The sequence below is a fragment of the Narcine bancroftii genome, chromosome 13 (assembly GCF_036971445.1).
Source record: "Narcine bancroftii isolate sNarBan1 chromosome 13, sNarBan1.hap1, whole genome shotgun sequence".
Classification (NCBI taxonomy): Eukaryota; Metazoa; Chordata; class Chondrichthyes; order Torpediniformes; family Narcinidae; genus Narcine; species Narcine bancroftii.
The window spans coordinates 75,785,701-75,839,526 of NC_091481.1; the positions used below are offsets into that span (position 1 = coordinate 75,785,701).

Here is a 53,826-nt window from a genome sequence, read left to right on the forward strand (position 1 = left end):
CAGACACCCCCCCACCTACACACACCCCCAGACACCCACCCACTCACACACCCACCCGCACAGACATACCCCCACCTACACACACCCCACAGATACCCACCCACTCACACACACACACCCACCCACCCGCATACACACCCACCCGCACAGACACATAGCCACCTACACACACACACCCACCCAGACACACACCCCCACAGACACCCATCCACCCACACACACACCCACCCACTCGCATACACCACCCACCCGCACAGACACACACCCACCTACGCACACACCCATTCACCCACACCCCCAAAGAGACACCCATCCCTTACACACACACCCCCACACCCACACACAGACACATACACACATGGATACACCCACCCGCACACACACAGACACACCTCTGTACATGCACATATGCACGCAAGCACACCCACACACACATACACACACATACCCATACCCACACTGGGAGTTTGGGACGCCGGTGGCGGCAGTGCTTTGATCCATGATGAAGGGGGAATTTCTTCACAGGCCGAGACCCTTGAGAATGCTCTTCCCCCGCGGTTGCCTCGGAGCTGAGATCCGAGGATTGGCCACGACACCAGGGTGAGGCGAGAGAGCCACAGATCTGCCGCATCTCGGTGGGGACTGACTCCCTCGTGTCGGGAGTTGGGGGCGGGGGGGGAAGGGACATCTCAGCAGGGACAGACACCAGGTCTCCCTGTGTCAGGGTGAGTGAGGGGAAAAGGAAGGGGGGGCAAGGGAGTGGGTCGAGTGTTTAGAAGAACTAAGGGGTTGGGGGGGGAAGACAAAGGAGTGTTGAAACAAGAGTGTCTGCAGATGCTGGGGCATGTGTGCCAGAGAAACTCAGCAGGGCAGGCAGTGTCCAGTGGAGGTAAAGGGGAACCAATGTTTTGGAAGGTAGTATGGTATATACGTGTGTAAAAGTCAAAGCCTGTAGACCATTTTTTTAATTTATGGGGTTGACAATTACATGGATTCTACACAGCTCCGAGGGACGGGTGACCATGACCGGGTGGGAAGTCCACGGTCGAGGTGCCGGGAGCTCTGATGGGTGGGAATGGGTGGGAAGTTCACAGTCGAGGTGTCGGGAGCTCTGATGCGTGAGCGACCAGGACCGTGGTGAGAGACGTCAACTTTTACAGGCAATCAATGGAAAATGCCAGATTTTTGGACCAACAATGGAGAAGGGGTGGTCGACTTTAACACCATATCGACATTTACACGAGTAGATATGGTACCTCCTCCCCTTTGCCACGTACAGCTTGATGAAGGGCCCAGGCCCAAAACGTGGGCCTCTTTTACTTTGCTGGATGCTGCAAGACCTGCTGAGTTTGTCTGGGTGTTGGGACAGGATGCTTGACTGGGTGGTGGGGAGTGGATCCTCCTCTGCCTGCCCTCCTCCTATGGGCCTGCTTCTCCCCCGCCTCACTCGAAGACCTGGGGCTTTTGCATCTGCTCTCCATGCCGTTTCTTGATGTGTTTCTCCAGGGTGCTGTAGATGCTGAAGGGAATGTTGCAGGCATGGCAGCGGAACACCTCCTTGCCTGGTTGGATGTGAGTCTTCATGTGACGGGTCAGCTTGCTGCTCTGGGTGCAGGCGTACGGGCACAGCTCGCAGCGGTAGGGCCTCTCACCGGTGTGGCTGCGCCGGTGCACCGTCAGGTTGCTGGCGTTGCGGAACACCTTGCCGCAGAACTCGCAGGCATTGCGCCGCCGGCCCTCCTCACCAGCCGCCAGCCCCCATCGGCTGGGTGTGCTGCGCCCACTGGCCGTGCCGCTGTCTGCCGACGCGTCCCGGGGCGGCGTGGAGGGGCAGGAGCCACCGTTGTTCGGCCCGGAGTTCTCAGAGGCCGGTGAGGCCCGAGGGGCGGGCGGGGGGGAGGCAGAGGTGGGTGGAGGCGGCTGGCGGCTTGCGGCACAGTCCGCCAGCCAGCGGGAGTAAAAGTTGGAGCCGCTCTCCTCCGGGGGCAGGCCCCGCTCAGCCTTCACCGGCCTGAGGGGGGCCCGCAACGGGCTGGGGCCTAGCGGAGGGCCCAGCAGCCTCTTGGCGTGGTATCCGAAGCCATTGGCCAGGCCAGGAGGCGAGGCGCTGGGCCGCTCAGCCTCGCTGTTGCCGTGGAGACGGTCAGAGTCCGACAGGGGCCCGTTTCCTTCGCTGTCTGAGTGCTCAGTCGGATCCCCGGGCCCTGGCTCCTCTCCCGAGTCCGGCTCCACCTTCGGCACTTTAACCTGCTGGGGACAGAAAGAGTTCAACATTAGTGGAGGCCATTCAGGCTCACAAGGCACAGACTGATAGCAGTGATCACATCCCCCTCCATCCCATTAACTCGCTCCATGAGATGCGCAACAGGATCCCAAACACAACTACTTGCCTAAAACCCTACATTGCTTTAGTGGCCTTCAAGGCCCTGGGAACCCCCTATATCCCAAATCCCACTGTGTCATCAGAAGATTCCCCAATTTAGTCCTCATGCCCAGACTTTTCATACCTTGTTTTCACCATTGGAACACTGGTTTGTCATTGCACAGGCCATTCTGGCAATCTACATGGGATACTATCATCATCCACACACCTCAATACATTCTATTCTTCCCATGTTCCTGTCGCCTCCCTCCCCAGACACCACCCCTCACCTACACACCACAAGCCATCTACCACACCCAATTAACTCCCAAAGCCACACCTCATGAGGTTGCAGTGAGATCATGCAAACTCCACAGAGAGCAGCTGAGAACAGGATGTCGGGAGCCCAGTCAGTGTGTCTATCCCATCCCATTCCCCCCCCCCCACCACACATAAAGGGCAACCAACTAGCAGTATTTGAAGGGTCCAGTTCCATCTCCACCAACCCCAACGGAGGGGGGGGGGGGGGGCTTCCAAATCATCTTGATAAAGGCAGCCTCTTCACCCAACAATTCCCGCCACCTGGTTCATGATTCAGATGCATATTCCCATCTCCTCCTTCCTCTGTGACTCCCTCGTCCAACTCTTCCCTCCCCATTAATCGTCCCCTTGGCATCTGCCCCCATGAGTAGAAACAGAGAAAAATGTAGCACAATTCAGGCCCTTCGGCCTACAAATATTGAAGAAGAATTTGGGCAGGTACATGGATGGGGAGGTATGGAGGGTGGTGGGTGTCACCCAGTGCGGTAACTCATGGACCCCCCTCCTGACCCAGACCATACAGAATCCTTTGTAATGTTTTTGGTACTAATGTTACTCGTGATTCCCATGGATCACTGAATGATATGGTAATGGTAGTGAGATAAACAACTGGCAAAATTAAAATAATACATGCACAGCAGCAACGAAAACAACAGCGCTTGCTGATGGCGCGTGCAGACAGAACCACGTGATCCGAAGTGTTGTTGTCATTGGGTAATTACGACAGCTCTAAACGGAGGTTCAAAAAGTAAATGATCATTGAGTTTTAGCCTTATAGGTATATTGATACATGTCAGCTGGGCTTACGGAAAAGGTTTTTGTTGTTATAACTAACTACAGGGATGTTTTTATTTAAACAATGATAACTTTCTGCTGAAACACTGCACAGAAATTTTATAGGCACTCATTTTGGTGCCACCCCCTCTGATGATGTCACCCGGTGCGGTCCGCACCCCCTTAGTGACGCCAATGAGGGGCTCGACTTGATTCGTCGACCGACCGTTTTGACGCACGCGCGCTGTCTGACCCGTTGAGTTCCTCCAGCAATTTTTCACCCCAACATCTGCAGCTTTTGTGATTTTTTTTCCAAATTATCCTTTGCGTGATCGTATACACTTTCCGACTTTACATTTAATTTGTCACTTCCCTGCCCATTCTCCTAATCTGCCCAACTCCTTCTGCAGTCTCCATGTTTCCTCTACCCTCCCTGCTCCTCCACCGACCTTCATATCATCTGCCAACTTGGCCACAAAGCCATTCGTTCCATAATGCAGATCATTAATGTACAAAGAAGTTCCCCCAACTCCAGGCCCCTGTGGAACACCACTGGCAACTGGCAACCAATCAGAATATGATCCTTGTATTCTGTCCCTCTGCTCCCTGCCAATCAGCCAATGGTCACTGGAAATGTTTACTTCCAAGAATCGAAGCTATCTACTGTCTTCGCTTCCGTGTCTTTGGGTTGGACGGGAGTGGGTTCTACCCCCATAAAATAGAGTTAGAACAGAAACAGGCCTTTGGCCTTTTGGATCAATGCCAGTCCATAAAGTGCACCAGGCCATACCTGCAACCAGTTCCCACCTTGTGATGAACGTGAACAAACAGAGATTCCATTTCTCAGGACATTATTTTAGTCTGTTTAGTTGATTTTGGGGGGGGGGGGGGGGGGAAAAAGGTTTTCTAAATTATGGGAATTACCTGATTGAAGTTAACTTTACATAGTTAAGGATTACAATACTAAATTTGTTCAACAACCAGGTTCTGAAGTCTAGCATTTTTGTCTTTTCAACTGTTTATTCTTAATGCAGGGTTATTCGTTAGGCATTGTACAAGTAAGCCCCAAGCAACCGGAAAAATACACTTATACAGCATTTACCAAACCCCCTAAGGTGCCGGATACCAGGGGCTTTACTGTACACTGACAGGAGCGATTTACAGGGCCAAATGCAGGCAAGTTGGATCAGCTTTGATAGGCAATATTGTTTGGCACGGTCAAAATGAACCAAAAGGCTTATTTCCATGTTCTTATAACTCCATGCAAATCTTGCTTAAAATGGTGAGTAATGTGATTGATTAAACTGGACAACAAAGATTTTTATTTCCTGAACACTTTTGGTGTATTTTATGGATTTTGGGCTGCTGATCATCAAAAATCACCTTAAGAATTTCCGATCACATATTGTTATTTAGATATAACCTATTTTTGTGATTTCCTGTCATATTTTAAGCCTATTTCCAGTGTACAAAACCATAAAGTGCAACAGGTCATTGAAAATCCATTTTCTACTGTATATGTGTGAAAAGGAAAAAGTGTGTATCATGGTTAATGTGATTTATGGTGTGAAAAATAAAAAATTGAAAAAAAAAAGAAAATCCATTTTCTGTATTCACACTTGGACTCCTTCCCGACTGATCTTGGTGCCGTCAGTGCCGAACATGGAAAAGCAGAATCAGGGCAACTGGAATCCATTAGTGGCGGCCAACTATTGTTGGACAGTGACACGAGAGGCATCAGATGCTGAGTACAAACGAAAATCAGCGGCAAAACATTCTTAGGTCAGTTGAACTAATACAACATGTCGACATCGTTATGCGATTAAACACGCTAAATTCAATAAAAGTTAATTTAAATGTTTCTCCAACTTCCTACGTGGTACAGCAAATCTGAAATTATCTTGCGTTCAGCTTGGAAGTTGTCTAACAGAATTCAGGAAGCAAACATTTTGAAAAAATGTGTTGTCCATTTTAATCAAGGACGGTCCAACTGGATAACGGACATTTAGCGCTACCTAATTGCTGTGGGGAAGGTGGGACATTTGGAGTCAGGACCCTTTATCGAGTAGGTCTCCATAAAGACCTGATGATTTCTACCCATTGATACTGCCCTGACCTACGGAGTTCCACCAGCTTCGTGTGGACACCTCACCTCCCACATTACAGCACTTCAGAAAGAACTCAATTGGCTGGGAAGTGCTCTGGACAATCTGGAGGTTTTGGAAGGTGTTACGGAACTGGTGGCTCGGAAGGTTAAATTGTCCATGGTTAAATCTGAGTAGAGTCAATGGTAAAGTGGGGAGAATAGATGCGATTGGTGCTAATTGGTGACGTTCATTGATCTGATAGGCCAAAGGCCTGTTTCTGGGTTAACCTTCTTAACTATAGGGGTAGAACCCACTCCCATCCAACCCAAGGGTGCAGAAGTGGAGACAGTAGATAGCTTCGATTCTTGGAAGTAAACATTTCCAGTGACCATTGGCTGATTGGCAGGGAGCAGAGGGATGGAATACAAGGATCATATTCTGATTGGTTCCCAGTTGCTAGTAGTGTTCCACAGGGGGTCAGTGTTGGGGTCACTTCTTTGGACATTAATGATCTGGATTATGGAACGAATGGCTTTGTGGCCAAGTTGGCAGATGATACAAAGGTCGGTGGAGGAGCAGGGAGGGTAGAGGAAACATGGAGACTGCAGAAGGACTTGGACAGATTAGGAGAATGGGCAGAGAAGTGGTAAATGAAATATAATGTTGGAAAGTGTACGGTCACGCAACTTGGTAGAAAAAAATAAACAGGTAGACTATTTTTTTTAAATGGGGAGAAAGTTGAAAATTCCCAGATGCAAAGGGACCTGGGAGTCCTCATGCAGGATACCCTGAAGGTAAACTTGCAGGTTAAGTTGGTGGTGAAGAAGGCAAATGCGATGCTGGCGTTCAGTTCAAGAGGAATTGAATATAAGAGCAGGGATGTGATGTTGAGGATTTATAAGGCCCTGGGGAAACCCCACTTGGGGTCTTGAAGGCAGTTTTGGACTCCTCATTTAAGAAAGGTTTTGCTGATGTTGGAGAGGGTTCAAAGGAGGTTCACAAGGATGATTCCAGGAATAAAAGGGTTATCATATGAGGAGCGTTTGACAGCTCTTGGCCTGTACTCGGAGTTTAGGAGAATTGGCGGGGTGGGGGGGGGGGATTCTCATTGAAACATTTTGAATGTTGAAAGGCGTGGACAGAGTAGATGTGGAAAAGTTGTTTCCCAAGGTGGGAGAGTCTAGAACGAGAGGGCACAACTTCAGGATTGAAGGGCGTCTGCTTAGAACAGAGATGTGGAGGAATTTCTTCATCCAGAGGGTGGAAAATCTGTGGAATTTGTTGCCACAGGAAATTGTGGAAGCCAAGTCATACATAAGGCAGAGATTGATAGGTTCTTGATTTTGGCCAGGGCATCAAAGGTTATTGGGAGAAGGCCGGGCAGTGGGGCTGAGTGGGGAAATGGATCAGCTCATGATTAAATGGTGGGGGAGACTCAATGGGCTGAATGGTATACTTCTGCTCCTATGCCATATGGTCTTGCTGCCCTGCACCAGAACACAATCGCAGCACACTGTGGATGTTATCCAATGATATGCAGCATGTCCTTGCTACGATCCATCTCCTCAACAACAAATTCAATCAGGGACTCATTTAAGGACTCGTACTTTTGCACTTTATTGATTTTATTTGCTCTCCCTGTATTGCACAGTCAGGTTGTTTACATTTATTTATTTGTTGTTGTGTACGGATTCCTTTCTTTGGTAATTCTGCCTCACCCACAGGAGCTGTATGTGACATCGTGTGTGTTCTCTGACAATAAATCTGAAATCTGTGGTCCAATTTAGGGCTCTGATACTATGATAGGGCAAGGGCCAGAACACACTGCAATAATTCCGAGGTGAATGTGCATGGGGAGACCAGAGAAGTTGGAGAATTCTCCAGAGGACATGGAAGGGGAGTTACGGATTGTTTCAATAGATCTGGTTGCAGAGGTTTTGAGATTGAAAGGAATTGCTAAAAGAAGCAAGGGTGGGGGGGTGGAGGTTAGGTTATAGTGGAAAGAGGATGTTTTATTTTTAAAGCCTCAGCAAGTTGCTGCGATCCGGAACTTGAGCTAGCCAAGCAACAAATTCGACAGGAACTTTTAAAGGGGAACGATTAACATGCGCTGAAGGGAGCGGGTCGAGGAGCCTGGGGAGTTCTCGGAGTTCTCCTGCGTTCAGTTCTGGCCACCTCGTTACAGGAAGGAGGTGGAAGCCGTGGAGAGGGGGCAGAGGAGATTCACCAGGATGTTCCCTGGATTGGGAAATACGTCTTATCTTCAAGGTTAGCAGAGCTGGGAGTTTTCACTTTGGAGCAAGGTATGACTTAATAGAGGCCTACAGGATTCTGAGAGACATAGATAGGGCGAACAGCCAGTGCCTGTTTCCCAGGGAGGGAGTAGCAAACACCAGAGGACATCTGAACAAAGTCTAGGGGAGACACCAGGGGCAAGTTTTTTTTTCCAGAGAGTTGTGGGTGCCTGGAATGCCTTGCCAAGAGTGGTGGTGGAAGCTGGAACCACAATAGGGGCATTTAAGAAACTCTTAGGCAGGCACATGGACAAAAGAAACATCGAGGGTTGCGAGGTAGGGAGTGTTGAGTTGAAATTTTTTTTTAGCTGGTTTAAATGGGCCAGCGCAGCATTGTGGGCCGAAGGGCTGTAATGTTCTACGGCATTCAGCACAGGAGCCATTGAAGGAAGGTAGGGTGCCTCATAGGTTTCTGGGGAATGTGGAGATTCAGTGTTGGTGGTGTTGAATTGGAAGATCAGCCATGAATAGTGGTACAAGAGTGAGGGGCTGAATGGCCTCTGCCTAGGCCTAGTTTTGTTTTAATTCTTATAATATCATGCAAAGTAGGAACGGGTCAACACCTCTCATTAGTACACTGGCTGATCTTTTATCTTTCTTGCAGTAGGCCTGCACTTCTCGCCTTCTTCTGGTGGAAGCCATTGGGCACCCAGCAAGCTCCCAGCCGAGAGGAACCACTGACAGTCTTGATCTGAAAACAGGGCTGCAGGATCTCAGAGAGGATGGATCTCGTTCTGAGGTCTCAGTCTTCTCTCTGCTCACTCCGTTCCCCTGGGATGAAGGTACAGGCACTCCTCTATTTGCAACCAATGCCACTTACACATGACCAAATTTATAAAACTAAAGAAAAAAACACGTGATTCCGGTGAAAATTGGGCCTATCCATGGAAAATAATGTCATCTGCGAGAGGTTGTCAAAGAGCTGGTCCTGGTGGCCGCTACGTTGAGATATTTCACTGCACATTAACTCCTTGAGTCCTGCCTTTTTCTGATTCTATTGCTCAATATTCTGACAGTCAGACAGATTGTAGCAGCCAGTGGAGTCGGAAGGGTGCTCAGGGTCTGCAGTAACAGAGTGTACGCGCAGGAATCGGAGAGAGAGAACGGAAGGAAATCGATTGTTTTGCTCTTCAGTATCACAGGTAGGACAATTCCCCGAGATCCATCCGTTCTGAGATACGACCGGTCATCCAGAACGGAACACGGATGAATGCCGGGGAGTCCCTGCACGCAAACCTCCAGATTCTTTCCTGCTGGTACCAGGTCCCTCTCTGGGAAAGGATAATGCACTTGCACTGTTTATACACAAGATATACACCACCCTCCATGATGTTTGGGACAAAGACACTTTTCCCCTTCATTTGCCCCCGTGCTCCACAGTTTTAAATTTGTAATCAAACAATTCACATGATTAAAATGCACATTCTGGATTTTATTCAAGGTATTTGTGCACATTTTGGTTCGACCATGTAGAAATTACAGCACTTTTTATACATAGATCCCCCATATCTGGGCACCATAGTATTTGGGATGTAGCAATGGTCTGTCCCTTCCAGGCAACGACTGCTTGGTCTGTGATTCATTGACCACCAGGTGCTGAGTATCTTCTCTGGTGATGCTCTGCCAGGCCCCTCCTGCAGCCATCTTCAGCTCCTCCTTGTTTCAGAGGGTTTATCCCCTAAAATTTTCTCTTTGACATATGGAAGGCATGTTCAATTGGATTTAGATCGGGTGACTGACTTGGCCATTAAAAACCTCCTTTGTTGCTTTAGCAGCATGTTTGGGATCACTGTAGCATGAAGCGCCGTCCAATGAGTTTGGGGGCATTTGCTCAAATTTGTGCAGATGTTTCTACTCTCCTCAGAATTCATTTTGCTCCTGCCATCAGCAGGGACATCATCAGTGAAGGTAAGTGTTGAGTTGAAAAAAAAAATTTAGCTGGTGTAAATGGGCCAGCCGGACACACCCAGGCCCATGTTTCACAGATGAGGTGGGACGCTTTGGATCTTGGGCAGTTCCTTTACACCTCCGCACTTTGCTCTCGCCATCACTCCGACACAGGTTAATCTTGGTCTCACCTGCCCACAGGACCTTTCTCCAGAATTCTGCAGGCTCTTTTAAATACTTCTTGGCAAACTGTAATCTGGCCGTCCTGATTCTGTGAATAACTAGAGGTTTGCATCTTGCAGTATTTCTGTTCATGAAGTCTTCTGCGGAAATAGTCGTTGACACACCCACACCTGCCTCCTGAAGAATGTTTCTGAGCTGTCGGACAGGCATTTGAGGATTTTTCTTCATTATGGTGAGAACTCTTCTGTCACCAGCAGTGGAGGCCTTCCTTGGCCTACCAGCCCCCTTGTGATTACTGAGCTCACCAGTACACTCTTTCTTCTTAATGATGCTCCAACCTGTGGATTTTTGGTCAACCTAATGTTTGGGTGATGTCTCTTTGTGTTTTATTCTTGTTTTTCAGCCTCATGAAGGCTTCTGTGACTTTCACTGGCACAACTCTGCTTCTCGTGTTACAAAATGGCATCGACAGACTCCAAAGGTGATCAAAAGCTTCAAAGTCAGCCCAGCTCTTTTATACCTGCACCAATGGAGCAATACATACCTGAGGAATCACAAACACCTGGGAAGCCAAATGTCCCAAACATTATGGTGCCCTGAAATGGAGGACTATGTATAAAAAGTGCTGTAATTTCTACATGGTCAGACCAAAATGTAAACAAATGCCCTTGAATAAAATCTGGAATGTCCACTTTAATCACATGTAGATTACAAATTTAAAACTGTGGAGCACAGGGGCAAACAAAGGAAAGAGAGTGTCTTTATCCCAAGCATCTGTTGGAGCAGGAGTCAACTATCCAGCCTGTCAAGCCTGCTCCGCCATTCAATAAGATCTGGCCATGGGCTCAGCTCCACCTGTCTGCCCTTTCCCCATAATCCTCAATCCCTTATTATTGACAAACTAGCACCATCTTGAATACATTCACTAAGACAGCCTCTACTCAGGCGTCGGGCGGAGAATCCCACAGGTTCACAGCTCTCCAGGAGGAGCAGTTCCTCCTCGTCTCGGTCTTAAATCTACTTTCCTGAATCACGGGCCTCTGACCCCAAGTTCTACCTGGGAAACACCCTCCCTGCTTCTTTCTAACTGTTTGTAACTATTCTCTGTAACCTACAATATTTGACTTTAACACTATTCCCTGCACTTTCTTTTTCATTTTGTGCGAGTTAACCTGCTTGGGTAGCACATAAACAAAGCTTTTTAAAAACTGCTCGAGACAATAAAACAACTCAATTCATTCCAATGTTCTCTGGGTACAGCATAGGGAGTCTTGTGTCAGTGAAGCCTCATCACACTGAGCACTGGCGCACCTCAGGACCGCGTGCTCAGCCCGCGACCGTTCACGACACAACCATCAGGTTCAGCTCTCACAGAATCATCGAGTCTATGGAGGATACAACAGTCCTCGGCTTCGTTGCCAACAATGAGTCGGCTTACAGAGAGGAGGTTGGCGGATAAAAGGTGCAAGGGCTGTCACCCAAGTCTCAATGTGGATAAGAGCAAGGAGGTGATTGTGGACTTCAGGAGGACGGAGGTCGCCCATTCTCCACAACACATCAGTGGCTTTGTTATGGAGAGAGTGGGGAGCAGAATGTTCCTTGCCGTGTATATCAGGGACTCACACCTCCTACACTTCCTAAGGAGGTTGAGGAGACCAAGGCTGCCAGCCCCAATCCTGACAGCATTCTAAGGGAGCACAATTGAGCGCGTCCGGGCTGCATCACTGTGTGGGACGGTAGCTGCAAAGGATCGGACCAATGTCAACACAGAGGATCAGCAAAACAGCCAAGGAGATTGCTGGGGTCTCCCTTTCCTCCACTTAGGACATTCTCAGGGTGTGTTGCTTATAAATGGGGCAAAAAGTATTAACAAGGTCCCTTTATATCCAGCACACAGGATCTTTGACCCACTGCCATCAGCAAGGAGGTACAGGAGCATCAAGTACAGGACAGCCAGGGAATAGCGTGTGTGTGTGTGTGTGTGTGTGTGTGTGTGTGTGTGTGTGTGTGTGTGCGTGTGTGTGTGTGTGTGTGTGTGTGTGTGTGTGTGTAAGGGTGCATGTGTGTTGGGAGTGTGTGTAGGGGTGTATGTGTCTTGGGTGTGTGGATAGGGATTTATGTGTGTTGGGTGTGTGTGTAGGAGTGTATTTGTGTTGGGTATGTCTGGGTAGGGGTATATGTGTGTTGGGTGTGTGTGTACAGGTGTATTTGTGCTGTGTGTGTGTGTGTGTGTGTGTGTGTGTATGTGTGTGTGTGTGTGTAGGGGTGTATTTGTGCTGGGTGCGTGTGTGTAGGGGTGTATGCTGGGTTTGTGTGTGTGCAGGGTTGTGTGTGTGCGCACCCTGGTCCGGAGAAACACTGTGCATCAGTTTCAGTTGAGTGAGAATGAACCCACCTTGAGGCCGAATTCCTGTCCAGAGAGGTCCGGGCTGATGGCGGGGTCCTGCTGCCCACCCGGCTCCTCCACGTGCCTGCGCCGCTCTTTGGAAGCTCTGCCGGCGGCAGGCAACCAGCCGTTGAACAGGCCGGCATGGGTCTTCATGTGTCGCTTCAACTTGCTGGACTGGCTGCAGGCGTGCTCGCAGAAGGGGCAGCGGTAAGGCTTCTCACCAGTGTGGCTCCGGCGGTGGACCACCAGGTTGCTGGGGAACTTGAAAGTCTTGCCACAGAACTCACAGTCCTTGCTCCGGCCGTGCCGGGAGGACCCGGTGCTCGCTGAGGCAGCCTGGCCCGGCAGGAAGGCCGGCGGGCGGTGAGGGTGATGCCGGCGGCTGGCGCCCCCTGCCAGGGTCCGCAGCCGGCGGCAGAACCCCGGCAGGGCTCGGCCTGAGCCACTGGCCGGCGTGGGGGCTGTCTCTTCTGAGCCGCTGTCACTCTGATCCGGTGGGCGATGGGGTGGGGGGGCGAAGAGGAGGGCCCCAGCCGGCGAGTGGCCCTGGAAGGGGGTCTCCGAGGAGCGCGGGCCATCAAACGGGCTCCCGTCCTGAGGCGGAGGGGATGAGGAGTCGGGGGGATTGGCCAGTGCTGGGGGCGACTGGCTGTGGTCCACCTCTAGGAAGATATGGAGGCCATGTTGGTACTGGGCATGTTGGAGCAATAACCAGGCACTGGGATATGGTTCCTTGCAGGTCGTGCAGATGTAACACATTGGCTCCATCTCATCTGTCGGGAGAGAAGAGGAAACCAGATTTTAGATTTATTGTCAGAGTACCTACATGACATCACTTACAACCCTGAGATTCTTTTACTGGTGGGCGAGGCAGAACGACCACTTACTGGCAGTGCAAAAATAAGCTGATTCAACGTGCACATGTAAACAAATAAAGAAATGTAAACTGTCTGACTGTGCAGTACATAGAGAAAAAAATCAATAAAGTGCAAAAGTAAGGTCCCTGATTGAGTTTGTCGTTGAGGAGTCTGATGATGGAGGGAGAGCAGCTGTTCCTGAACCTGGTGTTGCGAGTCTTGTGGCACCGATATCTCTTTCCTGATGGAAGCAGCGAGAACAGGGCGTGCGCTGGGTGATGTGGATCCTTGATGGTCGCTGCAGCGTTCCCCATAAATATTCTCGATAGTGGGGAGGGTTTTGCCTGGCTGTGTCCAGTACCTTTTGGAGGGCTTTATGCTCAGGGATATTGGTGTCCCCATACAGCCGGTCTGCACACTTTCCACCACCTCATGTAGATATTTGCCAAGGTTTCTGGTGTCGTACCGAACCTCCGCAAACTCCTGAGGAAGTAGAGGTTTTGTCGGGCTTTTTTCACGATGCCTTTAGTGTGTTGGGTCCAGGAAAGATCCTCCGAGATGGTGACTCCCTAGAACTTAAATTTTGCGTATCCTCTTCACCTCTGACCCCCGATGATGACTGGATTGTAGACCTCTGGTCATTATTACATCCAGCTCAGGAGAGGTCCTTCAGCTCTAACCACCCATACTGACCAAATTCCACCTGCCTCCATTTGGTCAGTATCTGTACAAACCCTTCATATCCATAGATCTGTCCAAATATCCTCACCTGGCAGCTCATTCCAGATACAGGGCACCCTCTGAGTGAAAATGTTGCCCCTTGCGTTCTTCTTAAATCTGTATCCTCTCCTGCTTGGAGCGTCTGCCCTGGGAACAAGACTATGAGAATTCACCTTATCCATGCCCCTCTCAATAAAGGTCAACTCTCAGCCTCGTACGCTCCAGGGCAGTGCTGTTATCATTGGAGTTACAGCGCCAGTGACCTGCAAGGAGTTTGCACGTTCTCCCGCTGGGTTTCCTTCGGGCGCTCCGGTTTCCTCCCACCCTTCAAAACATACCAGGGGTTGATGGTTAATTGGGTGTAATTGGGCAACAGCCGAAAGGAGCCTGTTACCGTGCTGTATGTCTAAAATAAAATCCCAACCTCTCCCTGTAACTCAAGCCCTCCAATCCTGGCCACATCCTGGGGAATCTCCTCTGGACTCCTCCCATCAGCTGTGCAACCGGAACTGGACCCGGTGTTCCAATACCCCTTTTACCCAGAGGTCCCACGAAATTGGCATGTTTAAAGCCAGGTCAGGTCGTTCCCACTGAACCCAGAAAAGGCAGGTCAGTGTGACCTTTGTCATAAGGAACGTGGTTCCTTATCGGGTTGACTGTCCTGGACCCGGGAAGGCTTTTTACACAGGAGCCGAGGTGAAATGCATCAGCTCTGGCACTACTTACCTTGCTGAGTAATTACCCAAATGAAAATGACCCCCCCCCCCACCCCAATCTCACATTCGTTGAGTTCACACATGCAAGAAAGGTGGTTAATTCCCATCGGGCCCCGAGAGTGGCTGAATCAGCGTTTTGTAAGAAAGGGCCTTTGCAAAGGTGCAGTTGGTTTGGAACAAAGTGGTGAGGTAGGCACCCTGCACACCTACACGAATTAGGGGCCCCTCACGCCCAGGCCAACAAGATGACAGCTGATCTGATGATATTCTCGACATCTCATCTCATCGATATCCAGGTGCGTCAAGAACCTATCGACTTACATTTAAAATTTAACTTTCGACATGCAGCACGGTAACAGGCCCTTTCGGCCCACAAGTCTGTGCCGCTCAATCTACACCCAATTAACCTACACCCTGGTATATTTCGAATGATGGGAGGAAACCAGAGCCCTCAGGGAAAACCCATGCAGACACGGGGAGAACGCACAAGCTCCTCACAGATAGCACTGGATTCGAGCTCCAGTCCTGATCGCTGTAACGGCATTGCGCTAACCACTCTGCCAACCACGCCACCTTCTGCTTCCACCTTAAAAAGGGAGGAAGGGCGTGGAAGAGGAATCTTTCGCCCCACTCACAGAGTCGCGGGCAACTGGAGTCCAAAGGATGAGGAAGAGGTTTCACGGCTGGTGGATGGTTGGAAAATGGAGAGCATTGACAGCGAGAGTGCTGGAGGCAGGGGCTACCCCTGGTATCAGAATTCAAGCAACTAGCAGCCCAAGTAACCGGCAAAAAAAATTCAAGGAAAATACATTTTAAAAATTAAAATGGGAATAAAATAATAGGCTAAAAAAGTTAAGTTTAAATTTGTGTAAGTAAATGTTCTCTGAAGTAACACATAAACCTTTGGTGAAGGTGGGAGCAAATATTCATCCAGCGGAGGGCCTTGGTCAGGTTTTGCTCGTAGCAGCTGTTTGAATAAAGTTGTGTGAAACAGCGATGGCGTCGCCCAGGATGCCGCTCGCCGTTGGGATGACTCTCTTCAAGTGTCTCCTTAGACCTGCTTAGAGGCTTTATCTGTAAACTTTGGGTGGGGGGGGGGGTTAATTATCTAAAATGTTATTGTTCATTCTTCAGGCAGTTCCACAGAGGGGGGAGGGACCTTGCAGATGCAGCGATGGTTAAATGTTTTCAAAGAATGTGAGGTAAAATGCTTTAAGAGTTTATATATTTATGCAAGTGAAGTTTGTTCAGTGTAAGTATTTTTGTTTTTTGCCACATAAACTTTATTTTTTAATGAAAGTATATTAGATAGGCATTGTTAGAGTAAGTCTCAAGCAACCGGAAAATATACTATCCGGCATCTACCAATCCCCCCCACCTCAGTGCCAGATACCAGGGGTTTACTGAATCTTGATGAGAACTTGTACAAAGGCAATGGGGTAAGGTGGAATTAGTACAGATGGGTTCTTGGAAGTCCACATGAGTGTGATGGGCCAAAAGGACTGTTGCTGTGCCCTGTGGCTCCATGGCACCCTCAAGAGAAAATTAAAATCACCTTACTTTTGAAGTGGGCTTTCTGTAATTCTCTCTTAAAATAAAGGGTAACCCCATGTTCTAGCTTCTTTCTCGTGCAGCAACGCCAGGATATAGCAGCAGAGGCCACTCAGCCCATCTAGCCTGCCACACAATTCATCATGACCAAGGCTGATCTGTCCCATTTGTCAAGTCTTCTTCAGCTCCAGTTCCCCACAGCCTTAACCTTTCAAAAATTTATCCCACATCTTCCCCCCCCCCCTCAGCGGTCAAGAACTTTTTATTATTTTTTTTAAAATTTAGACATGCAGCAAGGTAACAGGCCCTTGTGCCGCCCAATTAACTTACACTTCCTGTATGTTTCGAATGGTGGGAGGAAACTGAAGCCCCCGGGGAAAACCCACGCAGAACACAGGGAGAACATCAAACTCCTTTCAGACAGCGCGGGATTCGAACCCCGGTCCCGATCGTTGGCGCTGTAACAGAGTTGTACTAACTGCTAAGCTAACTCTCAGGAAGATCTCTGCAACAGTAACAACAAGAAATCAACCAGAAGGTCTGTTTTGGGGAGAGATACATTAGAGATTCATAGAATGGTAAAAAAGGTGAAGGAGATCATTCGGCCCATTGTGCTCAACTAGATCTACCAAACTGGTCTCTAGTTCCACCGCCACACCTGTTCCCTGTGGCCTTGGAACGGTTTCTGCACAAGACCAGGTTGGAACCTGCCCTCACTTCATCCACAGGCGGTACACTGCAGGCTCCAGCCGCTCGCCAATACCACTGTCTCACCATCCTCCCCACCCCTACTTCCAAATAAGCATCTAGGCTCACTGGACCACTTGCCTGTGACGATCCCTCAGCTCCTGAACCTGGATTTCAAGTCAAGGTTATTGTCATTCGATTGCACAAGTACAACCCGGCAAAACAGCGTTCTCCTGTCCTTGGTGCAAAACACGCAGGCACACAATCAGACGTAATACCAAAAAGCAATACACATGCGGGACAAGTATTCAGATAGACAAATAAATATTGTTTCATGAATATGGGAGTCTCCGATAGTGAGAGTGAGCGGTTCCTTTGGTCGTTCAGTGTTCTCGCTGCCCTTGGGGAGAAGCTGTACCTCAGCCTGGTGGTGCTGGCTCCGATCCTCCTGAAAGATGCTGTGTGTGGGTTGGAAGGCGTCCTTAACCATTTTACAAGCGCAATGAATATTCAGAAAAACAATTCCAGTAGATCACATTGTTGTGGGGGGAGGGAGACTCCAGTGATCTTCCCTGTCACTCTTATGGTCCTGTGGATTGACCTCCTATTTATTTCTCTGCAGCAACCGTCCCCCACTGTGATCCAGCCGGCCAGGATGCTTGCAGTGAACTGGGATTCACTGGTAGGGTGCTGTGCTGATGGCTGGCCCCGCCCCCATCTGCTCACATATAACCCCGGTTTCCCGCCTAAACCCAGAACCCTTCTGAAGACCACTGTAAAACCCTACCCATAATTATAACCTAATAAAAGCGTGTGTTCTTCCTCCAGTCATGAGAGCTTTTATTCATGCTACAATTTTATTTGCTTATTCCCTAACGATGGAAGTGCTACTCAAGCCTGGTTTGCTACTGATAGACCCTCTGTCCCCTGATGTGGCTGAGGAGTTCATGTACTGGCTAGACTGCTTCCAGACCTACCTGAACACAACCAGAGACGTTGAAGGCTTGGTACCTGAAGTCACAAAACGAGGTCCTAGCACTGCACCGACTCACTCTATGCTACCAGTGGCCAGGAGAGACCATCAACGACTACCTGCTGGATCTGTGGATGCTTGCAAAGAAGTGCAGGTACAAAGCGGCTAAGGGCCGTATTCACGAGGAAGAACAGATCCAGAACACTCTAGTCGCAGGGGTCTGCTCGAGGTCAGGAAAGAAGGACCTGGCTAGCCACGTTGAACTGGTCAAGTCGCTGGAACAGGCCAAGTTCGAGAACGACGAACTCGAAGTGAGCGAGCTCGCTCACCCAGGTGACCCCTTCCGAGGATCAGCTGCTCCCGCTATCTCAGCCCTATTTCTCGCGTCTCATTCCCATTCCACACATATTCAACAACATTGTATATCTGTCGTTTGAAGGGGGGGGGATTCTGTAAATTTTGTCTGTATATACTTGATGAATTATGTGCTCTGGTGTTGTTGGGTCTGGACTTCCTGAGTCACCTTAAAAGTGTGAACTTGGAGTATTCTGGTCGCCTCCCCCCATAACGGTTCAGAATGGAGGGCCCCTAATCAGAACCCATATGCAGCCTCTCCACACTGAATATCGACTCCCCCCCACCTCTCTTCCCGAATCTATCCCCAGACTGCAAACCCATTGCTACTAACAGCAGGAGGTACAGCACAGCAGATTGAGATTTTATAAAGTCTGAGACACAATGACTACTCGACAAAGGTATCATCGAACCTAGCACCAGCCCGTGGAGAGCGCAAGTGGTAGTGGTAAAAGGCAAAAACGTGTCCAGGCTAGTAATTGACTATAGCCAAACTATTAATCGGTACACACATCTGGACACATACCCCCCCCCCATTTCGGACATGGTGAATGATATTGTGTAGTATCGGGTCTATTCGACCATCCACCTGAAAGCTGCTCATCACCAGCTGTATTACTAATGGGGCTTCTATCTTCCAGAGGAAAATGGATAGAATGGTGGATGAGTATGGATTGAAGGGTACCTTCCACTACCTCGATAATGTCACCATCTGTGGCCACACCTTAGAAGACCATGTCACCAACCTTCAGTTTTCTCCACCCGGCGAAAGCCCTGAAACTCACTTATAGCAAGTGCGTATTCAGGACTAAACGGCTGGCTATCCTTGGCTACGTTGTGGAGAATGACATCATTGGTCCCCGATCCCGATAGGATGCACCCCCTGCTAGAGCTCCCCGTTCCCAGGACTACAAAGGCTTTGAGGAGATGCCTGGGGTTTTCCTCATATTATGCCATGGATCCCTCAATACACTGATAAAGTTCGCCCTCTCTTAAAAGCCACTAATTTCCCCCTCTCGGCAGAAGCCCAAATGGCTTTTAACCACCACATTGCGAAAGCCGCCATGCACATGGTGGATGGGAATGTACCTTTCCAAGTGGAAAGTGACACTTCGGACGTTACCCTGGCCACTACCTTGAACCAGGTGGGCAGGCTGGTTGCATTTTTTTTCCCTCGGACATTGCAAGGCCATAAGCTCCAGAACCCATTGGAGGAAAAGGAAGCTCCACCTATTGTAGAAGTCATAGGGGACTGGAGACCCTACCTGGTTGGTAGAAAATCTAGGCTCCTCACTGACCAGCGCTCGGTCACATTCATGTTCAATAATGTCAAGAGGGGAAAAATCAAGAATGACAAGATTGCTCGGTGGAGGATCGAACTCTCCAACTACAATTATGTCATTGCCTATCGGCCAGGAGCCCTTAATGAACCCCCCAGATACGTTATCCAGAGGAAGCTGTGCCTCTGCACACACCGGACAACTGCGGTCTCTGCATAATGAGCTCTGCCATCCAGGGGTCACCCACATGGCTCATTTTCTCAAAGCATGCAATCTGCCCTACTCCATGGAGGATGTCAGGGAAATGACCAGATCTTGCCAGGTCTGCCCAGAGTGCAAGTCACATTTCTACTGCCCTGCAAAGGTGCACCTGATCAAGTCATCCAAGCCCTTCGAATGGCTCAGTGTCGATTTTAAGAGACCTCTCCCCTCCACGAACGGGTACACCTTCTTCCTCTCTGTTATTGACGAGTACTCCCGTTTGCTATTCCATGTCCAGACACGTCCTCTTCGTCAGTCATAAAGGCCCGAGATTCCATTTTCGCCCTGTTCGGGTATCCCAGCTATGTACATAGTGACATTTATGACCAATGAGCTACATCAGTACCTGCTGGTGAGGGACATGGCGTCCAGCAGGATTACTAACTACAACCCCCTGGGGAATGAGCAAGTTGAAAAGGAGAACACCATGGTCTGGAAGGCTGTCAAACTGGCCCTGAAGTCAAGAGGCCTTCCAGACATGCTGGTAGGAAGTCCTCCCTATGGCGCTCCATTCCATCCAGTCACTACTATGTACCGTGACCAACGTTACCCCTCTGGAGCTCCTATTCAATTTCGAAAGAAGGTCGGCATTGGGAACTACACTCCCAACCTGGCTCACCACTCCTGGTCCAGTCCTTCTCAGGAAGCACGTGAGGAGAAGCAAGACCGATCCCCCTGGTGGAAAGGGTGAAACTGCTCCACACCAATCCCCCGTACACCTTTGTGGATACCTGGATGCGAGGGAGGACATCGTCTCCACCCGCCAGAACAGAGGGTCCATTGCCTCAGGTGCCCTGCGAGCCGCGGAACTTATTCTCGCCGCCCCCAGTCAGGGCCTCGGGAGATTCAGTCCAGAAGGAAAGTGCATCTCCCTCCATTGTCGAGCTGGAGACCCAGCCCACCTCTCCTCCCTCTCAAGGGGACCAGAAGACCAAAGGAGTCCAAGGCCCCCCGGGGCCAAGACGCTCCACCAGGATCTCCAGACCCCTGGACTGCTTAAATCTGTAAATTTGTAAATAACTGTATATTTTGGATTTTTTTTTTCTGAACTCGTGTCTCTGTCTTAATTCACAGACCCTAAATTCTACAGGAAGGGGTGAATGCAGTGAACTGGGATTCACTGGTAGGGTGTTGTGCTGATGTCTGGCTCTGCCCCCATCTGCTCACACATAACCCTGGCTTCCGGCCTAAACAAAGAACCGTTCCGAAGACCACCTATAGTTATGAGCTAACAAAAGCGTTTGTTCTCCCTCCAGTCGTGAGTGAGAGCTTTTATTCGCGCTATAACGCTCTCGATAGAGCCCCTGTAGAAGGTTGACATGATGGCGGCCGGTAGCCCTGGCCGCTACAGTCTTCTCGGGAAGTGCAATTGCTGTTGTGCCTTCCTTGACAAGGGAGGAGATGTGTGTCCAACATCAGTCCTCCAGTCCGCCAAATGTGAGTCGATCTCTCAACTCTCTGACTCTGAGTTAAAGGTGTGACCCAGTGAGGCATGACGGGTGGTACGCGAATTTACACCAGCACATTTGGACCAAATATGTTTTATATATAAATCGGCAGGAAGCAAGTGCAGGTGTAAAATATTAATAGTTATACCGAATATTACAACCAGATAAACGGCATCCCTCTGCAAAACCTTTCTACAGTTCATCCCAGGGTGTGTTATGCAACATCCAAGAAATGTAGATTTTAAATTTAAATTTAGACATACAGCACGGTAATGGGCCCTTTCGGCCCACAAGCCTGTGCCGCCCAATCACACCCCAATTGACTTACAGCCCCCGGGTACGCTTTGAAGGGAGGGAAGAAACTGGAGACCCGGGGAAAACCCACGCAGACATGGGGAGAATGTACAAACCCCTTACAGACAGCATGGGATTCGAACCCTGGACCTGATCGCTGGCGCTGTAACAGCATTGCGCTAACCGCTACGCCAACCGTACTGTTCCAATGAGGGAGGTGGCACCGCAGCTAACGAACACTCCAGCACCTGATTTTCTGGATTGCAATGGCATTGCAGAGCTCGGGATAGCTGTCGACTGGACCAATTCAATTCAGCTACTGGGAGCCACCATATCCTTGTGAGCGTGGCTCTTTTCTTTCCTGTTCCAGACGTCTGCTCGGCTGAGTTCCTCCAGCCCTTCTGCGTAGGTCTCCCTGTGGACGCCTATTTCGAATCCCGTCACATTCCCATGCTGACATGTCTGACCGTGGTCTCATTCACTGCTACACTGAGACCACCCTCAAACTGGAGGAACATCTTCCATCTGGGCACCCTCCAACCGGATGGCATTAATATTGAAATCTCCAGTTCCCATTAAAACACTGGCCCCCTGCCCTCCTCTTCCCCTGTCTCCTCTCACAGAGCCCAAATCAATCCTCTCCTCATATCCAGTTAACACCTATTGGCTGTTGATCTGGACACCCCCCACCCCACCCACCTTCCCCAACCATCCTGTTCTTGGCTCACACCTTGAGGAAGGGCTCGGGCCTGAAACGTCGGGTAATATAATCTTTATCTCCTACGGGCGCTGTAAGACCGGCTAAGTTCCCCCAGCGTTTCTGTGTGTTTTAACTACAATCACAGCATCTGCAGACTTCTGTGTTTCACTTCAGATGCCCTACTGATCAGGGGCTCCTCTGCTCCCCCCAACACTGTACAAATGGCCTTCAGCCAACTCACAGAGGAACAGTGTCTTCCCCCAGGCAATGAGGAAGCTGCTAAAACAACTCTCCAAGACTACTATTTAATTAATCATATTTATTTTTAAGACAAGTACTGTATATGTATAATTTGTCCTGCATGTATGTTACGTCTGCACATGTGTTTTGCTCTGTGGAGCAGAGAACTCTGTTTCATCGGGTTGTACCCCCGATACAATCAAATAAACTTGAACTTGCTTATCTCTGTCCACACCACGAGCAGAAGATTTACAGCCCAAGCACGGGCGGTTAGGAGTTGAATTGTTTTATTCTGAGCCCTGCATGCCCAATGGGAGGGATGGCGGTGCTGAAGGATCAGAGACCCTGGTTCGATCCCGACCGCTGCCGCTGTGGGAGTGGAGTTTGCACGTCCTCCCCGCGACGTCCCTCTGGGAAATGGGGGCGAAGGCCGGGTCTGAGTTTATTCTACCGGATGGTGGAGCAGCGCTGAACATTGGTTCCTCCCCCTCCCCTCTGGGACATGATATCCCTCCTCATCTCCACCGGTGATCCCCACACACCAGGATTCCTTCCCAGTGCCTGTTGGGATCTGGACCCACAATCCTCTCCTAAACATCCACATTTACCAACCAAGCCTTCATCCCTTCCTTAAAATTCTTACCTGCTTTAAATTTAAATATAAATTTAGACATACAACACGGTGATTGGCCCTTTTGCCCCACAAATTCGTGCCGCCCAATTTACACCCCATTAACCTACACCCCGTATGTTTTGAAGGGTGGGAGGAAACCAGAGGAAATTCACGCAGAACGTACAAACGCCTTACAGACAGCGCTGGATTCAAACCCCGGTCCCTGGCGCTGCAACAGCATTGCGCTAATCACTACACTAATCGTGGCACCCGTTAAGTTAGATCGGCCACATTTACCAGAGGACAGAGTGGAACCACTACCTCACCACTTCAGTGACCTTAGGTGCTGTCTCTATGGAGTTTGAATGCCTGTGACTGCTTGGGTTCCTTCTCACGTCACCCAGTGATGTGCGAGTTAGTCAGTCAATTGGCTGATGTGAATGCCCCCTCGTATATGACAAGGGGTATAATCTGAGGGGGGGAGGGGAATGGACGGGGAACTCGAGGAGAACAGGTTAATGATGCAATGTGGCCGCTCTATGAGCCTGCACAGACTAACAGGGTTCCTTTCCACGACACAATGGAAACTGTGGCAACCTGCTAAACCAGCTCCTGGTACCATTCCCAGCTTCAGGGCTGTGTGTGTGTGTGTGTGTGTGTGTGTGTGTGTGTGTGTGTGTGTGTGTGTGTGTGTGTGTGTGTGTGTGTGTGTGTGTGTGTGTGTGTGTGTGTGTGTGTGTGTGTGTGTGTGTGTGTGCGCGCGCGCGTGCACGGGTGTGTGTGTGAGTGTATGTGTATGAGTGTGTGTGTGGGTGTGTGTGGATGTGGGTATGGGTGTGGGTGGGTATGTGTGTGTGTGTGTGTGGGTGGGTGTGTGTGTGTGTGCATGGGTGTGTGGGTGTGTGTGTATGGGTGTATGTGTGTGTGGGTGTGTGTAGACGTGGGTATGGGTGTGGGTGTTGGTGGGTGTGTGTGTGTGTGTGTGTGTGGGTGGGTGTGTGTGTGTGGGTGCTGGAGGATTGGGCAGAGAGGTGGCAGATGGAGTTTAATCCAGACATGGGTTAGGTAATACACCTTGAGAGTCAAATTCTAAGGGATTGTTGATACAGAGAGAGATCTGAACATTTCCTGGAAAGTAGCCACACAGGAGGATAAGATGGTGTAGGAGATATTCGGTGCGTCCGCCATCATTGGTCAAGGCTTTGAGTTGAGACGACATGTGTCATGTGTTCAGCTGCACTTGGAGTACTGTTTCCAGTTCAGGTCGCCGCACCACAGGCAGGGTGTGATACTGATGAGGGCAGGAGATCGGCTGGAATGGCAGGCTCTACATTAGGAGAGACATTGGATGGGCTGAGATGATTCCCACTGGAACAGAGGAGGAAGAAGGTTGAACTTACAGAGGGGAGCAGTGCAGACAGGACAGATCGTCCAAATCTTTTCTCCCCACAGAGTCTAGAAATAGATGGCTCAGGTATAAGGAGAGAGAGAGAGAGAGAGAGAGAAATTAAAAGGAGATGCCAGGGCTAAGGTTTCCTGCACAGATACTGGTGATCACCTGCAACAAGCTGCCAGAGGTAGATTTGGAACGTTGTAAGGCATGGACAGAGTAGATGCAGAAAGGTTGTTCCCCCACGGTGGGAGAACCTAGGACAAGAGGGCACAACTTGGGGAACGAAGGGCGTCCACTTAGAACAGAGATGCAGAGGGATTTCTTCAGCCAGAGGGTGGTAAACTGTGGGATTTGTTGCCACAGGCAGTTGTGGGGGCCGGGTCATTGGGTGTATTTAAGGCAAAGATTGATCGGTTCTTGATTAACCAAGGCATCAAAGGTTACGGGGAGAAGGCCAGGCAGTGGGGCTGAGTGGGAAAATTGATTAACTCATGATTGAATGGTGGGGCACACTCGATGGGCTGAAGGGCCTATTTCTGCTCCTATGTCTTACAAGGGTCTTGCACAAGTACTCAGATAGGAAAGGTGTAATGGGTTGTGGGCAAGTATCACATGGACAAGAGGGGCTGAAGGGCCCATTTCCATGTTGTACGTTGATGACCAATACTCAGAGCAGAGGCTAGAATCACCAGGGGGGGTTTGTCAGGGCATTGAGGGACATGTGGCACGTGCAGCCCCCTCTTCCAAGTGCTGCCAAGGCTGGAGACACAGGCCTTGTTTAGCAAGGAAGAATTAAGAGGCTGCACAGATAGTGGGATAGGCTCAAGGGGCTGAATGGCTGCCCACTCGTATGTTGAGGATATTTGAGAGAAATAAGCACCTTGTTCCTTCCCTTGCCCTGTTTCGTGAGCAAACGGACTTGTACCATCTTTGCCATCTCATTATACTGATGATGAGGAGCCAATTTGGCCCTTCTATAGCCTGCTAGCCCCAATCCATCATATCCAGGTTGTTTAAACACCACCCACCTTGACCTGCTGTACAGTTTGGATACTGATCTAAATGAGACAAAGGTCCTACCCCCACCAGAGAGGGTTCCTTTGCAGCCTATCAAGCGATGCAGAATAGAAACAGGCTCTTTGGCCCATCAGGTTTATGCCAACCTCCCAGCAAACATTCACACCTATCCCTTTTTATTCTCCACACATTCACCCCTCCCTCCCTAGATCTCACTCCCCACACAGCAATTCATTGGAACCAGTTCCGGGAAGGGGGAGGGGAGGGGGGGGTGGTGGAGGGTCACAGGGATGCCTTGCAAACTCCACTCAGACAGCACCCAAGGTCAGGATCGAAGCTGGGGCCCCTGGAGCAGTGAGCCGGCGTAGCACGAAGCCTAGAGGCTGCGGTCACACCCTCCTTCGGCAGAGGTACAAGACTCTGCAGCAGTCATAGTTATAGCACTGCCCACTCTCTTTGGCAGCCCTGAGGAGTTTAGAATAACACTTAATGCATAAAGAACTGAGGTGTTGCTTTCAAATGAGAGGGTGATCACAGGATATAGAAAGACAAAAAAAAAAGCAATCTTTGTACATTGAGTCACACAGTGGGGAAACAGAGCCTTCGGCCTGACCATCAAAATATCCCACCTACGTTCATCCCATCTGGCTATCTCTGTAAACCCATCCTATCCACATATCTATAGAACCACAGAATGCTGCAGCACAGAAAAGCAGGCCATTCAGCCCCTCTAGATATCATCTTGCTAGTCCCACTGACCTGCTTCCATTCCATAACCCTCCAGGCCTCTCCCATCCCTGTACCTACCCAATTTACTCTTAAAACATACGATCGGGCTCGCATTCACCACATCAGATGACAGCTCATTCCCCACTCCCAACTTGAGTGAAGAACTTCCCCCTAATGTTTCCCCTAAACTTCTCCCCCTTTCAGCTGAAAGCTACGAGCTCTCGTATTTATCTCCCCCAATTGCAGAGGAAAAAGCCTATTTGCTTCCACTCTGTCTATACCTCTCATAAACTTGTAAACCTCCATCAAATCTCCCCTCGTTCTTCTTCATCCGATTTTTCTCTGACCCCCTCCCCCCCCGGCCCTTCATTGCACAACCCTGGTCCTGCTGGTATTATTTGGGGAGGTGTTAAGACCATAAGACTTGTGAAGAAATAGGCTATTCAGCCCATTGAGTCTGCCCCGCCATTTCCCCACGCTGATCCATTTCCCCACGCAACCACACTGCCCGGCTTTCTCCCCATAACTTTTGCCCTGGCTAATCAAGAACCTATCAATCTCTGCCTTAAATACACCCAATGACCTGACCTCCACAGCCACCTGTGGCAACAAACTCCACAGATTTACCACCCTCTGGGTAAAGAAATTCCTCAGCCTCTGACGCCCTTCAATCCTCTTGTCCTAGACTTTCCCACCGTGGGAAACAACCTTTCTCCATCTATTCTGTCCACACCTTTCAACATATGAAATGCTTCAATGAGATTCCCCCCCCCCCCCTCATTTTCCTAAATTCCAACGAGCACAGGCCAAGAGCCGTCAAACGCAAAAAGAGTCGCATTCAGGCCAGACCACATTGAGGCGACATATTTCCTTCCCCGAAGGAAATGGGCGAAGTTTTTACAACCACTCACCAGACTTGTTACTCGTGATAGCTCCCCACAGCAGGTTTCTGTCCTGAACTAAAGCCCCCGATTGCAGCTGTGAGGTTTGAACTGGGCATCCACAAGTCAGATGGTCACGGCTCGAAGAGCAACATGCAGATGCTGTAAATCTGAAATAAAGTCAGCTCTCATCCTTTTTCGCTCCAAAAGGCCCCAGCTCTGCTAACCTGGCCTCATGAGATATATTTTCCAATCCAGGCAACATCTGGGTAAATCTCCTCTGCCCCTCTCTCCGCGGCTTCCACATCCTTCCTATAATAAGGTGGCCAGAACTGAACACAATAACCAAGTGTGGTCTCACCAGAGTTATAGAGCTGCAAAATCACCTCACAATTCCTGAACTCAATCTGCTATTGGCCTTCTTAACTTTCCTATCAACCTGCGTGGTGAACTTGAGAGATCTATGGGTTTGGACCCCAAGGTCCCTCTGGTCTTCCACACTGTTAAGTTTCCGACCATTAACCATGTTCCCTGCCTTCCAATTTGACCTGCCAAAATGCATCACCTCACACTTACCTGGATCGAACCCCATCTGCCACTTTTCTGCCCCACTCTGCATCCTGCCTCTATCCTATTGTAACTGAGGACAGCCACAGCTCTTCCAACTTTCGTGTCAACCACAAACTTACTGGCCCCTCCTTCTACTTCTTTGCCCAGGTCATTTATAAAAATCACAAACAGCCGGGGTCCCAGAACAGATCCCTGAAGAACTCTGCTCGTCACTGACCTCCAAGCAGAGATCTACAGGACGATATTATGGCTGTCTACCCTTTCTATGTCTCTCCTATCTTCATAAGCCTCTCGAAGGCTCCTGCATTCTGGGGAATAATGGTCCAGTTAATCCAGTTTCTCAAGCCCTCTCGCTCAGGTAACATCCTTGTGAATCTTTTCTGCTCCCTCTTGAGGTAACTCCAAATACAAATATTTGTATCACTTGGATTTTCTGCATGGTGGCATCCCAGGAACTAATCGTGGAGATTTCAAGTACTTCAGCAACCGTAGGCCTGTCTCTCAGTCTCTTTCGGAGTGGCCTGGAGGACGTGGTGTTGTGAATGATAAATGGAACCACAACCCCATCTGAGGATAGGGCCAGGGCGAGGCAGGAGAAGCTAGGGTGGATGCCCAAGGAATGCTGAGAAATTGGATTTCGACAGGAGAGAGTGAATCTGTTCCCATCACTGTGCGGCACACAGCAAGGGGATGTGGTTGGGTGGGGGACGTGGTGGGCTGACCCTTGCTCCACCCCCGCCACTTGAACCAGCAGCACTATGGGATCATACTGTACGCTAGCGACGATCATGGGATCTTGCAAGTGGGTTGATGAAATCCCTACCCCAGCCAGGTCTGATTCAGACCTAGTTCACCAGATGGGAAGTGAATCAACGACACAGAGCTGATTCTTCCTGTGAACTAGTTGGTAGTTCACAACAACAAACCCATCCACAGAGCCACCCCACTGTTTGTTGCTGTATCCTCCCTCCCTCCCTTATCCACCCCTCTCCCCACTGTTTTGCCCACATTTTGCTCATACCTTAAAGAAGGGCTCAAGCCTGAAAAATTGATTATATATAATTTTTTTTAAAATTTGGACGTACAGCACGGTAACCGGCCATTTCAGCCCATGAGCCCGCACCACCCGATTAACCTACAACCCCCCAGTACAGTTTGAACAGTGGGAGGAAACCTGGCCCTCTGGGGAAAATGCACAGAGACATAGGGAGAACGGACAAACTCCTTACTGACAGCATGGGATTCGAACCCCGATCCCGATCGCTGGCGCTGCAACGGATTTGCGCTGATCGATACGAAAACTGTGGTGCCCCTTTACCTTTGCTATATAAAGTATACCATTTGACCTGTTGTGTGTCCCCAGTTTCTACTTTGAATCAAAGACGCATCTGTGGGTCGGGAATCACAACCCTCTGGCGGCCGGGCCCTGTGTCCTTTTCGGATGGGGGGGGGAAAACCGGAGCACCCAAGGGGAGGGGAGGCTGTAGTTTAGGGGACTTCAGAGAGAATGTGCAAACTCCATGTAGTCAGCACCGCATGTCAGGATAGAACCCGGGCCTCTTGCACTGAGAGGCAATGGCTCTGACGTCCTGTTCTGAGAGGTGGTTGGAGTGGATAAGAGTGACATCTTTCCAACCCCTGAAGGGCAGCCATTTTGGGGGGGGGGTGGCGGGGGGGCTTCTCTTTTGCCTTAAAATAACAAGCTGGAAATATTTACAAGGAGAAGAGGTAGGCCATTGGGCCCATCAAATCTTCTCCACATCAAAGACAGATGTTTGGCCCTTTCCTTCTATGCTGACCAACCTGTAACTCCCATTTCCAAAAGGGGGCTTTTCATGTGCTTATTTCTCCACCGTGTATTCCCCCAACACGTCACATTTTAGTTCCAAATTCACCAAATTTAATTCCCCCATCTAACACGGTGGGTTTCGAACTTACGTTTGTGGCTTTCAGACCACAGGGCCACAACAGCTCTGTCATCTCCCTGCAGAGCAGAGATGAGGAAGATTATTGGTCGAGGCCGCTGTCACTCAGGTTGAGCGGGCCTGGAATAATTTTCTTTTAAAATTGCATCCGGTTTGCCTGTGCCTTCTGTAAAATGGGCCTGTGGGTGAATATTTTGAAAGTGGGTGCAAAGCGGAGAATCCAGCCACCGTAAACTTGGGGTTAACCTGAGTTTCGAGCGTTGTTTTCCATTTACAGAAGCATCAAATAGCCTTAACACAGGCGCGTTCCAATTCTGCAATGCTCTCAGGATTTTGAGGACAAGGATGTTACTCTGGGCCCCCTAAGGATTCCAATGGGATGATTCCAGAGGGAGTGTGTTGAATGAATATTCAGCAAATAATTATCCAGACTAATTAAAAAATGCAAATTTCACTCCCCCGGCCCACCCCCCCCCCAAAACTTTCCTCGTATTCATTTGAACGATGAACAGAAGATCCCACAGGAAAATATCCCAGGATTCAGAGCAAGGAGGAATATTAATGAACAGACATTACTTCAGGGATTTGGAGACATATGTTCATATGCAAATTAACAAAAGCTTGACTGAGAGCTTCAGTTTTCACAGCGGAGTTGCTTAGGGCCTGTGTGGTGCGAGATTACAGCTAGGCCAGTAACCAGGGGCAACCATTATGGCGTGTAACTCAAGACTGGCCGTGGGATGCCAAGTCAAGCCTCTCTCCTCCCTCCCACTGAGTTCAAGGGTCTTGTTCCACCAGGCGGGGTGAGCTCTGGGTAAGGGAGGGAATGAGGGTATTCGACTGTGTGGGGGGGGGGGGAGGGGGGTTGGTGGGGAGGGTGTACTATTCCAACCTAAAGGATGGGCCCCCTCGTTCAAAGTGATGGAGGAAGGGGGGGGAGGGGTTCCACAGGCCAGCAATGAGGTACGGTCTCCAATCCAGGCAACAACCTCTCCCCTGCACCCCCTCCACATCCTTCCTGTAATGTGGTGACCAGAACTGAACACAATATTCCAAGAGGGGTCAAACTGAAGTCTTGTATAGCTGCAATATTACCTCACGGATCTTGAACCTGCTCCCACGGTTAACGAAGACCAACTCACCTTGCGGCTTATTAACAACACTATCAAATTGTGTGGCACTTTTGAATGCCCAAGATCTCTCAGTTTAATTATTAAAATTATTGAAAACCTAGATGGAATATTGGGATTCAAAGACTGGACCTGCAGACTCCTGTTCCAGGCCTGCGGACCCCTGCTGCAGGATTCCAGACATCATGCCCCACAGTGACACATTGAATTGGTAGATTTTGACGGAGTCATTTTCTCCTCTAAAGTACGGTAAAGGGCCCTTTCGGCCCACAAGCCCGTGCCACCCAGAAGAGAAAACACCAATTGATCTACAACCCCCCCCGTTACATTTTGAAAGATGGGAGGACACTGGGGCACCCGGAAGAAACCCACGTAGACACCCCTTGCAGACAGTGCCAGATTCGAACAGCGCCAGTGACCTGGGTTCGAATCTGTTGCTGTCTGCAAGGGGTTTGTACATTCTCCTTGTGTCTGTGTGGGGTGAAACCTCAGAACAGCCACCAATGAGATTAAAAATAGGAGCAGGAATTGGCCATCTGGCTCATCGAGCCTGCTCCACCATTCAATGAGGTCGTGGCTGATCTGATGATGGGCTCATCTCCACCGATCTGCCTTTTCCCCATTATGTAAAAATCTATCCAACTTTGTCTTAAATATATTTACTGAGATCACCTCCAATGGTCAGTGAATACCACAAACTCACCACCTTCACAGTTCATAGAACACTACAGCACTGTGCAGGCTCTTTGGCCCTCAATATTGTGCCAACCTGTATACTCCGGTACCTACCAAAAAAAACCACTAAACCCTTCCTACCTATAACCCTCTATTTTTCTTCCATCCATGTGCCCATCTAAGAGTCTCTTAAATGCCCCAATGTTCCAGCCTCCACCACCACACCTGGCAAGGCATTCCAGGCACCCACAACTCTCTCTGTAAAAACCTTACCCTTGATGCCTGCCCTAAACCTTCCTCCCTTCACTTTATTCAGATGTTCTCTGGTGTTTGCTTCTCCCACCCTGGGAAAAAGGTGCCTTTTTTCTATCTTATCTATTAATTCACCTCTCATCCTTCACCAAAAAGTCCCAGCTCTGCTTCATAAGACTTCCATAGAACCCTAGGGCACAGAAAACAGGCCATTCGCCCCCTCTAGTCTGTGCCAACCATCATCTCCCTAGTCCCACTGACCTGCTCCCGTTCCATAACCCTCCAAACCTCTCCCATCCATGCACCCATCCAATTTATACTTAAAACACATGATTGAGTCCGCATTCACCACATCAGATGACAGCTCATTCCACACTCCCCCCACTCTCTGAGTGAAGAACTTCCCCCTAATGTTCTCCCTAAATCCTACACCCTTCAGTTTAAAATTATGACCTCTCGTATTTATCTCCCCTAATCTAAGTGGAAAAAGCCTACTTGCATCCACTCTGTCTATGCCTCTCATAATCTTGTAAACTTCCATCAAATCTCCCCTCATTCTTCATCGTTCCCTTAATCTTTCCATATAACTCAATTCGTGAAGACTTGACAACATCCTAGCAAATCTTCTCTGCACTCTTTCTATCTTCCTGTAGTTAAGCATCCAGAATTGCACACAATATTCCAAATGTGGCCTCACCAATGTCTTAAACAACTTCAACATAACATCCCAACTCTTATACTCAATACTTTGATTTATAAAGGGTAAGATGCCAAAAGCTGTATTTACAACCCTGTCCACCTGCGACAACACCTTCAGGGAACAATGTATCTGAATCCCTGATCTCTGTGCTCCTCCGCACTCCTCAGTGCCCAACCATTTACTGTGTATCTCCTACCTTGGTTTGTCTTTTCAAAGTGCATCATCTCACACTTGTCTCCATTAAATTCCATCTGCCATATTTTTGGCCCGTTCTCCCAGTTGGTCCAGATCCCTCTGCAAGCTTTGAAAATCTTTCCAATGCCTCCAATCTTTGTGTGATTAGCAAATTTGCTGATCCAATTCACCACATTATCATCCAGATCATTGATATAGACAACAAACCACAGTGGTCCCAGCACCGATCTCTGAGGCACACCACTAATCGCAGGCCTCCAGTGGCAATCAACCACTTCCACCCTCTTTCTTCTCCCACATAGCCAATTACAAATCCAATTTACAACTTCTCCATGGATTCCTAGTGATATAATCTTCTGAATTAACCTCCCATGTGGGACCTTGTCAAAGACTTTTCTAAAGTCCATGTGGACAACATCCACAGCCTTTCCTTCATCAACCTTCCTGGTAACCTTCTCAAAAAAATTCTACGAGATTCATTTTACATGACCTACCACGCACAAAGCCGTGCTAACAATCCTTAATCAGCCCATGACTGTCCAAATACCTATATATCCTGTCCTTCAGAACTCCCTCCAATTATTTACCTACCACTGACTCCTCACCTCCATTCTAAATCTGCTACCCTCAATCTTGAGCCCATGCCCTTAGTTCTCATCTCACCTTATCTCAGCCTTTCAGAAAGCATGTGCGTCATGACATGGCGAACGGTGATGCAGTCTCCAGTCCCTCCTGGGGACTCCCCTGCCCAACCCAGTTTCCTTCCACATCCCAAGATGGTGATGGGTCGGTCGGTTCATGGGCTGCCTCTGCAAGGCACCCAGAACATGGGTGAGGTGTGGAACCTGGAGAGTGTGCAAAATGTGGGGACCAGGTCAACCAAGGGTCAGCACAGATCTAGTGGCTTGAAGAGCCTGGCTCTGTGACAGTGAGGTGGACTATGGTAGGTAAAGCGAGCTCTCCTTGCTTCCCACCCCCCCACCCCACCATACCCCAGGAATCAGGATCTTTTATATTGCCACAGAGGGCCTCCAGGGGTCCTAGTGCATTAAACAGAGCACACTCCCTGTGGGCCACCAAACCCATAGTCAACCAGCTCCCTGAAACACACCTTTCCAAGGCAAATAGGGCTTCCCACAATGCTTAGGGTGCTCGGGGGTGGGGGGGGGGGCGGGGAGAATCCAGCACAAGGAGCCTTTTCATTACCCCTTTTGACGGAAGCAGGATGAGCACTTTTGACCAGGCCTTTGTCACGCAGACGAGCCAGGCAGGCGCGTACAATCCTGCCCTTCTCAGGCTTGGCACACACTCCCTCAAGTGCCCGCCCACAACTGATGCTTCCTCTAATAAACCTGTTTGGTTTTATCTCACAGCCTGCCCTGGCACACGTCCAGGAGCCCTAAGGTTAAAGGCGTGTCGGCCACGTACTAGTTTGGACAGGTTTGACTCAGTGAGAAGAACCTACAAGAAAACAAATGCCAGCGCTCTTGGTTGCATCGCATCGAGAGGCGACTGGGGCCTTGGAGTCTCGGAGGGCATCTCGAATGCAAACACTTCCCCCCCCCCCCACTCCCTTGTCTCTCTCCCTCTCTCTATCTCACACACACATGCACACAGAGAAAAGGAACGAGGGCAACATTGTCAATTTAAATGCCATTGATTCTAACATACATCTCTTACAATTAACCCCCCCCCCCACATCAAAACAGCCACCATCAGGCCCGGCTGCCGGTGAGCCCCATGGCCCGTTACCATGGAGACCTCAGGCCTCCTCCTGAGGAAGCAGCGACAGGCCTGATGAGGGTGAATGAAGCTGGCAGCTCAGGGGAAAAGCAGAAGTTTCGTGCTACAGATGTGAAATTTGAATATTCACTTCCTCCTTCAGGCCAAAGGGTTTTTTTTCTCTCTCTCTCTCTCCCTCTACCTTCACCACACACATTCCATTTTGTTCGTCTCTCAGACCCATTGCAGCCAGCGGCCACAGGCCAACCAACTGTGTACAAGGATGCAGCTGGAGATAGAACCTCCGCCAACTGGGGGGAAGTGGGGGGCGGGGGAAAGGGATGCCCAGTCACCCACTGAAAGGTGTTCGAATGGCAGGCAAGGGGTAGATACACTGGTGGTAGGGAGGAGTTATGACATTTGCCCTCTCGATGGGCCAAGGCAGCTAAAAGACCTGCATTTCTACTGCCTTCCCAGCACTGCAGGGAACAGAACAGCTGACAACCCCTCCCAGACAAGATAGTGGATGGATTAGGGTTGGGCACTGACCTCAAGTCTTGGTACCTGAGGCGCAGTTACAGCCCCAGCGATTGGGACCGGGGTTCGAATCCCATCACCTATGCTGTGTATAAGTAGCGTGTACATTTTCCACGTGTCTGTGTGGGTTTCTTCCAGGGGCTCCAGTTTCCTCCCACCGTTCAAACCGTACTGCAGGCTGTAGGTCAATAGGGTGTAATTGGCCAGTATGGGCTCTTGGCTGAAATGGCTTGTTACCGTGCTGCATGTCTAAATTTAAAATTGAACTCCTGCCAGCATTGAGGAAGGCAAGGGGAGAGGTCGCTTCTCCGCGCCCCCCTCCCCTTCCACCTCCACTAAACTCCTCACAAATGGTACAAGATCACTATTGTAAAGGGGACTCTCTAATCTCCCTCGAGAATCCCCACTGCTAATATTCTTGTACTTTCAGCTCTGGAGTTCCCTCCTTCAATCTCTCCGCCTCTCTCTCCTCTAAGGAGGGGGCTCCTTAAACCAACCACATCTGGCCTTGGGTTGTCTGCCCCATTATCTCTACATAAGGCACCATGCAAATACAGGTTGTTGTCATGGAGGCCCTGAGACTTGTTTAAATCTTCAAGCTCGGATGTGATCTGAGGGGTGAATTTTACCCCCCGCCCCCCCCAAGGACCACTCCCATTACGAGTCGTGGTCCAATTTCAGAGCCAGGATCCTCCTTCCCAGCGCCCACTCTCCTTTCCCCATCCCAGCGACCCCATCAACTGCCCCTGAATCTGCCAAGTGGTGGAGGCCTCTCCTCTGCCCACTGGCCAGGGGTCGGGGGAGGATGGGGAGGGAGAGGGGGGTGCAGGAGTGACAACCCAGGAGAGCTTCAAAGACTGGGGTTGCTCACTTTGAGAGAAGATGCCTTTCAAAGTCACGAAGATGTCACACGGTGATGGACGGAGTTGAGCGTGGGGAGACCGAGATCAGAACCATGGGATACAAGTAGGAGTTAGTGGAAGAGGAAGTCACTGTGGTAGAACAGCCACGATCGTCAATGAATGGCAGAGCAGGTCTCTATGGACCACTCTTGCTTTGTTTTACGTTGTTACAAGGCGTCTCTGGGATAACCGCAGTGAACCAGTAAGACTAGGTGCAGACTGGGAGATCGATTCGCTGAGCACCTTTGCTCTGTGCGCATCAGTGACAGGGCCAACCACTTCAATCCTGCGCCCCACTTTCGCACTGACATGTCTGTCCATGGCCTCGTGAACTGTCCAACCAAGGCTGCCCGTAAATTGGAGGAGAAGCATCTAATTTTCTGTCTGGGACCTCTCCAACCAGATTCACCACCCACTGAGAAAAGCAGGTCCTCCTCATCTCTGTCCTAAATCTGCTATCCTGACTCTTGAGGCTGTCTCCCCTACCAATGGGAACAACTTACCTACCTCCGTCTTATCTACATCGTTCATAATTTTATACTTTTCTATAAGATCCCCTCTCAATCTTCTAAATTCCACAGTCCCAATCTCTTCTCATAGGCTGCCCCCCATCTCTGGAATCAACCCGGTGAACCTCCTATGGCAATTGGTTGCTGACTTCAACCAAAGCTCCGCTGGTCTCCCCCGCCCCACCAATTCCTACTACAACCCGCCCCTCTTCTTCCTCCCACCCCCCCCCCCCCCAGCTTGCTGGTATCCCAAGGACTAGAATTCTCAGCGTGCTGTTCCAACCCCTCCCTGTCTCTGTGAACTTTACTCCAGCTGAGATATGGGGCGCTACAGAGTCTGAGCCATACCCCACGTTGAGGATTAGGCGAGGGAGGGTGGAAGGCTCATTAGGACTAGAACCCAGCAAAGGGAAGAGAGGCCTGGTTCTACAAAAATAGGCTTTTCGGCCCAGTGAGTCTGCACATACCTTCAGGCCCCCATTTGCATTCATCCCCATTTTATTCTCCTGACACTCCATGATTGTTAAGAATCCGAGAGTCGGCCATTCGACCTGTCAAACCTGTCAATAAGACCATGATTGATCTGGCCGCCGACTTGTCTGTTCCCCCATGACCCATCTTTTCCCTTGGTATTAAAAAACTGGGCCTTAAACGGTTGGCGTAGCAGTCAGCGCAACGCTGTTACAGCGCCAGCGATCGGGACCAGGTTCAAATCCCACGTTGCCTGTAAGGCGCTTGCATGTTTGCTTGCGCGTGGGCTTTTCTCCAGTGGCTCCGGTTTCCTCCCACTCTTCAAAAACGATCCAGGGTGTAGGTTCATGGGATGCAAATTGGGTGGCATGGCCTCGTAGGGCCAATTACAGGGCTGCATTCCTTTAAACACGTTCAAAAGGGCAGCCTCCACCTCTTCCCTGGGCAGAGAATTCGGCAGAGTCGCTGCTCTCAGGGGAGACGGCGAGAAACACTTCCTTCTCTGCCTTTGAGAGGGTGTGGAGGAGATTCACCAGGATGTTGCCTGGGGATAGATAGTGCATCTCATCTATGAGGAGAAACAGCTTAGGTTGGGCTGTTTGTCCTTCTAGAGCAGAAAGCTGCAATGGGGCAGGTTCAATGGACATTTACAAATGAAGAGTGGCAGAGATTGGGATAGATCGTAAGCTGTTCCCTGTGACAGAGGTATCTTTCATTTAATTTACAGGCCATTCTGGCCAACGAGCCTGTGCCACCCAATTAACCCCCTGGTATGTTTTGAAGGGTGGGAGGAAACTGGAGCTCCTGGAGAAAACCAATGCAGACACGGGGAGAACGTGCAAACTCCTTACAGACAGCGTGAGATTCGAATCTCGGTCCCGATTGCTGGCCCTTGCACTAACCACTATGCCAACTGTGCTGTCCTAGAAGACTCAAACAGGATGGAATAGGCCCATCAGCCCAACTCCTTCATGCTGGCCAGCTTTGCATTCTGGGAGAAGTCCCATTTCCCTTCTATCTCCTTATCTGAACAGTGTTTGGCTTTCCCCTGGTGGTTTGAACCACACATGGACTGTTTGAATGGCCAAGGGAGAGAGGGGGCCTTATGAGCAATTAATGGGGCTAGTACAGATGTGATGAACTGAAGAACCTGCTTTTGTGGTGGGTGGCTCTGCCACATTTCATTAACCCTCCCCTCACCCATGTACTGGGCGAGGGGGTCCAATTAATCAACCGACTTGCACGACTTTGGGATGTGGGAGGAACCTGGTCACAGAGATAGCATGCAGACTCCACACAGACACTGCCCAGACAGGATCGGACCTGGATGGCTGGGTCTTTGAGGCAGCCACACCATGGAGGAGGTCCAGCAGAAGGTTTGGGGGAAAGGGGAAAGTAACATGGACTTACTTGTGGTGGGCGTGTCTCTGCCCGCGCCGTCTGACAAGTCCAGTGCCCGTGCGGCCTCGTGTTCCCCGAGCAGGGCCCCATGCGCCAGCTGGTGGGTAGCGAGGGGCGAGGGTGGTCCCCCGGGGGACTCCCGGAGCAGAGCAGGCCGGCGGCAGTCATGCCTCTTGTGCTCAATGAAGTCCAGGATGTGGCGGAGCAGGAAGTTGTGTCCGCACCGGCCGCACGTCAGGAGATCCTGGCTGAGGTCGTCCGGCCGGGAGGTCACGGCTGACTCGGGGCCCTGTTCTTCATCCATCTTTGCGTCCTCACCTGCCAGGGACAAGAATAGGGTCAAGGCGACTAAGACTGGCGGGCGTGCGGTACACGGAGAGGTGACAGAGTAGGAGGCAGAAGAGGAACTGAACAGGAACAGGTCCTTGAGCCAGGACCTCCTAATGGCCAACCATTCCCACATCTGTCCATGTTCTCATGCTCTGCCAAACCCGAGGCCACCCGTAAATTGGTGGAACAACACCTATTATTCCATCCGCGCACTCTCCAACCAGACAGCATTAACATCGACTTCCAATTTCCATGAACCGCCTCCCCACGGTCTCTCTCTTTCTCCTTCCATCCGGCTCCCCACTCCCTCTCCTGTCCATTCAGGCTGTCCCCTCCACCGATGTGAAAGGTTTGGAAGCTAATGGAGAGGGTGCATAGATTTGCCAGGATGGAAAACGTGTTTTAGGAGGCCAGGTTAGCAGAGCTGGGGCTTTTCTCTTTGGAGCGCAGAAGGATGAGAGGAGATTTGATAGAGGTCTACAAGATTATGAGAGGTATAGATAGGGTAGACAGTCAGCACCTGTTTCCCAGGGCAGGAGTAGCAAACACCAGAGGATATCTGTACAAAGTGAAGGGATGAGTTTTAGGGGTCAGTTTTAAAAAAAAGACTTGTGGGGGCTTGGAATGCATTGCTGGGGTGGGGAAAATGAAGACTTGGATGGTGGAGGCTGGAACAATAGGGGGAATTTAAGAGATTCTTAGGTACATCAATGAAAGAAAAATAGAGGGTTAAGAGGTGGGGAGGGTTTCATTATTCTCTGTAGATATTTATGGGTTGACACAACTTTGTGGGCCAAAGGGCCTGTGCTGAGCTGTAATGTTCTACCACTGCTCAAGCTTTTTTTCTCTTCTACTGTATTCTCCTGTTAGCCTGTACTCCTCCCTTCCCTCTCCTCCCTATTCCCCCCCCCCCCACCACCTTTTCACTCAGGTGCCTGCCTGTTTTTTTTTGCTTCTACCTGAAGAGCCCGAGCCCAAAACGTTGGCGCCCCTTTACTCCCCGTGGACGCCGCGTGACCTGCCAAGTTTCTCCAGCACATCAGTGTATTGCACCCGACCCCAGCATCTGCAAAATTTCCATCCAAGCGTCCTAAGCACCGCTATCATACCTGTTCCTACCACATCCCCTAGAGAAGTAGTGGGAGAATAGTTTCAGCAATCTGAGGTGGGCTGCTTGACCCATTGCAGCCCTGCTGGTCCTCAATGAACAACCCTCCCATTGTGCCTTGTACCTGTAAATATTTCACTGCCATTTACTTATCCCAGGAGTACCCAGCCTTTTAATTTTTAATGAAGCCATGCAGCACGTTAACAGGCCATTTCGGCCCACATACCTAGGGTGTAGGTTAATTGGGCGGCTGGACTCGTGCTATATGTCTAAATTAGAAATTAAAAGATTTATCCCATTCCAACTGAAGCAAGTTAATCTAAATGCTGTTTATTGTCAAGCTGCCATAGGAGCAGATATAGGCTATTCAGCCCATCAAGTCTGCCCTGCCATTTAATCGTGAGCTGATCCATTTCCCTACTCAGCCCCACTGCCCGGCCTTTCCTCCCCATAACCTTTGATGCCCTGACTAATCAAGAATCTATCAATCTCTGCCTTGAAATGCACCCAATGACCCGGCCTCCACAACTGTCTGTGGCAACAACTTCCATAGATTTATCACCCTCTGGCTGAAGAAATTCCTCCGCGTCTCTGTTCTATGCGGACGCCCTTCAATCCTAAAGTTGTGCCCTCTTGTCCTAGACTCTCCCACCACGGGGAAACAACCTTTCTACATCTACTCTGTCCACACCTTTTAATATTCAAAATATTTCAATGAGACATCCCCCCACCCCCCACCCCAATTTCTTCATTCTCCAAAATTCAAATGAATACAGGCCAAAAGCTGTCCAATTGCTTCTCACATAACTCTTTCATTCCCAGAATCATCCCCAATGATCCTTGCTATCTATGTCTCTCATCGTGTTATATCTCTGTCAAGTTTCTCATCAGCCTCCTCTGGTCCAGTGGAAACAACCCAATCTCTCTGTATACCCAATCCAGGCAACACCCTGGTGAATCTCTTCTGCACACTCTCTAAAGCCTTCCTGTCCACAGTGTGGTACACCATACTCCAAATGCGGCCCAATGGGAGAACAGCCGATCTTCCAGCCCCCTTAGGAGGTTAAGATACATTCCTGACGTTTCGGACCCGAGTCCTTCTTGAAGCTAAGAGCAAAAAAGCAGACAGGTGTCTCAATAAAAACTGAAAGAGAAAAAAGCCTTTTTACTTATAAATACCTTCAAGAAGGGCTCAGGCCCGAAACGTCAGTAATATATTTTTACGTCCTGTGGACGTTGCGAGTCCGGCTGAGTTCCTTCAGCTTTTACCGTGTGTTTTTCCTACAATCACAGCATCTGCAGACTTCCATGTTCCACTCCAAATGTGGCCTATCCAGGGTTTTCTATCGCTGCAGAATTACTTCCCATCTTTTACACAGACACCTCGATCAGTGAAGGCCAAGTGCCTTGTCAAGGTTTATAAAATCTAGAGAACATAGGTTTACGGTGAGAGGCGAAAGATTTGAAAGGGGCAGGGTGGTGGGCGGGTGGAATGAGCTGCCAGAGGAAGTGGTAGGGGCGGGGATGATGATAATATTTAAAAGGTCTATTCAAAAGGAAGGGGTTGGGAATAAGGTCAGAATGCAGGAAAATGGGATCAGTTTGGTCAGCATGGACAAAATGGGACGAACAGCCTGTATCTGTGCTGTGGAACTCTGACCCACCACTGCATTGGGCACTAGCTATTTTCGCCAACCCTCCAACACCCTCCCTTCGTTATGACCGATGTTGTCAAAATACATGCACAGCAACATCCCAATCTACGCTTTATGCCAGGCTCGGTTGGGGGTGAGAACCAGCCTAGATCTGCAGATCTTATGACTGGAACAGGACCTGAACCCACAACCATTGGGTTCACGTTGGGGGATGGATAATGCTGGGGAGGGATCATCTGCTCAGGCACTCCTTAATCCACACCCAAGGCCACTCCACGCTACCCTCTCCATCACTCACTAACCCATGGTCTCCTGCCTCACATGGGTCTGTTTTCTCTCACATCTTCAAGACTGAGGCCCAAGCACTGGGAACAGATTCAGGGCCAGCCCAGATCAGACACAAACTAATGACAAGCCCCTCACTCAATTCCCAAGCCCCTAAGCTCAGGACACAAACCGTTCCCAAGTCCCAGACTCTCCACCCAATACTCAGGATCTGAATATGTCCAGAATGGTCCAATCTTGGTCCATGACCCGAACACATGGAGCAGGACTGTCCTATCAAAGCGGGCCTCACATGTCCAACCACCCCCAAGACACATGGACACAATTTTCCACCTTTAAGGCTCAGGAAATCTCAGCAATAATCTGGAAAATCAGTGGAGAGATAATCACCTTCCAAGCTGAAGCTGTGCCCTGGTTCTAGTTCAACCTGCCAGTGAAAACAACCTCCCTGTTTCCATCCTATCTATTCATTTCATAATTTTACACTTATCTCGACTTCAACTGACAGCCTCAAGGTAATCCGTAAAGACAATCGAGGAAAATAAAGAGGTAAAAAAATTACGGGTTTAAAATTGGCACTGCTCACCACATGCAGTCTCAAGCAACCAGAAAATTATCTGGCATCTACCAATCCCAATAGGGGCTGGATACCAGGGGCTTTACTGTTACACATTTCTATCGAAATGCGGAATGCGTAAGATGGAATAGGTTGCAGGGGAGATTAAAAAAGGGGAAACGGGACTAATGGGAGCTGGAATAGATCCAAGGGACTGAATGGCCTTATCTGGTCAGAGTCCAGCCCGCAAGGCTTGAGCACAGAATGCCATCAAAGCCAAGACTGATCTCCTTCCTGCGTCCCTAATGCAGGAGATCCCACAGCATGATTTTGGGGACCATTCAGCCCATTGATCCTGTGCTGGTCCCTTGAGAACACTCTCCAAACAGAACCATTTCTTTTGGGCAACTTTTAACGTGGTGACTGCCAATGCGCTGGGAGATAGCTCTGTCTCCTACACCGGGAGCCATGCTTCATCCAGACGGGGACCATGCCAGGGACGGGATTGACTGAGGCTCCCACTGAGGGTCGGATAGCCACTGGGAAGGTGGAGAGTGGGCCTGCCACAGAAAGGTCAAGACCTGCCCAAAATTTAGAAAGCAGATGTATTGTCTCCTTGCTAAGTAATGTATACCATGTGAACTTTCACTTCAGGGTTCAACCAGCTTGGAAGGTGATACACTTGGCAACAAAGATTTTGCTTCCCAAACACTTTTGGGTCTATTTTATGGATTTTACGCTGCTGATCTTGAAAATCACCTTAAAATGTTCCTATCACATACAGTCTTTTAGATATAACCTATTTTTGTGATTTCCTGTCATATTTTAAGTCTACCTCATGCAGATAAAACCATGAAGCGCGACGTGTCATTGAAAATTCATTTTCCGCTTTCGCACTTGGACTCCTTCCCCGCTGATCTTGGTGCTGTCGGTGACAAACACGGTGAAAAGTTTCACCAGGCTATTGCAACCACGGAAAAGCGGGTATCAGGGCAACTGGAACCATCAGTTCTGGCTGACACTGACACGAGAGGCATCAGATGCTGAGTACCGACGAAAATCAGCGGCAAAACCTTTTTAGGTCAGTTGAACTACCGCAATGTGTCAGCATCGTTATGTGATTGAACACGCTGAATTCAATAAAAGTTAATTTAATGTTTCTCCAACTTCCTATGTGATACAGCAGTGGGATCAGCCTGGGATCGACACGGGGCTGTGGGAACAGAGCGGGGCAGTGGGTTCAGCATGGGGAGAGTGGGGCAGTGGGATCAATGTGGGGTCTGACATGGGTGTGTGGGGAGAGAGCGGGGCAGTGGGATCAGTGTGGGGTCTGACACGGGGCTGTGGGGAGAGAGCGGGGCAGTGGAATCAGTGTGGGGACTGACACGGGGCTGTGGGGAGAGAGCGGGGCAGTGGGATCAGTGTGGGGTCTGACACGGGGCTGTGGGGAGAGAGCGGGGCAGTGGGATCAGTGTGGGGTCTGACACGGGGCTGTGGGGAGAGAGCGGGGCAGTGGGATCAATGTGGGGTCTGACACAGGGCTGTGGGGAGAGAGCGGGGCAGTGGGATCAGTGTGGGGTCTGACACGGGGCTGTGGGGAGAGAGCGGGGCAGTGGGATCAATGTGGGGTCTGACACGGGGCTGTGGGGAGAGAGCGGGGCAGTGGGATCAGAGTGGGGATTGACACGGGGCTGTGGGGAGAGAGCGGGGCAGTGGAATCAGTGTGGGGTCTGACATGGGTGTGTGGGGAGAGAGCGGGGCAGTGGGATCAATGTGGGGTCTGACACGGGGCTGTGGGGAGAGAGCGGGGCAGTGGGATCAGTGTGGGGTCTGACACGGGGCTGTGGGGAGAGAGCGGGGCAGTGGGATCAATGTGGGGTCTGACACGGGGCTGTGGGGAGAGAGCGGGGCAGTGGGATCAGTGTGGGGTCTGACACGGGGCTGTGGGGAGAGAGCGGGGCAGTGGGATCAGTGTGGGGACTGACACGGGGCTGTGGGGAGAGAGCGGGGCAGTGGAATCAGTGTGGGGACTGATACAGCGCTTCAGGAGAGAATGAAAATTCTAAGTACAGAATGGATTTGAACCATCGTAACTTTGAAAAATCATGTCAGAGACTTTCTGTATTTAAAATGCAGACTGATGTTTGAATAACAGGGGAATTAAGGATTATGGGAACAGGTGGGTAGATGGAGCTGAGTCCATGGCCAAATCAGCCATGATCTCATTACCACACTAGGGGTAACTTGCAGCAGGCACTTAACTTACATTCAGGATGTGGGAGGAAACTCATCTCGGGGATGGGGGGTGTTGGGAGTACCTGCAGACTCCACATAGACAGCCTCCTCTCCCCAACTCGAGGTCAGGATCGAACCTGGGTCGTTGTATCGCTGTGCTTGCCGACAGGTTATGAATCTATGGTCAGGCCACAGCCACAACATTGCAAGCTGCACATCTTGCATCCTGCAGAGATGTCACACACGGGCCAGGAGGCTGGAGAGGGTCTTGGAGGGATTTGGATTCCTTAACCCCCAGGGCCTCATCTCCTCTTCTGCGCCAGTTCCCCATAACTTTCAAAAATTGATCACGGGGATGGGGGTGGGTTCATATAGTGATCCATCCCCCACACCCCTCCTATTAACTTCACCGTGATCCATCCCCCACACTCCTCCTATTAATTCCTCCCATGATCCATCCCCCACACCCCTCCTATTAACCCGTCCTGTGATCCACCCCGCAGTACTGCCTAGGTAGCGAATTCCAAGTTTCACTGCCCTCTGCACCCTGCACCTCCGTTGTAATGACCAACCTAATCTAACTACGTCACCTCATTCAGAACTCTCCCACTGGTGGAGACATTGCAATAGCTACTCTGTCATCCACAGGCTCCTCCCTTTCAATGAGAATCTCCTCCTCTCAACCACCCCCCCCCCCCACAGTTTTACTGAACTTCAATTCTAATTTCCTATGCCACTCGAAAATGGGAAAGGTCCGCCCTATGACTTCTTATAAAACCCCTGAGATGTTTGAGTAGGGTCCAAGAGAATGGGTTGAAGAGGAGCCTTCTAGAGTCATATAGCACAGAACAGGCCCTTCAGCCCAAGCACTAACATTCTGGGCTAGTCCCATTTGCCTGCAGCAGGTTGACATCCCTTCCAATCCACAAATCTACATTCCATTTGCCTGCATTTTGATGGGTTTGCTCAATTAAGAGGGGCTAAATGGCCTCATTGGCTAATAGAGTTATTCTACACCTTTGACATGGTGGGGCAGGCTTGCACCTGTTTGTTTGCAGTCCCAAACAATTGCACAGAACTAACACTCGTCAAACATCCCAGAGCAGGGAAAGGAGGAAAAATGGAGGGGATTATTTTCAAAGCAGCCAATTCCAGAATGTGCTGCCTGAATGTTCCCTGCAATGAGATTGAACGGGAATTTTCAGAATGGAACTAGATGAAATCTTGCAACGTGCAGAGCTTGGAACTGATTGGAAAGATTGTTGAAAGAGCTAGCATCAGCATGACGGGCCGGGCAGCCTTGTCCCACTCCTGCAGATTCATGATACCCACTCACAGAGCCCACTCCTCAGGTGAAGTGACCCAGACATCTCAGGTGGCGCCAGGAGGGCAGTATGATTCGATGAGCTAGTCCGTCCCTGGAGACCATAGGGAGCAGAGGCTGGGGCTCAGTACAAGGGCGCCAGGTGAATAGCTCGGGGCTGTGCTTGTGAAGAGGTCCCAGCAGACAGTAACCAAGCCACATGTGCCCGCCTTCATGTTTGGGCAAGTTGGTGGAGGGGGTGGGGGCAAAGCGAGAGAAGGAAAGCAATGGAGAGGATAAAGGCGGTGAAAGAGGGTCATGTCTCTGCAACCTTAAATTCCTAAACCCACCAGAATCTTTCCATTCCCCCAGCCCTGGCCTTCGTCCACTCCCAGCACCCACCTCCCTCCACCACTGAGATCCCTTCTCCAAAAGGCCCCCTCTTAAAACTGTCTTTGACCAGGATTTTGGTCTGCTACAAGAAACCGAAGACGTTGCCGCCATTTTCAAAGAAACACAGTTTACAGAGAAACAGAAAATAGAAACAGGGGAGACCATTCAGCCCTTCAGACCTGTACTACAATCAGATTTATTGTCAGAGTACATACATGACATCACATACAACCCTCGAGATTCTTTTTTCCCGTGGGTCAGGCAGAATGACCACTTAGTGGTGGTACAAAAAAATAAACTGCGCTCAATGTTCACGTGAACAAATAAAGGAATGTAAACAAACAAAAATTTTAAAAAGCAATAAAGTCCATAAGGGTCCTTAAATGAGTCCCTGATTCATTGAGGAGTCTGACGGTGGAGGAGTAGCAGCTGATCCTGAAGCTGGTGGTGCGAGTCTTGTGGCACCGATACCCCTGTCCTGATGGCAGCAGCGAGAACAGAGCGTGTGCTGGGTGCTGAGGGTCTTTGATGATCGCTGCTGCTCTCCGTCGGGAACGTCCCCTGTAGATGTACTCAATAGTGGGGAGGGTTTTGCCCGTGATGTGTGTCCACTAGCTTTTACAGGGCTTCACAATTGGCAGGGGTGTGGGGGGTTTGGTGTCTCCATACCAGGCCGGTCAGCACACTTCCCATCACACATCTGTAGAAATTTGCCAGGGCCTCCAAACCTCCGCAAACACTTGACTGGCCCATGGTTGACCCTCCATCTCAGAATCCTGCTCTCTCTCCCTTAATGCCTTTTAGTGTCAATAGTTTATTGATCACTTTCTTAAATATATGAAAAGTGTCTTGGTCTGCATAGCTTTCTATGCTGCAGAATTCACCGGACTCTGGAAACGTACCTGGGGTTGGGGGGGGGGGGAGGGGTGTAGGTTAATTGGGTGTAATTGGGCAGTACGGGCCTGTGAGCCAGAAGGGCCTGTTACCACACTGTATGCTAGAAATTTAAACTTAAAAAAAGGGAATGAAACACCTCACTCCCTAGTGTCCCCTAGTTCTGATCTCCCCCACCAATGGAATCAACTTATCTACCTCTATCTTATCTATGCCTTTCATACTTTTATACCTTTCTCTAAGATCCCCTCTCATTCTTCTAAATTCTAGTGAGTCCCAGATGACTCAATCTCTCCTCATAGGCCAACCCCCTCATCTTGGAAGAAAAGGGGGAAAGTTTCCTCATCCTCGCTGAGTTTTACCAAAAGCCGAGAGATGAGGCTTGGCCTTGAGGACGTCCGGTCACCTCCCAAGGTTTCCTCCGGTTGACTGGAAGTTCGGCGGAGCACCATTGGAAGCTGGATCTCCCGGGGCTTCTCCAATTCCACTGACACTGGACAAAGAGTCCCAGCGCAAATGGGAAAAAGGGGGGGGGGGGTGTTGAGGAAATACGCAGTCATCTCACTTCCCCTCCCACCCTGTTCTCCCTCTCCCAGCTGCAACTGGGTCAGATCTGGACTGAAGACACTAGCTTAATTTACAAGATATAGGAGCAGAAGTAGGCCCAACTGCCCCTCGAGCCACTCCGCCATTCTAATCATGAGCTGATCCATCCTCCCATTCAGCCCCACTCCCTGGCTTTCTCCCGAACCCTTGATGCTCTGACTAATCAAATACCTGTCAATCTCTGCTTTAAATACACCTAACGACCTCCCTTCCACCACCTGTGGCACGAGTTCCACAGTCTCGCGACCCTCTGGCGAAAGACATTTCTCCGCATCTCTGTTTTAAATTGACGCCCTTTTATCCTGAAGTTGTGCCCTCTTGTCCTGGACTCCCCCACCATGGGGAAACAACTTGGCTACATCGACTCTGTCCAGGCCTTTCAGCATTTGAAATGCCTTTATGAGGACCCCCTCATCCTTTTGGACAATCCCAGAGCCAATAAAAGTTCCTCATGTGCAGGGGTGGCCAATCTTTTCATTTTTAATTTAGACATACAGCACGGTAACAGGCCATTTCAGCCCACGAGTCCATACCGGGGTCGGTGTAGGTTACCATTTCAGTCCTGGTATCATACAAGTAAAGTTTCTCTGAACCCTCTCCAACGCCTACACATCCTTTCTCAAATAAGGTGCCCAAAACCGTACACTGTACTCTCAGTGAGATCTCACCAATGCCTAATGAAGTCTCATCAATAGATCCCTGCTCTTGTCTGAAGGACAACATTGCATTCGCCTTCTTCACCACCTGGAGGTTAATCTTTAGAGTATCCCAAGTCCCTTTGCCCCTGGGAATTTTGATTCCACTCCCCATCTAAATAACAGTCTGCCTGTCTATTTCTTCTCCCTTAGTGTATGACCGCACACTTTCCAACATTATATTTCATCTCCCAACTCTTTGCCTGTTCTCCTGATCCATCCAAATCCCTCTGCAGCCTTTCCACATCCCCAGCTCCATCGTCAACACGGGAGAGCCTGAAGCCTCTCGAAACCATCTCCCATTCCCTGGGCAAAGCTGTGCGTCCCGAGGAAGAGGAACAAAGGTTCCTGTTCCTGGGGCCACCTTTGCCAACCACATGGCAGGGAAAGGACGCTTCCAGCCAATGTCTGTACACAGCAAGATCCCTCTCAGGGCTGCCTGGTGTAAACTGTCAGTGCAATACACAAACATGTAGGTCATGCAGTGGCCGTGGGACATAAAGGGTAGCCAACGTTTCAGGTCTGGTATGGGAAAAAGGGAGGCGGCTGACTACAAAGATTGGGCCAGGGAGAAGTAGGGAGGAGCACAGACAAACTGGTTAAGGATCGATACAAGTAGAGGGTAGTCGAGAAAGTCATAGTGGTGATGTTTGCGGGATAAACAGTAGTTTCAGGACACGGACTCTCATGTCATGGGATGTCAGGAGAGGCAGACGTTTAACGCACCCCCTCCCTCCCAAAAGGAGGGAGGGGCAGTAATTCCTCAGTGGTGCTGTGGGGTTACTGCACTCGAATGTACAGAGCCAGGGCTAAACCCAACAACACCCTTCCCCCCACCCCGGACCACCAACCCTTCCACTCCAAGAATGGGCGGGGCATGCCACCGAGGGAAGGCCTTGCCCGGTTCGCTCCCGCCGGGACCTTCCGCTGAGACTCGGGTTTTGGCACCAACCAGGAATGAGCAGCTCCCCTGAGGAATTGTGGAGAGTCGCTCGGGTGCGGCTTCCCCAAGACCCATCGGCCCCCGACGCCAGGGCCCGCCGACGGCTTCTGCACAGCAAGACGTTGAGCCACTTCCCATTCAAATCGGTGTTGGAATGGACAGTTCCTCTGCCCACAGCTCCAGTTGGTCAACGTTCCCACACCCACTGAGTGGACAGAGCTTCCCCCTGCACCCGTTGGATAGGACACTCCAAGATGTGCATTCCTACCGTGTTGCATTTCTCCTATTGTAAGCAGAGATCATGTTGTTTTTACGTAAGAATTAAACGTTACTTCGTGCTTGAACAGCCTTCTGTTGTTTTTTGATAGTATTAAACCACTGATACAAGTATTCTACTGATGCTACTGGGCTTCTTGAAGCCATTACTTGGTTATCCGAAAAACATCCAGTCCCAAGCTTTTTGGATATGGGGAAACGTACTGTATTTTGAGCTGGAAGCGCTGCCCTCAAATAGGGGGACACATCCGCCAACTTGCACAAGGCAAGCCGCCACAGGCTGCAACGGGGCAAGTCGCAGATATCGTTCTCAGCCGCGAGGACCCTGCTCCCTCCCTCCTGCAGACTAGGCGGATGGTGGGGGGGGAGGGGGGGGCCTCATCCAAAAGCAGGCACCACTGCCAGTGCAGCTCTCCCTCTGTACTGGGGGAGCCGGTCGGGTCATCGCTGGGGGTGAACCTTGGGCCACCTGGCCCGGAGAATCCACAGGGGCTCCCAGATTCTCAAAAATGATTGCAGGATTGGGAACTGGGAACAAGGAAGGCGATTTCTTCAGAACTGCCCCAATGGTGAGAAGCCTTGGCAAGGCGGGAAGCTCTTTCATTGAACATGGCAAACATTCTGGAATCATCTGATGCACTGACTGGACACAGATGGCAGGTCTGTGCAGGATTGTTAAACACCTTTCGGTGGGGGGGGGGGGGAGTGGTGGACGGCGATTATAATGCACGCCTAACTTTCTCTCTCATGAAGGTCAAGGTTCGCCTTGGCCAAAGGCCACTCAAGTCCTCCCTCTTATCACGCCTGTCCTGGGAGACCATCGCCACCCCTCTAAACCAGTCCCTCACAGTCCATATAGGAAAATGTTTCCCCTCCTCTCTTTGCTCTTGAATAATTCTAATTCGAGCAAAGGATTTATCTGCGGGGGGGGGGGGGGGGGGGGGGGCGGGACTGTGGCGGCTCACATGATGTAATGTTCAGGTCAAGCTTCCTGATTGGGCAAAGTGATGCATTGGTTGCCACCTTGAAGCTTAATACTTTTATGACACGGTTGTAAAGGCATAGAATCACTGTGGTACATTTGCCCACCCCCTTGATCAAAAGCCTAAAGGTCATAGCAAACTCTCTGCATTTGCATAGCGTCTTCAAAGAGTCAAAATCCACCCAGAGCGATTCGGTGGAGGGGGGGGGGGGGTGGCTGGGAGAAGGTGGATTCAGGCGTGATTGATCCTCTGTACTTCACCCAACACTGACAACCCACCATGGCCTTGGGCAGTGGACTCCGCCACTACCTCAAGCCCTTCTCTTGACCATAGCCGGCCCCTGCCTTCGGCCACAACACCAGCCTGTATTTCCCCCCTCAGAGCTCCTGCTCCCCTTTCTATCCCAACCTCTTGTACATCTCCACCCCCCCCCCCCCCTCCTCACCCCATGACTGGTGTCAGGGAAGGAGGATTGGGTGTCAGGGAGAAAATGTCTACAGCCAGGAGGCAGAGCCTGCTATTGGGTGACCGAATGGGGAAATTGAGTCGAGATAGGGAAACCAGGGGATGTAGAGTCCAGATGAGAAAACCAGGGATTTAGAGTCCAGATGGGGAAACCAGGGGATGTAGAGTCCATATGAGAAAACCAGGGGATGTAGAGTCCAGATGGGGAAACCAGGGAATGTAGAGTCCAGATGGGGAAACAAGGGGATGTAGAGTCCAGATGGGAAAACCAGGGGATGTAGAGTCCAGATGGGGAAACCAGGGGATGTAGAGGCCAGATGGGGAAACCAGGGGATGTAGAGTCCAGATGGGGAAACTAGGGGATTTAGAGTCCAGATGGGGAAACCAGGGGATGTAGTCCAGATGGGGAAACTAGGGGATTTAGAGTCCAGATGGGGAAACCAGGGGATGTAGAGTCCAGATGAGAAAACCAGGGGATTTAGAGTCCAGATGGGGAAACCAGGGGATGTAGAGTCCAGATGAGAAAACCAGGGGATGTAGAATCCAGATGGGGAAACAAGGGGATGTAGAGTCCAGATGGGAAAACCAGGGGATGTAGAGTCCAGATGGGGAAACCAGGGGATGTTGAGTCTAGATAGGGAAACCAGGGGATGTAGAGTCTGGATGGGGAAACCAGGGGATGTAGAGGCCAGATGGGGAAACCAGGGGATGTAGAGTCTAGATGGGGAAACCAGGGGATGTAGAGGCCAGATGGGGAAACCAGGGGATGTAGAGTCTAGATGGGGAAACCAGGGATGGATGGGGAAACGAGGGGATTTAGAGTCCGGATGGGGAAACGAGGGGATTTAGTCCGGATGGGGAAACGAGGGAATGTAGAGTCCGGATAGGGTAATGTGGGGATTTAGAGTCCAGATGTGGAAATGAGGGGATTTAGATGGGGAAACGAGAGGGATATAGTGTCAGGCATGGATCAAACCACCCTGGACTTCCAAGCCAGGTCCAGTGCCAGGGAGGGTGGCAGGAGCTCACATGTGAGGTGGGCATGTCTGGGCCCAGCAAGAGGGAGGGGGAGAAAGGGGAGAGGAGAGAACAGGTCTTGTCTGGATTGAGACAAGGGCAGGGGGAGAGAGAGGAGGTGTGGAGTGGGTGGGTAGGAGTGGTGTTCAACTTCCACCCCCTCCCCTCTTCAGTCCCCCAGTCCCTCTCCTGAGATGCAAGCCTTTCTCATTCTGACTGAGTGCTCTTTCAGCTCCTACCCTCTACAGATAAGTCATCAGGCTGTATTGTAACTGAAAACGTGTGGTTTGCAAAAAAAAAATCCCCCCCCCCCCCTCTTTCTCTCTGTCACCCAGTGAGAGCGATGAAAGAAAGTCCATGCACCAGTCTCAAGGCAACGCTCCGCTCTCTAACCTGCTCTGTGGGTCTGAGCCGCGGCGCACAAGGGGTTAACGCGCCCCTCCAGCCCTGTTTATCTGCACATTTTCTTTCCCTCGCTCGTCTCCGAGCTGCGACCTTTCGGTTCGGCTGCAGATTCTTTAACTCGATCTCATGCGACCACGAGTCCGCCGGCGTGGCCCCGGCATCGCGCAATTCGGCCCCTTCCTCGCCGCCTGGCCGCCCGGCCGGCGTCATACTCACGGCTTAGTTCGCTGCGGTGTTGCGGCTTGCTGCCTTGTTTGCGGCGGGACATGGTAGGGTGGCGGGGGCTGCGAAACCTCCCCCAGGGCCCCGGCACCGATCCTCTCCGGCCGCCCCACCACCCCCCTCTCTCGGATCCAGCCAGCGACCTCGGCCGCTCCGGCGCTGCGCTCAGAGCCGCGGAGACGGACGGAGGGGCAAGTTCAAGGCGGAGAGAGAGAGAGAGAGAGGGAGGAGAGAGGGGAGGAGACAGAGGGAGGAGGAGGAGGAGGGGACAGGGAGGGAGGGAGGAGAGAGGAAAGGAAGGGGGAAGGAGGGAGCGGAGAGAGGACAGGAGGGAGGGAAGGAGAACGAGGGTCTGGGAGAGAGGGGAGGGAGGAAAGGAAGAGGGGAAGGAGGAAGGGGAGAGGAACTGGAGGAGGGAGGGACTGGGATAGAGGAGAGGTTGGAGGAAGGGAGTAAACAGAGCAGGGAGGAATGGGAGAGGGGTAGGAGAGAGAGGAAAGGTGGGAGGGGAACAGAGAGGACAGGAGGGTGGGAAGGAGGAAGAAGGTCTGGGAGGAGGGGAGGAAGGAGAGAGGAAAGGAAGAGGGGAAAGAGGAAGGGGAGAGGAACTGGAGGAAGGAGGGATGGGGAGGGTGGAGGGGAAAGGAGGAGAGAGAGCTAAAGGAGAGGTTGGAGGAAGGGAGTAAACAGAGCAGGGAGGAATGGGAGAGGGGTAGGGGAGAGAGAGAGGAGAGCAGGCAGAGGAGAAAGGAAAGGTGGGAGGGGAACAGAGAGGACGGGAGGGAGGGAAGGAGAAAGAGGGTCTGGGAGAAAGGGAAGGTGGAGGGAGGAGAGAGGAAAGGAGGAAGGGGAGAGGAACTGGAGGAAGAAGGGACAGGAGAGAGGAGCGAGGGACTGGGAGAGGGGAGGTGGAGGGAGGAGAGGAAAGGAGGAAGAGGAGAGGAACTGGAGGAAGAAGGGACAGAAGAGAGAAGGAGGGAGGAACTGGGAGAGAGGGGAGGGAGGTGGAGGGGAGAGAGGTGGAGGAAGGGAGTAAACAGCAGGGAGGAATAGGAGAGGGGTAGGAGAGAGAGGAGAGAGCAGGCAGAGGAGGAAGGAAGGTAGGAGAGAGGTAGAAGAGAGAGGAACAAGGAAGAGGAGAGAGGGATGGAGGGAGAGGGACTGGGAGAGAGTGGGGGAGGGCCACGGAGAGAGGAAGGTGAGGAGTGTGAGTAGAGGTAGGAAAGAGGGAGTGAGGAAAGCAAGGGAGAAGGGGTAGAGAGGAGGAGGGGAAGGAGAGAGGAGGATGGAGGGGATGGAGGGAGGGGAAGGGGAGAGGGAGAGACTGGATAGATGAGGGAATGGTTTAGGGGAGGAGGAGGGGAGAGATGGAGGATAGATGAGGGAAATGTGTTTAGGGGTGCGGGAGGGAGGGAAGAAACAGGATAGAGGAGGGAGTGGGTTGAGGGAGGAGTG

The 53,826-nt window shown here is 50.6% G+C and overlaps 1 protein-coding gene and 2 long non-coding RNA genes across 5 annotated transcripts; 1 reads left to right on the plus strand and 2 right to left on the minus strand.

Moving 5' to 3' along the window:
* Nucleotides 1-258: 258 nt before the first annotated feature.
* znf296 (zinc finger protein 296) lies at nucleotides 259-52,883 on the minus strand. 2 transcript variants are annotated; one of them, XM_069910132.1, is made up of 4 exons: nucleotides 52,366-52,883; nucleotides 38,010-38,318; nucleotides 12,304-13,070; nucleotides 259-2,247 (listed from the first exon to the last, which is right to left on the minus strand). In XM_069910132.1, the coding sequence occupies exons 1-4, from the start codon at nucleotides 52,415-52,417 to the stop codon at nucleotides 1,444-1,446; spliced, it is 1,932 nt and encodes a 643-aa protein (XP_069766233.1). In that variant the 5' UTR covers nucleotides 52,418-52,883; the 3' UTR covers nucleotides 259-1,443. The 2 variants fall into 2 exon arrangements, with proteins under 2 accessions (XP_069766233.1, XP_069766232.1); XM_069910131.1 differs by having other exon boundaries at nucleotides 259-2,250.
* On the plus strand, nucleotides 7,648-10,586 carry LOC138749068 (uncharacterized). Of its 2 annotated transcripts, none has more exons than XR_011348387.1 (5): nucleotides 7,648-7,847; nucleotides 8,443-8,620; nucleotides 8,855-8,980; nucleotides 10,028-10,140; nucleotides 10,312-10,586. It is a non-coding gene; the product is annotated as an uncharacterized lncRNA (long non-coding RNA). The 2 variants fall into 2 exon arrangements; XR_011348388.1 differs by having other exon boundaries at nucleotides 7,648-7,812.
* LOC138749069 (uncharacterized) lies at nucleotides 22,438-33,748 on the minus strand. The gene is made up of 2 exons (XR_011348391.1): nucleotides 33,665-33,748; nucleotides 22,438-24,359 (listed from the first exon to the last, which is right to left on the minus strand). It is a non-coding gene; the product is annotated as an uncharacterized lncRNA (long non-coding RNA).
* Nucleotides 52,884-53,826: the final 943 nt, after the last annotated feature.

Excerpts from the sequence above, each read along its gene's own strand:
- znf296 (XM_069910131.1), bottom strand. The coding sequence starts at position 52,417 with ATGTCCCGCCGCAAACAAGGCAGCAAGCCGCAACACCGCAGCGAACTA. Across the intron at positions 13,071-38,009 it reads CAGAGACACGCCCACCACAA|ATGAGATGGAGCCAATGTGT; the intron begins GTAAGTCCATGT and ends CTCTCCCGACAG. Across the intron at positions 2,251-12,303 it reads GACAGGAATTCGGCCTCAAG|CAGGTTAAAGTGCCGAAGGT; the intron begins GTGGGTTCATTC and ends TTCTGTCCCCAG.